The sequence below is a fragment of the Crassostrea angulata genome, chromosome 6 (assembly GCF_025612915.1).
Source record: "Crassostrea angulata isolate pt1a10 chromosome 6, ASM2561291v2, whole genome shotgun sequence".
NCBI classification, from domain to species: Eukaryota; Metazoa; Mollusca; class Bivalvia; order Ostreida; family Ostreidae; genus Magallana; species Magallana angulata.
In genome coordinates this window covers 19525738-19589267 of record NC_069116.1, presented here as the reverse complement: position 1 = coordinate 19589267, position 63530 = coordinate 19525738, and the positions used below count along the sequence as shown (strand labels likewise).

Genomic DNA, 63530 nt, shown 5'->3' with positions numbered 1-63530 from the left:
GTTTTACATAACAAAGAAATGTGAGCTCTGTATCTCGCTTATGACACGAAGACTGACACTCAAAATTAACCATTAGAAATGCCTTAGTGAAGCATTGTAAACATTAAATCGGAAAAATATTTTTTGACCAAAACTGTGACCCTTTAAAGGGACATGGTCACTATCTGAGCCGAAAATTTCAATTTCATTTTAAAAGTTTATAATCCTTCGTTAGGATATTTGTAGTGCTATTTAATTCCCTCCAATATTCTTGTAAAAGTTTTGTTTCAAACATATTTTTCTTTTTTATTTGCTTGTTAGTTTTGAAAGCAAATAAACAGTACTTAGAGCTATAGTAATTGTCAAGTTTGATTTTGTTTTTAATCTGATACTGTGATTTTGATTCAGAACTCAAAATGTAAACAAAAACATTGCCAAAGCTTTGTTTACTTAAAAAAAAATACGCGAGTTCTGTAACTAGGTTATAACTCAAAGACATTCAAATTTTTGTTTGACCATTAGAAATACATTAAAAAAGCATTGTTAACAACAACAATAGCAACAAAAAAAGGGGAAAAAAATAATTTGAAAATCAGCCCAGAGCGCGTAACTATGCCCCCTTAAAATCAATATGAATTTAAATTCAACCTCACAGTAGCATTTTATAGTCTTTATTGGATACAAAAAGACTGTGTGAAAAAAATGTCACAGTAGGTCTCAAGAAAACAATTCTGTGTAGACAATCGAATTTATATAAAAGCGTTTGGATCAGTATGCTTGCCATAAAGTCTTCAAAGGTCATCCAGATAACAGATATTGCAATCATTGATCTACTCTTGTCCTTGGGCTATTGCAACTCCTTCATCAGATCTAACTTGGGGAGAGTGTTTGTGAAAACATTCATATGTAAGATTTCAATATGAAAAACTACAGGGGACATCTCCAACCCCTAAAATAACAAATTAAAAGTTCGGAGATTGATCATTAATACAATCCAAGCGCGGATCTGGGGGGGGGGGGGGTCATGGGGACCTAGACTCCCCCCCCCCCCCCCCCTTGCAAAATTAAAATTACTTAAATTTACATTATAAAACTACCAAAACTATGCCTCAGACCCCCATGGCAAAGTCAAATACTAGTAATCGTCGGAACCGCGCATGCAATATACCATTTCTTACATGTTGAGTTTTACAGTTACTGTTCCTAAATATTAGTAAATCTTCCTTAAAACATAAAGTCACGTAGATATTGAAACACCTGTTAAATGAAACATTGGTTAGAGCAAGGGGTTAACGTTTTCTGTCTATAGTAAACGCATATCATATTTTCGATATGCATGCGATTATTTAGGTAAAAACTCACTTTCCTTCCTTGTAATCTTTTAAAATTACTAAATGACTTAATGATTAGTCATGTATGATGTACGTGGATTTTTTCTTCCTTGAATTTTTTTTTATTTGCTCACGATCATTTTATTTCATTTTATTTTATTTTTTTGTACAGCTGGAAAGATTTTTGATTTATAAGACAAATGATGACTATTTTCCGTAGGGGTTACCAAAACATGTATTTTCTCCAACGAGCACCTACATTTGTAGACAGCTATTCATGTAGATCTTTGAATTTTAAATGCTATTACATTGTTTTCAGGCAAGAAAATATGAGACAATACTAATTATGTTTTAACTGATGAGAAGGTTTCGATACTCAAACTTATATCAAAAGGGAATTAACTCCTCGGTAGTGTTATTTTAGTTTTAAAAAACTAAGGATCCATGTGATATTTAAAAAGGAAATAAGAAAAATTGACAGATTCGTAATCTTAAGTGAGATAAGCCAATTTAATCGCTATATGTGTACATACCGTGTATCGGCACAAAGCAAAAATCAAAGTACCGAAGAACTGACGGGAGTTGATTTTATCGATGGTTATTTATTTTAAAATCGATGATATTGTTATTTTCCATGACAAGTACAGGTAGTTTCTAATCTGTATTTGAATTACGCACATAATATGAATTTTCGGACTTTTTCGGCACAAGAATGTTGATAAAACCCCATATGAATCATGTTAAGTAATATTTAAAGATATAATAAATTCAATCAAACTACGTATCAGTGATAGAAATATTTCTGGAAAATTTATGGATCCAAGCAATATTGAACTCTTGTCTCGTTCAACCAAACGCTCGGCTATCGCCGTTAATCTCCGACAAGCAAGAGAGACTCTCTGCTTCTCGGAGATTTATGGAGACAGCCGAGCGTCGAGTTGAACGAGACTATATTGAACTCTGCATGGCGTAAGAATACATACAACTACAAAAAATATCTAAATTGTTCGTACCATTTAAAATCTGACTACTTTCAAGGTATTTTTAAATATGTTTCCTTGAAAAACAATGCTTAAGCATACATTATTTCGGATTTATTAATTATTCTCAAGAACTAATTCTTGTCAGCGGCGGTGATTTGTGCTTTGGTCCAAACACTGTTTCACTTTCGGTTTGTCAGAGTAACTGCATAGGAGAGTTGATTAAAATCAACTCCCAAATACGAATCATGATGCATTGGACGACGGTTTAACACTGAAAAGCCCATATGTCGTAATCAATATTGTTAAATCATCATTTGAAAATAATGTTCAAAGCATGCTAGCTATTAAACAGAGAGGAGTAACTCTCCTTTTGTGCATGTATACTAGCGGAAAAAAGAAACTGTGCATTATAAAATTTAGTATAATTTTTCTATATCTATTGTTTGTATTTATAAAATTTAAACAATCGATATTACTATACTTTCATGTTAAATACTGAAATCTGATTGATTTAGACGCAGTTGGTAATCCGTTCTATTACCCTCAGCGTTAGCAACGCACTTGGCAATGGGTAACACAACGAATTGTTACATGCACGTATATTATGCGCGTACGGTTCGCCGTTGAATTCACTTCATTTTTATATAAAAGCAGTAAAATTTTCTTTAAAATTAAGACATTCAGTATAATAAAATAAATAGTGCGTGTTTGGGATGGTAACTGTTGAAATTGACACGCCTCAAAACCATTGTCAACCTCCTCTTCGAGTCGGTTGACAATGGTTGTCTCGGGTTGTCAATTTCAACAGTTACCCTCCCAAACAGGCACTATTTATATAATGGTAATGTTTTTGACAATATCGGATGGTAACCGTCCGGCTGCACGGACTTTTTCATGGTTAGTGAGCACCTGTTGTTTATTGAAGAATTTGTACGCACGAGTTTTACGGGCCAATACTGTTTGGAATAAGAACTGTAAAGGATTTGTTTAAAAAAAAAATTTGTTAAGGAAATCACTTTAGTTTCAACAAAATTTACCCCTATGTCATGCCACAACTCAACGAAAACCAACGTAATCGTTCTGTTGTGATGCTGCAAGCTGGAATGGCACAAAATACTGTAGCAAGACACTTTGGAGTCCATCGGAACACCATCCAGTCATAATGGAGACGTTTTCAACAATCTGGCAACACTCAGGATCGACCGCGCTCTGGGCGACTTCGTGTGACGTCACGTCAACAGGACAACCACATTAGACTTGTGCATCTGAGAAATCGTTTCCAGACAGCAAGTTTGACTGCCCGTAGCATTCCAGGGCTTCGACCAATTAGTCCAAGAACTGTGCGTAATCGTCTGCGCGAGCAAAACATTAAACCAAGACGTCCAGCGGTGCGCCCAGTACTGCTTCAACGTCATCGTATCGCCAGACTAGCGTGGTGCACACGACATCCAGGACTGGGCCTATGTTTTGTTCACTGACGAATCCTGATTTCATTTGGATAGCAGTGACGGCCGCTGTCAAGCATGCCTGAACGTAAATGGTGGTCACACGCGTTATTAATTTTGTTAATTCAATTTCAAATGACGGTGACTTTCGAGTGTGCTGAAATTGACGTTATTCGACGTTGCCATTAATGTGTTATGAGATGTTGTTACGAATACATGTGTTAACAGTATTACAAGAAATAAAATTTGTTCATTGTAATTTCTAAATGTTTTTTTCATATATTAAATAATGCACAGTTTCTTTTTTCCGCTAGTATATATGTTAAATGTTCAAACTTAGGACCTTATGTTGCCTATACTTATATTAGAACCCGAAACCATTTGTTCTACAACTTAGCATCACCGTCTTTTTTGCTACTCACTGATTTACTAAAACAAGTATGCATCCTCCCTTTTTTTCAGTCAATATCTATTTTCTGTTAGATTCTTTTCAGAATCACACCTGTTGCCAATTCAAGTCATGCGTGGAGCACCTTATTTTAAATGTCGCCTTACAAACGAATCTTGCTCCAAAATTTGTCCGTCTCCCTGAATTATATGCGTTCTATCATTCGAATGCTTGACCAAACACTGAACATTATATAATAACAATGCATGCAACATGTGTCAATTTATTGATTTTTTGGGGGGGGGGGCAAAACTGAAAATGGAGCAAAAATCGCCTGCATTTATAACTCTCACAGATGTAAAACGTTTTTGATAAACAAATGATAACTAAATTGAATTCAGTAACACGTTTCGTGTTTTTATAATATTCAATGTATTTCCTACATCACCTATCTCAGCAAAGATTAACTAAGTTTTAAAATTCTCTCAAAGTTGTTTTAAGTTTCGACAATATCACATTATCTAAACTGTGCTTACAGGTAAATTTATCATTGTATCCATTATTAAGACATTACCTTATTTTGCAATTGATTTATGTGTTGGAGCTAGAAATCTAAAACATAAAACTGTGTAGAATATTCTTATCAATGTATAGAGTTTTCCTGTAAAAAAAAAAATAAAAAAAAAAATTGCCAATTATTCAAGGAATATGCATTTTCTTAAGGAAAATCAAGAATTGTTCACCAAACAACAAAAGCAATTGTCCAGTGTTTTAAGTAATACTTTTACAACTATTTGATGCAATTTGAATGTCTCAGTTTGATTGTAGGGATTAGAAGTTTCGAATGATGAGAATATTGTTGAGTCGTAAAAGGAATTTTGTTTAAAACATAATGAAAGTGATAAAATCCACTCATAATGAAATTCGGAATGACGAACAAGGTACATTTCTATACATTAATAACAGTATAATGTGTTAGAGTCTCCATCTACATTGTATATAACTGCATGACAAGATAGTTTTGGCAAAGAAACAAACAAGAGGCCCAAAGGCCTTGACGCTTACCTGAGTACCATAGACCGACAGCAAAAGGTTACACGAATTGCCCAAGTGACATTAAATACTAGTATACAACACCACCTATTCCCAAATAAAAATCCAGAAACTCTGAACCATGGGCAGTGAATTTCATACATGAAATAGTAGTAGACGTTTGGTTATTCAAGTCTCTCTCAGTTTTGAGATCTCGTTGAGACAATGTCTTTTTTTTTGCGGGACCAGAAACGGTCAACGGAATCGCACAATGAAAGCAAGACTAAAATCCTTGTACATTGTTCGAATGTCCGACTGTTTTATCAGTCCAACTAACACAGTAAAAAAAAATCAGCTAAACCTGTGAACATCTTATTTAGCCAACCTCTTTTTCAACGGAGAAATGGTCACGAATAATGAAAATATGTGGTTTTCTTCGAATATCTTTATAATAACTACTGCATCAGAAAGGCTAGTACTTACACCAAGTGAAATCTAAATTGTTTAAACGGTGAAACTCCAAACTCTTTTGTTCAGGTGAGCTAAAAGTCCTCACATTCAAAGAATATCAATGGGTATAGAACATTAAACACAAGAATTTTTTTTCCTAATCTGGTCATGATTTAACTAAAATGAGGCAAATTGATATAAATATTATATTGCACACTTTAATACATTCAACAAATTTTACTTTAATAAAAACAAATGACAACCAGTAGTACAATTTTATTGATCTCCATTCCAGAAACATACATCCACCTTTCTCTAAGTCACAATTCAATTTCATACATAATACACCACACTTGTTTTCTCCCTATCCAATACAGATTCGTACGGTCTACCCAATCTTCACAGGAATATCATTATTTTGTGTAATACATTGAGGTTCATCAGAAACTCCACAGGAAAGAGCACACCCAATGATTGCAATATCACTCAGACAAAGAACACACCCATTAACTTTTTCAGCTTTCAGTAACCGTTAACCAGATGCTGCTTTAAACTCATCATGCATTTGAGTTGCTGTATTTTTCAACCATTAACAAAAACTTGACATTCGACATTCACAATAAAAAAACAGCAATATGCTGTGCACCAGCCTGCAAAGAGAAAGTGATACAGAGAATATATACAAGCTTGGGAACTGAACACTAACTTTTGTGAAACTGTGAGGTCAATACAAATATTGCATATATTTACATTACAATCACTGTTACACAGTGAGGAAAAATTTACTCGTGTTACGTAAAACATATGTGTAACACCGAGTTTTGTATAAATTTGGCACTATCACAAAAATTAATGTTTCAGACAGACTGATGTAATATAACAGAAAACAAAATACACAAATTGGTACAAAATCAAAATAAGTTATACCAGGGCAAATCAAGCACCTTTTGTTGAATAATAAATTATGAAAATTGGATGGAAAGACATTCTGAACATTTGAATGCAAATACATGTAAAAAAAAATGTTGTAACTCATTTTGAAATTGACCAATAATTGTCAGGGACTTCAAAATTAGCAAGTTTTTGTAATCCCCAACACATCATTAAGGAATTGTTTATAGAGCTTCAAATAAGTTTTAACATAATCAAAAATTTCCAACTTAAAGGTTTACATCTTACAAATATAATTTATATAAATTAGCTCCAGATATATATAATTCTTATTTGAAACTCTTTCTTTTAATATACATGTACATAACATGAAAAACTACATTTAAAATATCTTTTTAGTGCATTATGACACATTATGACACATATAACTGTGCAAAACAAAGTCTTCTAGATAATTTTTTTTATATAACACATAACATCTTTCAAAAAACACTCCTGTTTTGTAAAAAAATTCTTTAAAAAAAAAATTCACCTTCTTTTTACAAATTTATACAGATTTACAAATTGAAAAAAGTACATGCAATTTTTTTTTTAAAATCAAAATCTTATTGAACTGTAATATACCTCAGCTGTGCTTTCCTGATCAAAATTAGTTTATTTGAACTTCTATGAGTTGTCAACCCGAAAAAACAACAGAATGGCTTAAGATATGCACAAGATGGATGATATGAGATTTTTTAAAATGATAGCCACTTGATAATTTACAAAGATCTTTATGAAAGACATGCAATGAATTAAGTTCTCTTTGTTCTTCGCACTGGTTTTCTGACAGGGCGGGCCTTTTGGTTATTTCCCGTTCCAACACTGAAGGAAGGAGTTGATCCTCCAAAGCTAGGTTGGGGAATGCCATTTCCACCTGGGGTTCCAAATGAGACATTATTCCCTCCACCTGCTAAATGCAAAACATAATCTGTTTAAACAGTCTTTTGTAAATACAGACATAAAAATAAGAAACAGGTTTATTGAACTGTTAAGCAAATATTTGAAATATTTCTGGTTCTCAAAGACAAATTCTGTGTTTAAAAAACAAAATCTTGAAAAATACACAGTATCATATTCCTCTATTTCACGTTATTAAATTTAAAGCTACTTACCTCCAAAGTTAAAAGATGGTGTTAAGGACTGGGAGAAATCATAAGGTTTGGCTGGTGTCGACTGGTTGGGTGTAGCACTGTTGTTCTGGGGAGTTCCAAAATTAAACCCACTAGATGGAGCTAAACTTTGAGAATTTTTCATAGGAGTAGCCATACCAAAATTAAATCCAGTATTACTGCTAGTTCCATTTGCTGATGCAAAAGATGGTGTGCTTGCTGACTTTGTAAACCCTGGTGGACTTGTTGCCTGTCCAAAAGCTGGTGGGGCTGGCTGCTGACCAAAACTGAATACAGAATTAGTTTGTTGTGTTGAAGATTGTTGTCCAAATGCAAATGATGGCTGAGAAGTTGCTTGTCCAAATGCTGGTGGGGCTTGAGTGGTTGGATTCTGTTGTCCAAAGTTGAAAGAAGGTTGTGAGGGGGGCTGCTGTCCAAAACCAGGGCCACTGGTGCCTTGTCCAAACCCAGCTGTAGATTGGGAGGCTTGTCCAAATCCAGTGGCTGTTTGAGATCCTGCTGGCTGGGCGAATCCACTGGTGCTTCCAAATGCAGGAGTAGAGGATTGTCCAAAAGAAGAAGAAACCTGAGTAGCGGTTGGTTGTCCAAACACACTGCCAGCAGTGGTGGTGGATTGACCAAATGTAAAGGTGGAACTAGGCTGGGACCCAGCTGGCTGTTGTCCAAAGGAAATTGATGAAGATGCTGCAGGATTCTGACCACCAGCTCCAAATGCAAAAACAGATGTTTGTGGCTCTGTTTTTGTTGTTGGTGTAGAACCAAACATCACCGAGGTTGCTGGAGTACCTGCTTTACTTGTACCAAAATTAAACATCCCTGCTGTTGAGCTAGTAGAAGCTCCAAAGTTAAATCCACCTGTTGATGAAGAGGTTGTTGAAGGCTTTTGACCTCCAAATGCAAAAACTGCTGGGACTGCAGTGGTTGATTGAGCTTGAGCTGGATTCTGTGTGGCAAAGTTTAAACCTCCTGTTCCACTAGCAGTGGTTGTTGGCTGTGCACCAAAGTTAAACCCTCCTGGTGCAGCTGAAGTACTTCCTCCAGTGCTTAAATTGGTTGATACGGCAACAGGAGCTGAAGGCTTACTTCCAAAGTTAAAGGTGCTGCTACCTGTACTTGGTGCACTTGAACTATTTCCTGTACCAAAGTTAAAACCACCAGTGGAACTTGCTTGAAAACTAGTTCCTGCTCCAAAATTGGTCCCACCAGGAGCTGCTGCCGCTGTTGTTGTGCTTGCTGGCTGATTGTTGAAGGAAAACCCTCCAGTTGATGGTGCTGTGGAGGATGCTGTTTTAGACTGACCTCCAAAATTGAATCCACCAGACGCAGCTGAAGTGGTAGCTGTGCTTGTTGTTCCACCAAAGTTGAAGCCTCCAGCAGATGTACTTGAAGCTGTACTGCTGACTGAGGTTAGATGACCACTTTTTGTAGTCCCACCTCCAAAGTTGAACCCTCCAATTGACGGCGCACTTAAAGTGCCATTGCTTACAGGTGCAGAGACATTTGAAGTCTGACTCCCAAAATTGAATCCTCCAACACTGGAAGATGATGCAGCTGTAGGGACTGTTGTTGAAACACTAGAACTTTGGCCCCCAAAGCTGAATCCTCCATTCGAGCTTTGGGCAGACAATACAGATGTAACAGAGTTTGAAGATTTAGCTGATTGGGTTCCAAAACTAAATCCATTCTGTCCACTTGGTGAAGAAATAGATGGCCCTGTCAGTCCACCCAAAATAGATGGTAGAGCAGATGATACTTTTAATGTGGAGTTAGAGCCATTAGACAGTATCCCACTTATGCTGGATGAGACTGAAGTTGTATTTGAAGAGGAGGATTCTGTTGAAGATGTCTCCGTTTTCGATGGCATTGTTTGTCCAAACTGAAACCCTACATAAACAATAAATTACAGTTTAAAAGCTGCATCCTTATTACTTTCGAGCTTTTGTGCTTTGTTTAAAGGAACAAATATACTATGAGGTAAAGAACAATATCAACATGTGAATTATTCAATGACAAATTTGAAAACGTTATTATATTATGAACGGAGTTGGTATGACATGTACTGCCTGCATGTGTAAGCTAATTTCTTCAACATTTTTATACATACTATGTTTGTCCTCCATTTAAGCACAACATTACCTGCTATAGGGCTAGTTTTTATAGAAGATGTAGAAGCTGTTCCTATACTAAAAGGTGCAGCGCTGGCTATTGCTCCTGAAGCACTAGTTACTGTGGTTGTTCCATTGGAGAGACTGGCCATTGAACCTGGTCCATTTGTACTACTTGGGGAACCACCAAAATTAAATCCAGCAGATGGCAAAGGCTTGCTAGCTGGTGATGCAGAACTAGTAGATGCTGCTGTACTTATAGCAAACAGACCTGGGGTGGGTGCAGACGCAGGTGTATTAGCACTTGGAGTTGCTGTGGTAACAGTGGTAGCATTACTAATGGGGCTAGTGGCGGCCAAGGATACTGGCTTGGTGGTCCCAATAGATACTGGCATAGTACTTATTGTTGAGGGTGTTATACTTGCTACTGATGGTGTTGAAACATTAGTAGATAAAACATCTGCAAAATGAGTAAATGAAAAAATAGTAATCACCACACTTCTGAAATTTTAAAACAACTCGTACAGATATATCTTTGATTTTTGCAAATCATTTGTATTAAGACATACGAAATGTAAGTTAGATAAGCCTCTTGAAATTAAAACATCCTAAAAAGGGATGAACACCTGATTTTACAAATGTTGAATATAAAAAATTAGCCAGAGTTTCTAAATGTAATTCCATCTTCTAACTTTACCTATAGAAAACAGCAGAGTCTCCACAGACTCTTTCTCAGAATCTCCACTAACTGTACTGATAGACAACACAAATGAAGCTGTGTGTACCTGCACTAACTTAACTGATAGAAAACACAAATGAAGCTGTGTGCACCTGCACTAACTTTACTGATAGAAAACACAAATGAAGCTGTGTTTACCTGCAGTAGAGGACTCTTTCTCAGAGTCTCCAATCTCTGACATCATATCCTGGGCCCTCTTTTCCTCCTCCTCCCTATCTTTATCATAATCTTCAATCTTTGCATTCACATTTGCTTGTGGTACCTGCCACACAAAAGAAACACAACAATGGTTTAATTATATCTCAGAAAAAAACACATTCCTTGCACGTATTTTTCAATTAACACCAAGATTTCTCAATTTTTGAATAAAAAAAATAAAAAAAATGGCCACTAACATCTTCGTATGTTTTGTTGAGTCCTGCATAAAGGGACATGTCTCGCTTTCTTGCCGATAACTTCTCTGTCACAGCAACACGCTTTGGAGTCCGCACAGACTTGTGTGTGGTCTACAATGAACAGGGGGGAATATACAACACCAAGGTCTTAATCTCACACTACATAAAATAAAAGGTGGAGTGATTGCTTTATGACATATATGAAACATTTATATCTCAGGGATTTTTATACTATTTCATTTTTGGCTTTTAATTACAGAACAGAACGTAAAAAAAGAAAGTATTCTGATATACCGGTACATTATAATGTACTTATTTGTCAAGATATTTGACTATTCAGACTCCACAAACATTTTTAAAATTTGCCCTTGCAATTTTTTCCTATTCTAAATCAAAAAATCAATCAAAACTGTGATATCAATGTATCTATCCCTGATTTTATCCTTTACAATAGAACAAAATATTTAAGATTACTCAAGCTTTTCATTAAAAAAATAAAATTAAAAAAAATGCACAAAATAATTGAGGAGCATTAAGGAAAGAGAGAAAAAATGACCATTTATGATATGGCCCTAGTATGGCCCCCATAATTTGCAATTTTTAAAAGTGCTTCTGGTATGTAAAATTTTTATGTTATTTTTTAGAATAGATTATATGTTTTTCACCTATTTGTTTGATTTATTTGAAAGGAAGCAAAGAATTAGAGTAAATTGGTGATGTTCATATTAGAGGTTAAAAGTAGGCTCCTGTCATGTATAGTCCTTTGATAACTGTCTGACTGTTGATATCAACTGTAGACTTAGCATGTCCACACAAATTTGTGATGACTATTAAAATTCCGGATTTTCCCTTGCTTGTTACTATTACAATAATTACAAAAATGGCTTGTTTCTATGGGTCAATGATGTGAAATGAACAGTTTTATTGTCCCCTAGCCCATGACAAAGTGTCTTGATTTATAGCAATTCAGATTATTAAGAAAAGATTTTGTTGCATATTTAAGTTTCCTGTAGCAGAGACTCTGTAATACATAAACCATAAAATACACTGCAAACAGTCCATCCCCAATTTCAAGTTTTAATATAGACTCCCTAGGTTTTTAATCTAAAAACAAAAATTTGACCCGGCCTGTTCAAAATTGTTTTGATGAAATTGTTATCTTTAGCAAGACTGGCCTTGCATTTTTTGCAATGTCAAAATGTTAAAAGTTCAAAACAAAACAAATGATGTAATTTAGGATGTTAGTCAGATGACTTAAAAATGTTAAACTTAACCTTGCTTAACATCACAGCTGAGACCATCAATTTATCCTGTGGAGAAGTTGAACTCAACTCATAAAAGAGATTTATCCTTGCTGCTATATTTATCTTCAGCCCCTACATAAATTCTGCCTTTTCACAGTTCGAAAAATTTTGTAGCACAGGTCAACGCATTACAACAATCGCAGAATTATAAAAAATAAAACAAATTTGAAAAACTATGACAGAAAGAGCTGAGATACCACACATCAGCCAGGTGTATTCAGGTGTACTGAATATGAAGGGTTTGTTTACCCCTGTTCTGATATCTGAGATAGGAAATCTTATATGGCTATTATGAGTCATGTAAAGATCTGATGTGACATAGACACAAAATTTATAAATAAATGCAGTAAAACTTTTTTTCCTAATTCAAACTTCCTTCTTCAAGTAACCATATATGCATATTTTGACAACAACCTTTTTAAAGAGTCTGTATAAGAACCATTTTTACAGCAGTCTATGCTTATTTCACTTGAAATCAGCGTCATTTTTAATCGGTTTGGATGCAATAAAATAGTTAGATCTTACCTAAAGTTCAAGGTCTTGTGAAAATAGTTATACATTGAATGTGTTGGTGGGATGTTTCTTACACAGTATTTTATTTTGAACCTATCTTAGCAATATAAATATTCAATATATTGAACACAATCAAATTCAAGACAATTCAGATATATGTACAGGTATGTATATGGACCATCAAGCTAGCTGAAAATGTGATGCCCTGGTTGTTGCTATTCTGTGTATGGTTATCATAAATTTCTCATGGTTATTAATGGCTCACTGGATAAGCACATTTAAAAAGGGGAGTACCGTAATTTGCCAAATAAAATACACATTTTTTTCTAGAAAAATTCTTCGTGAGAAAGGGGTGCATAATGTACACTACAATGGAATTTTGACACTTTTTCTTAGAGACAAAACACATTGACTATAATAATATGCAGTACATAAACTTTTAACGGAAAATGCTCCTTTCAGTTTACCTATATGTATATATATTTTATATATTTAAACATTACAAATTGTTGTTGTAGCTTATTAAGCAGATAAATGTTAGCTGGTTGATAAATTGTTTTAAAATGACCATTTATATTAAAATGAACTGTTTATTCAGCAATCGGACCTGCATGTGCAATCACCATCTCCATGTATGTCACCATTACAGATGTTATTAATAGATCTGTGCAATAGGTCATGATTTTGGGCCTGATTGAGTTAGCCTACCATGTATTCATTTGTAATTAATAAGCATTTTAAAATACGTGATTAACTACTATTCATTAAAAAAAAATAAAACAACTTATCTTGATGATTTGTTTCACTTTTAATTTTTAAAGACCACTGCAGCCCTATTGAAGCCATTGTTGTACACATGTGCGCTTTTCACTTATTCATGCTGGTTATCTCAGACATAGCCTTGGGGCAAAGAAATATACTGTTCTGAGTAAATGCCCCTATTCCCTGTGATTAGTCACCCCTTTGAGCTGTTTAAAGATTACAGCTATCAAGAAAGTATCTGCGTCACAAACATTACCGTATTTTCCCGACGATAAGTCGGTATTTTTTTCTCTGAAGCAGAGCACTCGACTTATCGTCTTGATCGACTTGTCTAAGGCTTGAGGTCAGAAAATTGTGAAAAAAAATATTAAAAATCTTGGTTTTAATCATCTTAAGCTGGCTGTGTTATTGAAAATTACGTTGTTGAATTCAATGTTCATCTTTAATTAATTCAATGTTCATCTTTAATTATTATCATTTTCACTCATCTGTTAACACTAGAATACATATTAATAGCAGTTTTTGAACAATGGTGCATTGTCTTTAATCAATTAAAAGTTTTACCGTTCCGTTTTTATAAACACCTTGTCACATGATTCCATATATCACTATAGTGGGAAGATAATATTGCGCAGTAAAATTAAAACCAAACTTGGATGGGAATAAATATTGCAGTAGGTCCGGGGAATGTTTTTAAATTTTATGATTTTATTAGTAGTAAAGAGTTGTTAGTGGAAAGTATAAATAAGAAATATTTTATGGTCAAAATCAATCTTAACATACGTAATCGGCAATTATCAACTCTATTGTTTATACGGTAGACTGATCACGGTTGTGTTAATAATCTTGCTAAGGCCGAGATCTATACGGCAATTTCACTCACTGTGTACATAAAGAGTACCGTTATAAGAGTGATTATAGTTCATTAATTTGTTATTGTCCAATTCTTTGATTATTGTCAAATAAAAAATTTAGGAAACGTATGTATGTCGTATATCGTCATTATCAAGTCGTACAAATGATCGATCTATTCTAACAGTGTCTCTTTAAAATAATAGCATGTAACTGTATTGCTGTATACAAAGTAAACAAGTTTCATCAAATCATAGTAATTGCTAAGCTTTCTGCACTTGAGATCCCCCTTTGAAGTCCGACAAGAGACAGGTGCATGCCTCTGACACCGGAAATTGTTAAACAAACATTGACCACGCGCAGAGTCAACAGGTGGCTGGTTACGTAATGGCGAATACACTGGCGATGGTCAGAGTGGGTGATTATTTTAATGCATGGGAATAAAATGTTTCTGTCATAGTAAGTTTAATTTTGCATAACACGCGATATCGGGAATTGTTTACAATGCAAGCGACTTTGTAGATTTTGTCGATATTTGAAAATATGATGCATAAGTATAAAGAGTAATTGAATTGAATTGAATTGATTTTTTTTATTATAATAATTGGTAGCAATATCGGGGAAATCGTGGCATCATACACTGATAATGTTACTGCAGTTTTATACACCATTTTGAAGCAATAAGTTCGACGTGTCGTCTGAATCGACGTATCGAAGGATTTTGTAAAAATTTTGGCTAAAAATGAGCAATTCGACGAGTCGTCTGCATCGACGAGTCGTCGGGAAAATACGGTACATCGCAAAGTTACATTAAATACAAAAAATCCTATATATAGTATAGTAGATTTCCCCTTAAATTACCATGACAGTTTGGTTAAAAGTATTAGTTCATATTTTACACCCAAAATTCTTTTTCATGAACTGTCAGGTCCTAATGGTGAGTGTTGCATATTATACACAACTCCTTATTATATTTGGCAAGTTAAGGTAACTGAAATTAGATGCAAAGAAAAAAACTGAGTCGTTACCCTTTGCTTTGTGGGGGAATAACAATTCCGAAATTTTTGGGCTAAAACCCAAAGTTAATTTTTTGGGGCCTTATTCAAATTTGAATATCATGGTTACATCACCATTGAGAATTTATTTTTTTTGGGGGGGGGGGGGGGGGGGGGGGTGGTGGTGTTCGTTGTTGAGCTAAAATCAATGTCAGTCAATTTAAGAAATGTGACAATAACTTCAATAAACTACATTATTCTAGTTCTGCATTATTTACCCCTGACTTATTCAGGAACTCAGCTACTGATGTCTCCAAATCTGAGAGCTGACTTTTAGAGGTGTCCTCAGATTTCTGAGCAACCTGGGATGGAACATCTTTGTTCTCAGTCAATAATACGGTGTCAGCACTGTGAAAAATAAAAACAAGTTACATCAAAGTTATATATTCATTAATCATCATAATCTATCTCCATGTTATGTCAATGAATTCAAAAAAGTCTGATCTGGTGAAAACCCATCCAATGACTTTCATATATCTAAATTAATAGGTACAATATATCTTGGAGTAAATAATAATGTAGTTCCATAAATTACTATCTGCATTTGTCAAACACTAATTATCATGGATTTTTGTCCAATCTTTCTGAATTCTTGAAACAATGATTTTTACTAAAAACACGCAAAAATCAAAGAAACCACAGAGTTTCATATTCAATAACTATTTATAGTAAATCACACATACAATTCATTGTTCCCTTGTAAATGCATATACATACCTTAACTATATTCTGACATTTACATTTTGAAATTGATACTAGTATAATATTTCAAAATCATGATGATTCTTACAGTTAACTACTAAAAAATATCATAAATGAATACAAAACATATTTTTGAAATGAATATTAGCACATTTCTATAGCTAATTTACTTTCATGAATCATCTTTCATGAATCATTTAGCCATAGTTCATATCCAAATAAGGACAGTTTCTAGTAGTATTGAATATCACAGCAAGCAGAATCATTGTCAATATGTTCTCCTACGTTTGATTATAGCAACAATTCTTTTGTATTTAATGTTATATCTATCTCCGACTCTTTGCATAGGGATAGAAAACATGAAATTTGTTGGATAAAAATCTGATACAATCACATATTGTAACTAAAGCTTTTTTTCCATGCAAACTATTTTGTAAATCTGAATAATAAAAGTATTTGGTCGCTACATTATTTTCATTCATTTCTCCGCAGCTACAGAGGCATATACCAGTCTCAAGAGTTAGAGTCAGTCGCTTTACACAAAGGAAAAAGAACATACTTTCTACAATTTATTACCATATGTAATTTGTACTTCTATTTATGCCCTTCTGTAGAGCTTATTTCACATTATATTTTTAAAATATGGAATGGTACAAGTAAAAATGGCAAGTGCTATTCCTCCCTTTTGTTCTATAGCAATTGATACACTTTAAAATAATGGTGTCCTTTCTTCTTTTAATCTTCATTGATTGATTACCACTTGTATATTGTTGTAAGTAGTTTTGAAAGTAGTAGAATTTATTCTTTCTTTTTTTTTTTTAAATATTTCTGTTGCAACTAGTTTAAATGTAAAACAATAATATAACAAGATCAAGACAACTCTCCCAACCATTGAACCTCCAGGCCTCCAAAAGTGTACAAAGCTTTGTCAAGTTTAGGTAATTAAACTGAAGACTGTCACATTTGAAACGGTGAGGTAAATATCATTGTTTTTCAAATAATCAACTCTCAAGCATTATGATTGAAATTTACATGTTTTTACATGTAAAATAAAAACTTGTTTATGTTCTTTTTTTTTGGGAAAATTGGAGAACCAAGCAATAAAGTTGTGTCGCCTTATGTTCCTCTGTAAGAATTTTTTACATCATTATTTAAGATATCCTAAAAAACATTTTTAAAAAGAAAAAAATATTCCAAACAGCACAATAGAAAATATATTTTTGAAATTGTTAGAATCATTTTTACATTCAAATAATATGATTATTTTCTCAAATTCATAGGAAAATGTGTATTGCATGTAAAATATCTCGTTGTACGGTAGTGTATAAACATATCAAAAAAACAAGAGCTTGGACTTTGGGTAGTTGAGTCAAATGGCAATGTGATATAGGCCTGTCTTTCACACTGTAGGCCACTCAGCCATGGCTCTTTGAAATCAACAGGTTTTTTCTGACTTTTGAGTGAAGACTACACAATCAGTGTATATTTGCTTGAAACCAGCGTCATTTTAAGTTGTTTTGATGCAAGAAATAGATCATTACATTTACTGAAAGTCCAAGGTCTTGTTAAATGGTTCTAACAAAAACTTTAATTCTAATGTAAGGTAAACTCACCCTTTCCATTATTGTACTGATAGCCCCATTTAGCATAATGATAATTATTGATATAAATTTACATATCAGAGTGTGTCCCAAACATTAATTTAGAGAGAGACTACTTGATTGGAAAAAAAAGAATTTTTTTAAATAAATGATCGATATAAATAGCAAAATTAATCTTCATCTGTAGTATACAACTATAGAACATAACAAACTTTTAAGTTTCAAAACTAAGGGGAACACTAAAAAGAGAGTGACTGACTAATAGACAGATGGTGGTAAAACTGATAAGACCCCTGTCCTCTGGTCAGGACTTATAAATATCAAACATAAAGCATTGTTGTCCCTGGTCATCCCTACCTGCGAAGCATTGCCTTTTTGGTGACCGGCGAGATGCGGCCTGAAGTATCCTCCAGCACACTATTTTCTTTGGATTCATTTTTCCTTTTGTTCACAGCCTAAACAAAAATATTCTATATTACTTTGTGTACATTTAATATCATCATATTTTCTAGGGAAAAAAAGAACATTAAAGAACTATTTTCATAAACTTAACATATTTCCTCTTCCAAAGGCAAAAGTCTGCTGTTTGTACATCATTTTGAGACAATTGTGAATTGAAAATAATACAAAAATCATCTAAACTTTCTCTCATGTGAAACTTCAGATATCCAAAACACAGGTGAATACATGTATAGTAAACATTATATGATATTGTATCATATGATACAATTATAACATTATATTTACCTGTTTGATCTTCATACGTCGCATAGAACTGAGAGAGCTGGAGATGGAGTTGTAATGTGCTTCATGGCGGGGTCTTTTCTTCATGTTCCCTCTCTCCTCACTCTCTTCCCATTCCAAGTCTGTCAGGTTTACCATGTTTATAGAACGCTTGAGGGTCGGAGTCTTTAGACGTGGAATGGTGTAACCCTGGGTAGAAAGATCAGGCAAATTGTCTGGCAGCGAGGGCAAGGAGGATGTGGAGGCATTGGACTGCTGGCTTTCTTGTCGCCTTTAAAAAAACCCACATATATTCATGTATTTAATTTGTTATGATAAGTTACTACAGCATATTGATAAAAATTAATATGACTTTTACACAAAGTTCAAGTGGTAGAATAGTAAACTCTCATGATTTTATTAGAGGTTTGCATGAATTTCATATCAAATTAACAACAAAAAAGCTGAAATAGGTTGGAACGACGAATAGGACAAGGTCTACATGCCAGGAAAGGAAGTATCGACCTAATTTCCGAAAAATATGGTACTATAAATATTTAAAAGAGGACATTTAAACTAATAATGCACTAAATATGGTTAACAAAAATCACAAACTTTAGGTGTACACTTATGAGACAAAGACACAATAGTCTATTTTTTGCAGCAACCATAAGGTCACATCTGTCATGGATTGAAATGACCTACAATACATGTATCACGATTTAAATGATGAATTTCAACTCAATGTCTGCGCTAACTTGGTGCAAATAATATCAGATACCATGTCAACCATAGCATAAGATTTTAGCTAATTTCAGGCACCACACAGTTATTCATATCTGTGGCACAATTTTCATTAAACAAAATATTTTTAATATAATAACAATCTGTTTATATGTAAAAACATTATTTACTTTTGAAGTTTTCAATAGAAAAATTTGTGGATGTCTGAATTCTTAGTTCCACCAGAAGAATGAAGTTTATAAATTAAAAGCTCAATCCATTTATATTTGATGGAAGTTTACAAAATTTTATTTAATATGATGCTTATAATTTGATTATAACGTCACTAAGAAGGGAAAGAAATTTTAAAGAAAGAACAATTCAATGCATATTTTTTCTTCTTCACTCCCCCCCCCAACCTAAATGGCCTTGCCTCATTCTTATCCTGGTCTAGTCAACCCCTATACCCAAGCCCATTAAATTTGAACTTGTTAGGCCATTGGCACTAAAACCCCATTTTCCCCGATACCTTCTCTTTGCCATTTGGCCTTGTACATCTGTGATGGTGACATCCAATCCTTCAATGGCTCTCTTTCTACTGAAATTAATTAGCAGAAACAAAAGATTATAAATCTTCTTGCAATCATGATCTTGCTAATAGAATATGATAATATATTGACATTAAGACCACCCCCCCTCCCCTCACCTTCTCCCAAAAAATAAGTTATCGTTCATCAATCAATGACTTGTGCTAGTAGTTAGCTTAAAAATACAACTGAAGTATCTCTTCTACTCCTATAACTATGGAAATCTACTTTCCATAACATATCTGATTTGAGAATTTGTAATGTATGTCATATTATAGTCATTATACATATTAATGATCTAAAACATTTTAAATTTGTCAATTGTATAAGTACATGTTCTGTAAACAGGTTTACCATGTAATGTGTGACAACTTCTTACCTTTTCTCTTTTAATGCAGACAACACTGACTGTGTGTTGGGTGTACTTGTTTTATTTTCTTCTCTCTGATTGCTTTTCACTTGAAATAATCTGAATTGTAAAATATAACGAGGTAAATTTAAAAATCTTTTAAAAACAAATGCAGATTAATTAACATTTAATAACATACTTTATCATATATATGTACCAGTACCATCTTATTTCCAGTAAGTACCAATGCCCCTTACAATGTTCCACAGTTGTTATTATCCCATTATTTATTCTAATTGCACTGTTATAGTAAGGCAAACTACCAGTATGTATCTCATTAAAAAAGTAAGATCTGTTTTCAGTGTAACAAAATACAAGAAAATCTAAATATGCTCATATTTTCTCATAATTATTTTCCAATGAAAAGATCAAGGACAAAATAAAACTTTAAACACTGGCATTTGTTGAAATCTTGTTTGGATGGTATGGTACAAAATGGAGGTCAACCATAAACTAGAACTGTCCTAATGGGACTAATACCCCCGCTAGGCTAATTTCAAATGGGACAAATAATTGAATTGAATAATAAAGGTTTGGAACACATACAAAAAAAATTTCTAGAATTAGTTGTTTCAAATTTTCCTCACTTTCTCCTATGGCACAATGGAACGATCCATATCAAAAATTGATCCCATAGGACTATGATTTTCTTTGATGAACTTGTTAAATTTAATAAACTCCCAAAACATTACCATAATTACCATACTATGTAAAAATATGTAAAAAAAAAAGAAAATTTAATATTATAAACAATTTTAAAACTGCCAAAACACTACAATCATATCAGTAATTTTGAATTTTGAATTTCATTTAAATTAATGCCCAATAGGGTCACTTCATCAATTTACTTGACAAATAAATTTAAACAACCTCTAAAAATAGTTTAACTTCTTTATTAATAATTATATTATTTATTTCCTTATAATGATAGAACTTTTGGTTTGCATGAAACAGTTTTAAAATAGCCCCAAAACCATCACCCACTTTACAGATTATCAATTTCCCCTAAACACATGCTCCATCTGAACCATGGCTCAGATAATGGCTCCCTTGGGACAAATGAATTCAGCCACACTTGTCTTTGATGTTCTTATTAGCTCCTAAGAATTTATCATTGACAAACAAAAACTTTGCATTGTCAGTTGATAGAATACTTATAAAAAATAATTTTTTTTATTAATTAAGACATAAAGACAAAAAACTCCATCTGGATGTATTTATATAAATATATTTTAGAGTGTTTTCTATTAATTAATTAATAAAATCTGTAAGGATTACCTCCCTTACTTCTCAACATGTACAATATATAGAATAAGGAAAATGAAAACTGTCATAAAATCATTAAATCTTGTCTGATCTTAAAAAAAATTGCAGGTGCACATCTTCAGATGGTGTTCAAAATATGTACAAATTTTCAAACTGTTCCATGCAGTAATAAAAAATTCTATAGGGGGGACAAAGTTGCGTCTACAGACAGACGGACAGACGGACGGACAGACAGACGGACAGGGTGAAACCAATATACCCCCCTAAACTTCGTTTGCGGGGGTATAATAACTTTAAAGTTATTTTTAACCTTGTGTTGTGCATCCTTCTAGGATCTGGTGGGGCAATCTTCACAGTATTTGGACTTCTTCCTATGGTTCTTGAGGCTGGAGAATACAGGGGAACTTCTCTCCTCCCAAGTCGCACTGCAGGTAAAAACCCAGCCACGGGTCTCTCTGGATAGGTGGCTGTAACCTCTGGGGTCTTTGGTAAAGGGCTGAAATTTAAAAAAAAGAATTTATTACATCTTTAAACATTCAACTGCCTAAGAATCAGAGCACTGAAGCTCTGTTCAGCAACTGCTTATACATTTAGGTTAAATTTAGTATTAGTTAGTGATTGGAACCAGTGAGGATTTCATAATCAATATTGAATAATCAGTTTACCGCAACTAACTATCGATTATTAGTTTTATATTTTATGTTTAGTGCTAAATAAATGGGAATAAACAAGATACAATTAACTGACTTGTTACTAGGCCTTTTGTATCAATGTAATTAGTATTTCTTGCCATAAAAATGCTGTATTCAAAAGATTTTCTGTAGTAGGCAGTCCAACATTAATTTCTTGTAAAATGAATATGTTCAAACCCAAGGACGTGCTTTATTTCCTGTGTAAGTATATGGAGCTTGTCTAACATGTCAGTCATTTTCAGACCTTTTTAGTGTTTAGATACTTCGCGTCTAGAATATTCTGTTTATGATATGCGCTCATTAAAAGGGAAAAAAAACTCAACTGATTAATTGTAATGAAACCTTTTATGATCGAGCACTTAGAATGTGGTAACAATCGACTGATTTTCAATTATAAATGATATTTGGAACATCACTTGTATTAGTACATAATCAAAATACTTCCTACTTTAGGCCTAACAAAAAAATAGGTTTGTTTCTGCTTTCCTGACCGACCCTAACTTGAACCCGCCGACCCAAAAAAAAATTTCTGAGTTTTTTCGTAAATTTCTGTTTTTATTCGTTTTTTGTTAAAATTTTCTTTTTTATCCGATTTAAAAATTTATTGTGTCCTCTAAATTTAAGTCGTAAAAACGCTTATAGAACTTATTTAGATGTCATCAGTATTGTGTAGATGTTTGTTATTTACAAATGGCAGCACGTCCGTGATGTCCTGCCAGTTGAGCTCGAGAAATGTTCCCACCAGCCGGGAAAAAGTTCATCAGTTCATTATCCTCTGGGCTTTCATTAAATACTTGTTTTTTTTTTATCTTACCCAGTTTAATAGATAAATGGTTTAATATGCACAATTGAACAAATGGAGAGGTAAAAAAAAAAAAGCCTACCTACCGACCCTAATTTTTTTCAGCCTGAAAGCGGAAACAAACCTATTTTTTTGTTAGGCCTTATCTTGTATGCAGCAATTCTACAATATAAATCGAGATTACAATACTGTCCCATTTTCTATTTCAATCTCTTTACACCAGGAATGCGTATACTAACTAGCTAAGTATTCTCATATATATAAGCCCCCGTTTACACTTAATATTTCATAGCTCTCGGTCTGAAAATTTTTTCGGATGGACGACATGGGAGCTACAGTTCTGTACATGTTAAAAAGTTGCTGTTTAAAGCGCACATAAAAATTGCGCTAGTTTTGGACTGATTATTCCTTATTTCTGAATATATTCTATAAAAATAATTCCTTGGACATTTTACTACAGATATCGTCAATTCACTTGCATCTGATATTTTATTAAACACCATCACTTGCCCCGTTAGGCGAAGTGGTGCAGTTTGTTTACAAGAAAAAATGGCAGGTCATGATCTGCATGTGAATTACATACCGGTACTTCATTTTCAACTAGTGTTGTAAAATCGGAACAATTTTACTATCGATTATCAGATTGAATCGGCAGCTCACAATCGATTGTAAAATCGATTATGTAAACTTTCAAATTCCAGCAAAGATTTTTTTTTCATCCTGTCAATGAGTGAAAGATACCAGCATAAAAGAAAAAACCTTTTTTAAATTTATAATTCGTATATAAATTATCATTTTCATGAACTTATTTTCAAATGAATTAAATATTATACTTAGAGGCCAACCTAGGGCAAAATTTTAATTGATATTGGATTAGAAGCAAGATAATCAAAATAAAACTTCTAAAATTTGTAAAACCTTATCCAATTTGTTAAATTTAATTGATCTGATACATTCACACATTTTATACATTAAATGCATACATGCCAACTATCCCGATTTTTGCGGGATTCTCCCGATTTCACGTCATCAAAAATACAAATCCCGATATCCCGATCGGGATTGTCAAAATACCCCGAAATCCCGATTCTCAAAAAATCCAACCCGTTTTACGACAATAAGTCCCGATTTCCATCTAAAATTTCAAATCCCGCGCTGCTTGTCTACGCTAACCAATCAAAAAGCGGGATTATGACCGCCATTGCTGTTTACCTGTATCGCGTGTGTGTATATGGGGATGTGTGAATTGGTGTAATTACCTGTACGCTACCTGTGTCTGGGTGTTTGCAAACCTAATGAGGAGCATGTTTTGATAGTAATTAATCGGGAAGTATCGGGACAAACAGCAAAATGCCACACTTTAAGTTTTTACAAAAACTTCGACAAGAATGGGGTTACACCATCAAAGAAAACGAAACTTTTATCCCAATATCGGGAGGCAGATTCCCGATTTTCGGGATGACTATTGGGATCGTAATTGGATGACAACCATGTATATTGCCATGCAATAGGTATGTTTAACTTATATATAGTACAATTGAATATATTTATTTGCAGGGTACATTTTATTGTGTACACATGACACTATTAAAGGAGAGATTGACAGCTAATACATTATCTACAAGAAGAATAGATATGTTAAACTTTATGAGTAACAATTCTTTATTTTTATTTTGAGGGATTTTAGGGTAGACCATGGTGGAATGAATGGTGTTACAAAGAACATGAAAACAGCTATCCATCAAGCCACCTGCTGCTACCAACTTCTTTGTGAAATCAAAATTGGAGCAAGATGAAGGTATTACTAAATTTTTTAATAAGCTAATATATAATATCTATAAACAATTTTAAGTCAGGAAAAAAATTATAAATACTTTCTTTCACTTTTTATAGCAACTTGACCCATAAATGCTTTTTAATATTTAATTAAATTAATTATTCATTTTATTTTGTAGATGTCACAAGAGCAGAGCTAGGTCCTGTTTGCCAACTGCGTGCAGAACTTAGTGCTTTTTGAACTGCTATACCATACTATTTCTTGTTTGTTGAGATTTTAAAGATTGATTTTAATTAATAAAGATTGATTTAATATATGAAAAAAGTTATGTACTTTATTTATGATTTCATTTGAAAGAGGAGAGTGTTTGATAAACACATTAGGAATAATGTTAAATAGATAAAGAAACAGATGACTTTCTAAGAGTTCAATTGTTTAAACAAAGCAATTACACGACAAAATGCCGCGAAATTTCCTTCTAGGAAAATGTCGTCGCGCGTAAAATCCCCCATGGAGATTTTCAAAAGTTGGCATGTATGTAAATGTTTTGTACTTCCTTAAGTTAAATGACAAATAAAATCAGACCATGTTCTTTTCTGTATTTTGGAGGTATTAGTGCAACCCTTAACCCAATTACAACCGTTATGTAGCAGATCTGTTAAATTTTGAAGACAACTGTAAACAAACGTTTTATAATTATTTTTGCAATAATTTGGCAGTATTATTAACTATAATTACAAGTTTCAAACTATAATTGTAATAATGGCATGAAACGTAATAGACATCGGTTGTAATTTTCAATGCACAGTATCACCCGTTTTTATAACACATGAAGATAAGACAGTCGCAAGTTACTAATCACAACAGGGTCTAACTGAGCTTGTGAAAACGTCTTATGAATTTGATAATTATTATTTTATTGCATTTGGGTTAAATTCACAAGATCGTAAACTCAGAATAAAGTGCGACTTCAACTTCTCTTTCGGAGGAAATTCCGGCGAAATTCCGATCACAAAGCAGGTCGCCCCCTAGGTTGGTCACTGTATATAATACCAGAGACATTAATAACATGTTATCTATGTCTCTGGTAATACTTAAGTCTTTTTATGGATATTGCTACGCAGTAAAAGGTCATCTGTCACGTGACTGAATTTTTGCGACTATCGATGATAAAAACTTACTATCGATTGTCGCCGACTTGCTGCCTTCAGTGACGATTTTTCGATAGTCCGCTACAATCGTAACAACACTATTTTCAACGGTCTGTTAACATCATTTTTAAAAGAAAGACTGAGGCAAGTAAAGTGAAATCGTTAGTAAATTTACTAAAATGCCTTAAGAATTTAATAGTTCTTGTTTTTTCCACAGAATTTGTGTAGAAAAAAGGTAAATCAGTCAAAAACTATACTGGTGTGCAGCATGCAACTAATTCTTGCCAAGTACTATTTCTCGCAAGTGCATTATTACATCAGTTTTAACACATACAGAACTGTGGCTCCCATGACATCAATCCCCAAATTTTATTTAGACTGAGAGCTATAGACCTGAAGTTAATATTTCAATGTAACAGGTGGTGAAAAGTCAAGTCTCAACCAGGACTCGAACCCAGGGCCTCTGGCGTACCGTGCCGGCGCTCTAACCACTGAGCAATTGAGACCTGATATATTGACTGACAGTCACACACCTGTGAACCCCGTGACATAATTGTCACAGTTCATATTAATTTATTTATTTAATGTTCATCAGCGCGCATTGCTGATAGAACGCATTGCTGTATGTATGAATGAGTGCATGTGTGAATGTTGTGATAAGTCACGTGGTTTTTCCATTTTTAGGATTTAGTGACCAGGTACATGTATACATGTCTCATTGACCAATGACAGACGACTTTTAACTCATTAATATGCATGTTTTATTAACTTCGCTCACTTATAAGCGCAAGTCCCGCCAAATCCAGTACCCATAGATTCTACCCTTTACGGCGCTAGTATCATTTACTGTTATATTCCATTCCTGATCTTCAAAGATTCAGTTATTTATTTATTATTTAAATTCCTGGATACCTGGTAAGATCACTGTTAAACATAATTTTATAATATCCACTGGATGAAAAATCAAGTTTCAGCAAAACTGAAACTATATGGAAACCTTGCTGAAACTTGAAGTTGAAGTTTCATGTATAGTTTCCGCAATGCGGAAACCATTATATCGATTCAGCAAGTATCCGTTGGGTTTCAGTCAGCAGAAACTTTAGTCTAAGATTCCTGATGGTTTCCGCAATGCGGAAACTAAATTTGAATCGTGTGAATAGTTGTGTAAATTATTATGGAAATATCAATCAGTTTCAGAACATTTCCGCTAGGTTTCAGTATGCTGAAACTTTAAGTTAAGATTCCTGATGGTTTCCGCAATGCCGAAACTAAATTTGAATCATGTGAAAAGTTGTGTAAATTATTATGGAAATATCAATCAGTTTCAGAACATTTCCGCTAGGTTTCAGTATGCTGAAACTTTAAGTTAAGATTCCTGATGGTTTCCGCAATGCGGAAACTAAATTTGAATCATGTGAAAAGTTGTGTAAATTATTATGGAAATATCAATCAGTTTCAGAACATTTCCGCTAGGTTTCAGTATGCTGAAACTTTAAGTTAAGATTCCTGATGGTTTCCGCAATGCGGAAACTAAATTTGAATCATGTGAAAAGTTGTGTAAATTATTATGGAAATATCAATCAGTTTCAGAACATTTCCGCTAGGTTTCAGTATGCTGAAACTTTAAGTTAAGATTCCAAATGGTTTACGCATTGCTGAAACTATTACTAATATTGATTTGAGTTTAATAGTGATAGCATTTATTTTCAACAGGTTTAAGTTTAATTCTAGCCTAATGATAATAAATCCGTAGATACTAAAATGTATAGTAAGGTTTCAGCGTGACTGAAACTATATGTATACATGTAACTATCTTCAAATGTGGCAAATAAGGCGATTAAGAACCTTACTAAGTAATTAATTGAATTTGAAAAGAAAAACTGATGTCTGATCTTGTTTAATGCATATGATGAAATCATTAATCTTAGGTACTCGGGCACGTGTATACATGTGTATACATTCTTTGTCCAGGTGACCTTCTCTGTGATTTTCCTGTATATTCTGTGTGGATTGCAGGGTTTTTTCTGTCAGGAGTGAACAAAAGACTGTTACATAACATATACACAGTACGAAGCGTGAGTTTATAATTGGATCCCGGCGGGAATTTTTTTTTCAATTTGTGTGTACCTGAGTTAGTAAAACTGATAAGTAAATTATAATTATTTAGTAAAATAAATTAATATACCTATTTTGTAAGACTCCTTCTTAAATCATTTAGTTATCATTTGAATGAACCTTGAGGTACAGTAACTAATTAAGCAAACAAATTAAGGTAAAGTCGTTGTAAATTTTTACAAATCGTACCAAATATTCATACAACCTGAAGTTTAGAGCTAATTCATTTCTTTTTTAATACCACGCCAACACATGTACACAGGAATTTTTTTTTAAAAATTCTACAGTTGATAATAACAAGTAAAACCCACTTGGAGTTTGAGTCTTATATAATAATTGTTTAATTATTTCACTGGCGTCGGAAGCAAATTGAAAGTGGGGGGGGGGGGGGGGGGGGGGCTAGACTAATCCTCAGAAATATTGAGGAAAAACCCTTAAAAAACCCTAATTCCCAAAATCATGAAATTCCTAATCCGTGTCGGGGGGGGGGGGGGGGGGGGCTAGTATGCCTATTACTCCAACTTTTCAATCTTTCAAGGTAAATTTAGGAACAATTACATTTCCGGCGAGAAAAAGTAGGGGGGGGGGGGGGCTATATGCCTATTGGTTAAGTCAAACTTTGCACTAAGCCCCCCCCCCCCCCCTAGCCCCTCCCCCCGGTTTGACGCCTATGTGATTCGTGCATTTCTATACTTTGTATTTACTTTCTGTACTGTAAACACAGATATTGATACATGTTTATGAAACATGCACATGTTTCTATTATAAGATATAATAAGCATTATTTATAATTTTACTGAAGTTATACGTTATATTACAAAATCAGTTTAAAATCCAGCACTAGCCATGTGGTGCACGTGATTTTAATCCCATTTTATAAAATTTGATTATACATTCGTATACATTTGATGTAGAAAGTATACCAAATAATTAAAATTATATTTTGTTTATATATCAGTCTGACGTGTACGTCTTACTTCCCGGCTTGTTTAACGCGTTTGTATTTTAATTTCATAAGTATTCTTAACGTACTGTTCATCGCATGACCAATATCAGTGCACATGTGTAACTGTAAAATAATTGGCATCAATTCATCGTAGTTGTAAATTGACCGTACGGGTGAACGCTGTTAACCGGACCCCGTTAATTGATCGGCATCTAATTATATTTGTGATTTCTGTGTGTTCATGCAGAACCTGCTCTGTGATGAACATAATATTTTCACACCTCTATATTTTGATTAAGAATATGACCGTGCTTAGAATCGCGGTGAAAATTGGACAAGTCAAGACTAACTTGTCAGTAAACTATATATGGCTCTATCATATTTAGTTTGGCAAAATCATCAGTACATGTAAATAAAATATAGCTGAAGACAAAATCTGATACATATGTCTCATTAAAAATTGTTTAATTTCATTAGACATTTGTAAACAAACGGTCGGCCATTTTTTTTGGTTAATCACGTGTTACAAATACAATTGTAACAAACACACGCCAATACTTTGTCGCATTTAACCAGGAAATACTGACTCCGACAGTTCTTATTTAAAATAAATATACATGTAAAAAGTATACTATTCGGTAAAAAATGATAATTTTGATTAAACATTATTCATTTTAAACTATCCCAAGATGCACTTTTCCAAGATTTAGCGGGTCCTGATTGGTCAGTATTGGCGCACATGATTCCGAGCAAAGGTTAAAATGGACAAGAAGGTGCTGTTGTAAAATGGAGAATTGAGAAGCATTAATAGCCTCTACAACAAGGAGATAATGCAGGAACGAAGAACTCATGTCAAGGTAACTTAATTCACAATATAGATACTCCCAATAACATTTTCAAGGCTCTAATTTATCTCTCATTTGTAAACGAGATCTCGCGCCATCAAATCAAGATGGCGTCATTTTTTCAAACTTGGTTCGGCGTTTTAATTTTTATTACCGTATCTCTTTTAATTAAATATACGTTTTGACCAAGTTAACCATTAACCAACTTTATATGCATGATAATCAAGATTATCCAGGCTATACACATATATAATTATATAAACTTCCCTAATATATGAATGCTTGGTTGGTAAACAAGACGAACAATGAATCTTTCGCACATTATACAATTTACAAACTCTAAATGTAACGAAAAAAAATTATTAATTAAATCCGGAAAATGAAATCTTTCACGTTTTTCTTTTTCAGCATTGACAGCATACAAAGTCAATGTTTCCGGTGATTAGTTGCATCCTCTGTTCAGTGTTCGGTGATTCGGGTGAATGTTTTTGACCAGCTGGACGATGTGAACGCAAGGTATTGCTTTGAAATTGATTATTTTCACCATTAACTTATACATGTGTTGGATGTTTATAATTTACTGTAGTAATTTTTGGGAAATCCAGGTCTAAGTTCTTGAAAAGGAGGTTGATGGGGGGGGGGGGGGGGGGGGGGGGGCACACTTATTGTTGATAAGTTTTTCCATTGTTCAACAAACAATAATTGAATCAAAATGAAAATAACATAGCTTCAAACATAAAATGAAACATTTTAGACCAGATACTACTGTAGTCATTATATGACATAGTTTAAACAGCAACTGGCAACTGCATAGTAGCTTCTGTATTCAGAAATATTTTATTCAGAATGCTTTTATTACACGTTAGGCTGAATGACTTATGTTTATTGTTTAAAAATCTAAATGAAACTTTATTATTCATGTTTAAGATAAATAGAACAGACATAAAGTACAGCCCAGTGAAAAGAACAAGTTCATCGCAAGAAGAAGAATTTTAATGCTACCACTGTCCAGAACTACTAAGTCTGCTGTAGCCATGATGTGATCATATGAGTGCTTCACCGGTCTGGACAATGCTCGAAAGTCACCCAAAAAGGCCTATTTCCATAAACTACGACTCGGGTTACATCAACAACAGCCAAGGACACTCCTTATTGATTCGAATGAACACATCTCTACGACCCGACTAAACCTCTGCAGAACAAGACTTTTTAACTGTAAAGTATTCTCATTTCAAAAAACCTATAAACTATAAAAGTACTTTTTTTATATGATCAAATACCAGTATATTACAATGTCTGTCTGTAAGCTAGAATCTTAGAATATCACATGGTTTTGACTTATTAAATGATTGATTAGACCTTGCAGATATTAACTTTCATTTTCTTAAATAATTTGTTATATTTGCAAATATTGCATAAAATATTAGACTCCATGTAACATATATCCTCACACCTCGAAGTTGATAAGTGTTAACTACTTTTTTTTCCATTTTCTTTGTTTAAACATTTATTGATAACTTAGTTTTTATTTGCAGCAATATATGAAAAATTAAGAAACCAATCTAAAATGTAAAAACACTGCATTAGGAGATGAATGCATGGGTCATAGAAATGATAAAATACACCAAACAATATTCAATTATGTCGTAATACTATATGAAAATATATAAAGACAACATATACCCCATGTATTACAATTTTTATATAACAAAATTACTTGGATGGAAAGTTGTTTCCATGTGGGTTTTATTTTAATCTGTGTTATGTAACTAATATATAATTGGAATTAACTTTTATATCATAAGTAAAATGCTGGTAAGCCTGGTATTGATGAGAATTGTAAGTTGAATGATCAGTGTGATACTTTGTATTTTATACATTCATGCTACAAAAAGCAAGTACATGTACATGTAGTAATACTTGTCATATTAACAATGTATATTTTACTTCATGTCTTGGATTTAAAAATATTAATGTAGGTAAAGTTGTGAAATGTAGGAAGGTAAACCGTGTGTAAAGAAGAATATTCATCAGGAATGAAGACAAGTGTGTTGCAATCAGCATAATTAATTAAATTTGTACATCATATTTTTGCACATGATTTGACAGACTGCTCCATTGTTAGCTTTTTATTGGCCAACAAGCTTTTCATATCTCCCTCTGGGTCATCTATTAAATACTGACAGGCTTATGATATTAAAATCTGATCAGTTGGTACATCATGGGTGGAAATGAAAAGTTCACTTTGGACTTAATGGATTATCAAAAAAATGATATCAAATCCTGTTCTATTGTAAAACATTAAATTATATTACTTACAAAGAAAAGGTTTATCCCAACTTGTAAGTGGGTCACTTTGACCTCATTTTGGAATTTATTGACATATTCAAATCAAATCTGGGTCATACCTCTATAGTCAACTACTATCTTGTAGTGTATTTTTTTTTTAAAGATGAATACTTTAGACTTTTCAAAAATATTTTATGGTGTACATATTCATTGTAGTTCAAAACAAATTGAGACAAGTGTATCATGTTCATGTAACAGTGAAGTTTTCTTTGTTTATTCATGTACGTGCAGTTATTTTGTAAATTGCATTCATATTTTTAAAAAAGTAAGATCTTTGTTGCATTTTTAAAGGGAGATTTGATAGGCATTTAATCGAGATGAAAAAAAGTACAAGTGTAAAGATTTCTATAGGAGTTTTTTTTCTTGTACAATTTTATCATTTTTTAAATAAAAGTCCCTAATAAGGGAATTGCCATATGGATGTTTCTCCATTATTGTATCTTGGCTGTATTTTATTTATTATTGGAAACAATTTCAGATTTTTGAACAAAATAAATTTGGAACTGTTTGAAATTGTTTTGTTTTTACATAAAGTAGAAACCTTGCTCAGCTTTTGTGAAAGCAAAAATATAAAAAGTTTCAGTAAGTTTCAGTTGCGAAAACCCTTTGTAAACAATATGTATCCCAAACGTATATGGAGATTTGAAACTATGCAGAAACTTCAAGTTTCAGTAAGTTTCCGTCGCGGAAACCATTTGTAAACAATATGTATCCCAAACGTATATGGAGATTGAAACTATGCAGAAACTTCAAGTTTCAGTCAGTTTCCGTTGCGGAAACCATTTGGATTCATGGACAGCCTAAGTTTCAGCACTGCGGAAACTTAATGAAACTTGAAGTTTCCGTGCTGAAACCTGTCGGAAACTTAAAGTTACCTTAAGTTTCCGCAGAGTTTCCAAAGGGTTTCCGCAGTGCTGAAACCAGATATTTCATCCAGTGATCATATTCAGTGATACTGTCGGTAAATCACAGGTATTATAATTGGGAAAACCATTGTGTTTGTAATTTAGTTAAATATGTAGTACATGTAATTGTCTCTCGTCAACGTGTGTGTATTGTGTTGTGAATGTGTTTTCTAGGTTTCTTTTCATATAAAATATAAAAGCAAAGTACGAATCCAGAGATTTCGTTATTCATTTAGCGACCCTGTGACAACGGCGCCCACGTTGGGACCAATTGTAACAGGTGGCGAAAAGTCAGATCTCAATCAGGACTCGAACCCAGGGCCTCTGGCATACCGTGCCAGCGCTCTAACCACTGAGCTATTGAGACCCGATATATTGACTGACAGTCACACACCCGTGAACCCCGTGACATCAATATTTATAATTTAACTAATATTCTTGTGTTAAAACTATATTGATTCATTGGAATGAAAAGAGATCTCAAAAATCAGTTTTCAAACGTTTGAATAGGCCTACTTACATTTACAAAATATCAGACATGATAAACTTACCTCCTAGATACATTATCAAGACCTAGTGCTCTTCTTACGGTAGGTAAGAAAGGTATATATTTCAAATGACTGTCTGTAATCCTTGAGGAATTAAAATCGGTTCTTCTTCCCGAAAATGAATGGTTTCTTGAAACTGCATTACGATTTCGAATTCTGTTGTCCGTTGGAAACTGAGGCGATGTGGCACCGGTCCTCCACGAAGGGGAAGCATTGTTATTGTTCACTTTTGATTTTTCTTGGAATGATCTGTTAAAAAACATGTTTGACAGAATACCATTGGTGGTTGTTAATTGTTCCTTTACGTCGTTCTTTCGTTTTTTACGTTGTCTCTCACCCGCGCGAAGCCCATTCGTTGACCATTTTTCAAATAAAACAATTGAGCATAAAATTGAAAACGATATAAAAATAAAAGTCTTAAAAGCTATGATATTGACTAAAACTGCAATAAAAAGGACTGATGCTGATAAAAACACCCTAAAATCGATCATAATTTTCAGACGTATTTCATTTTCACGCGGTATCGTCGAGATTAAAATATGGCTTCCGGTAAAGATTTAAACGATGACGCCGATCCCGACAACAATTCAACGTTCTGCTGAATATTGGAAACTGAACAACATATTTCAAACCAGGCATTCACAAATACTTGTACCTTAATACAATGAAGTTCTACGACTGGTAGACGATCAGTGATTCCGGTTTTGTTTTGTTGATAAATGAGTGTGTTGTTTGGTTGTTTTTCTTTCTAAAAATAAAAAGCCAACTTTAATTATATATAAAATATATTAAGTGGCTTAGCTAAATGTGCACCTTTTAAATGTTTAATATCATTTTTTGATGTTCACTTGTGTTTTTACCTATTTAGTGTATTTCTTTTCTTTTTTTATTAAGGTCTTTTGTTTCAGTGATATTTTTTTTAATTTATGGATAAAATCTTTTAAAGAGACTTTCATATAGAGATCAAATATAAGGCAATTATTTATAAAAATTAGTTGAATCAATATTTTGGCGAATTATAAAACGTCTTATTGACATTACTGGACATTAGATCTATTAATTAGATATTATTATCATGCATTTATACACCAAATTTTAAAATGTACAGTGTGTTTCTTGTAACCAAAACAGGCTTTCCACTTTTTTATACCACCCCCACCCCCCCCCCCCAACCCCCCCCCCCCCAAAAAAAAAATTCGCAAAAATAATTAAAGGCATATATCTTTCTTTGAACAACGAAATTATGCTTCAGAGCTGATACTTAAGCGATACATAAAATAAAATTTGGGTGAAATGTTCCACCTTAAACCTGACAGTAACTTTTTTTCTGAAATCTGCAATATAATTAATACATTTATTTTCATTCAAATTAAATATTTAATGATTGATACATTTTGTCAGTATTTGGTTATGTAAGAGAATGTTAGCAAAAAATTGACAAGGGGGTAAAATCTCAACTACAACTTCAATGTATAATATGTTTTAAAAGCATAAACATCTCCGATTTTTAAATTCACGTATTCTATGAATTCAATATCTATTTGTATAAAGAATTTCAAAAACGATGTATCAATTTGTGTGACTTTTTTCTAGTCCCGTATTTTTGGGGGAGTTTTGTTTGTGTTATTTTTTTTTGGGGGGGGGGGGTCAGATACATCTTTTATTTATATCATTGCTTAAATATTGACTAACATTTTTTTAAAATCGTTTTAAAAATAATCTGAACACGGAATGCACAGACGATGTCAGCCTTCCAAATAGATATACATCTATAGAAAATTTTTCGACAGTAATAATGAAAGCGCGTTAATATACTGAGACATATATGACTAACTCTTGAGGGATTCATAAAGAGGTGTAAATATATGCTTTCTTTGGAGGTTTGGTTTTTGTTCTACAGAGCTACATGTATCTACCTTAATCCACAAACAGAAGCAAAGGTAAAAAATCTCGGTTTTAGGATTTTAAGTATATGGGGCGGTATGTTATTTGCTTTATGAGTATCATGCGCGGATCAAGAAGGGGAGGGTCGGGGGGTATCTCTTTGAAATAGCAAAGTTGCTTCAAATCACAGTTTTGCTGTATTATCCATACATTGTACATGTAAATAGAGTACCGATGATCAAGGTTGTAACTATACTACACTTTGTCCGCAGTGCACTTAGTTCCTCGAGGGATACTGACTTCCTTAATTCCACAGACAATAAAGAATAAATTCGAAACTTGATAAAGATAAATACCTTGCAATTTTGCAAGCAAGTTTATAATTAAAGAAAATCAATGACATTAATAGTACTGAAGTTTCTTTGCTGCACACGCGATGCCAAGGATTGCGTAATTTCATGACCGATTTCACGGCTGATGTGATGATGACTTGCCTTTGTTAGTTTAAAGAGCGTTTATATATATATATATATATATATATATATATATATATATATATATATATATATATATATATATATTCTGTTCGACTCTCGTGTGTTTATTTCAAAAATTTTATTACACTCCTAAATAGACTAAATTCGGTGTATTTAAGAATGGTTATGCTACATGTATGTAAAATGAAAAATCTTCGAGTGCATGTGCTTTAATTGTATTGTTGATATAAGAAGTAACATTCCTCTACTTGCTTCCGCAAAATTATTACTAATGTATCATTATTTTTCAGAAATATCCCGATGAGAGTTACCTCTCTTATTGTAAGAAGAGGCTAATAGACTAGATTGCTCACCTGAGCAACCATGGCTAACTGTGTCAAGTATCCGACATCCCTTTACCCAGCTGCAAACAAGGCACCTCTCTCATGCATCCCAGGGACGATTCGAATTCGCTTAGATTTTAAAATGTAAATTTTCATATTACAATCCTGTCATTTCATATGCACACACTGATCCGATTAGATTGCAGAAAATTGAGTAATAAAGCACATCATTGGGGGGGGGGGGGTCTTTTATGCTAGATACATCACAAAAACAATAATGCCTGTTTCAGCCTTTGTAAGTGAAATGAGTTACAAATATTCAGAGAACTAGTAAATGACAGATGTCTCTGGAAACTGTTGTAGTATGCTAACAGATGCTCCTCAACCTGTCATCTGTATAGCAGTGTAATCAGGCATACAGACTTGTATGCTTAGATAATTTATCTTTACAACATGTTATTGATAGATTTTAATTTCACAAAAGTTTTAATAGACATGTACAAAATTCATTTTTATCCACACCATCCCTTCCCACTGCTGGTCAAAGGTTTATATTTACAACCACTTGGCATTTTTTTCTCTATTTTTTTTTAACAAAATCGATTCAAGTACTGTAGCTATAATGGATAATTTTTACATTGTTCATTGGTGTCTATTTTGTACTTTTTGTGATGACTTTGCATGGATTATTTCTTCACTACACTTCACTGGAGGCCAAGGACTCCATGGACTTGGATTGAACCCCTCTTCCACTTCAAAGTATACGTAGTTGTTGTTACCATGGTAACCTGCACATATATGGAGAATGACCTATTCTTCTGTGTGATGCTAGCTCTAACCGACAATAACAGTAATTTATGTCTATTCAACAACTAATTATCTATAATTGATTTAATGATTCAGAGACAGATGTAAATATATAAACATAAACAATTAAAAGGCTTCTTTGATGTTTCATGAAGGCAGGGCCGTAGTGCACCCCTTTTGCACCTGGGACAAAATGTGCATCGTTTCGAACAAGTTATTAGGAGAATAGTTCTAGAGCAAAGCAATAGTATAACCTCGAGGACAAACACATTTTTAAAAAAATCAAAAATAAAACAAAATTTAAAACATAAAATGCTTACTTTTGGTGTTTCATGCGGGTTTAAAGGTAGCTAACAAATTGCAGAAACATATCCCGTATGAAACACCAACAAAAGCATTTTACCTGTTTATGTTTACTAAATCATGAAATTGATTATCCATAATGAGTTATCAAAAAATCTAAATAATTATCATTAATGTCGATCAGAACGTTAAACAAAAAGAACAGCTGATTATCCTTACATGCGAAGGATACACGGTAATTACAACTACTTAAACTGTTAAAGCTACTTGAAAGTCTGAGATCAGCCCGCGAGGAAGTCTCTGCATCCAAAACTTCTCTCTCTCTGAGTCTTCGAATAAGTATTAATGTCAATAACTACTACATGTTCTGTCATACCAGTATATTCCCATCTGTGACCACTGAGGCTGAAATGTACGATGCCGTCCGACTCTGATTTTTTGAGGATCTCAATGATGCAATAGTTGTTGTTTTTGTGGAGGTCACATGTTACCACTATATAAATAGTGCCTGTTTGGGAGGGTAACAGTTGAAATTGACACCCCGAGGAAACCATTGTCAACAGACGCGAAGCGGAGGTTGACAATGGTTTTCGAGGGGTGTCAGTTTCAACTGTTATCCTCCCAAACAGGCACTATTTATTTTATCATACTGTCTTAATTTTAGAAAAAAAATTACTGCTTTTATATCATGGCGTGAATTCTACGGCGAACCGTATGCGCATAATTTACGCGCATGTGACAATTCCTTGTGTTACCCGTTGCTAACTGTGTTGCTAATTCTGAGGGTAATAGAACGGATTATCAACTTTTATTTAACATGAAAGTATAATAAAATGTATTGTTTTGAGTAAACCCTAGCTGATGAGATAAATGCATTTGTCTGTGCGACAAGGCGTGTACTTAATGTTAAGTAGGTGGGACACATAATGGAACAAGTAAATCGGTATGTGTCAGTAACTTTCGTTAGTATAAAGAATTGAAAGATTCATTCTTAATTCTAGGACGGTGTACTAATAATATCGTACTATTGTCTTTTTTTATTTGTGTTGCACAAGGGTTTCCGTTTTTTTGTGGTTATTTATCTCATAAAATGCCTTTCGTACTGCGTGGCTTTGTAGCCTCGAACACACATATGGGATTTCATTATCATGCATTGTTCTTCAGAGAACGATTCGTCAAATTTGGGTAGTTTATCTCTTAAGGAGCCCCGGGGCCATAAAAGTTAGACGAGCTCATTTTTTTTATCACAGTCTCACTTATAAATGGGAAAATGAGACTGAGTTCAAAAGTCAGCTCGTCTTATCAAATGTTACGACCCCGTGGCCTGGTCCCCTTAACTTTGGCATAAAATACTTTTTTTTAAAAATTGATCGTAAGTTTCAAATGTGGGACATTAAATTGCCTCCATTGCGCTATGGCTGTGCATGAAGGTAGCAAAGCATTGCAGAAAAAATAGAAAATTAACATAAACCCACATAAGCAAAGTTGGGCAGCTACTTTATGAAGCGCCAAAGTAAGATTTTTTTGTCTACGTGAAGATATACCCCAAAAAATTTACCCTTGAACAAAAGGATGACCTAAGTAACAAGTGGCTAGAACACCCTTATTTACATAATTTTATGATGTCAGCATCTGCTTTGAATTCAACACTGCTGGAATATAATTCAGTGCAATGTTTCACCAGCTTGGCTGTAATAATGATCCATCAGCTCTACAGGATTTAAGAATTCTGTTTTTCAGAGACAACAACAGCCAGCCTGATGTCATTTGTCATTTCTGAAAACCAAACACCTGGTTTCTGGGCAACAGTTTGTCTGCTGGATTGGTATGAGATACACACCTTCATCTCCCACTTCTCCCAACAAATAAAAAGAGACAGAATGCACAATATAACAGACATTTTAATTGCTCAGTCATGGTAATGAACTGTCAACAAAAATAAACACCTGGTGAACAAGAATAGTGCTCCTCTAAAAGCATAGGCAGGCCTGAACAACTAATATAACATTGTAGTATACTCATATATACCAAAATCAACATGCTTAAGATATGACATTCAAATCTGCCCTATCAACAGAAAAAAATAATTGGAAGAATCAATTAACAAAATAATTTTTACCTATTGTAACAATATATTAACCAAACATTCCAAGACTTGTTACGTTTGTTTTTTATGGTATTTAACTATTCTTTTCATATTACAAAGTTTAACAAGAGGCCCAGGGGCCACATCGCTCACCTGAGCAACAATTGCCTTAATTCTGATCAAATTAGCATTACAGTATCAAACTATCTTGACAACCAAGTACAGTAGATCTTGCTAAAAAAAAATTTGAAAATCTACCAATTTTTATCCAGCTCTTTCTTTTGGTAAATACCAAGCCCCTTTTGTTGTTGTACCTGTAAAAAGAGTTTTCTCTATTCCTATATACCCCCCCCCCCCCATTTTGTGGCCCCACTTTTCTCTAGGGTATCATGGTTTCATCAAACTTATATCTGCATAACCTGTGCTTTCACACTAAGTACTGAGTTTTGGACCGAAAAACTTTCCCAGAATATTTTTAAAGATTTTCTCTATATATTCCTATGTAAAAATTCAAACCGCCATCACGGCCCCACCCTACCACTAGGGACTGTGATTTTGAATTTACACTCCCCGAGGATGCCTCTACACAAGTTAAAGCTTTTCTGGCCAAATGGTCTTTAAAAAGAAGATTTTTAAAGATTTTCTCTATATATTCCTATGTAAAAATTCATCCCCCACTGTGGCCTCACCATACCACTGGACTATTATTTTAACAAACTTGAATCTACAAGATTTGGAAATGCTCTCACTCAGATTCGGGCTTTCCTGGCCTAATAGTTTTGAGAAGAAGATTTTTTTTAGAGATTTTCTCTATGTATAAAAATGTATCCCCCATTGTGGCCCCACCCTACCCCAAAGGACCATGATTTGAACAAACTTGAATCTACATTATCTGAGGATGGTTACCCGCCAATTTGAGCTTTCTTGGTCATATAGTTTTTGAGAAGAAGATTTTTAAAGATTTTCTCTATATATTCCTATGTAAAACTTGATCCCCCATTGTGGCCCCACCATACCCCCAGGGACCATAATTTGAACAAACTTGAATCTACACTACCTGAGGATGCTTTCATTTAAATTTGAGCTTTTCTGGCCTAATAGTTTTTGAGAAGAAGAATTTTAATATATATTCCTATGTTAAACTTGATCCCCCCATTGTGGCCCCACCCTACCCCCAGGGACTATGATTTGAACAAATTTGAATCTACACTATCTGAGGATGCTTCCATTTTAATTTGATCTTTTCTGGCCTAATTGTTTTTGAGAAGATTTTTATAGATTTTCTCTATATATTCCTATGTAAAACTTGATCCCCCGATTTTGGCCCCACCCTACCCCCGGGGACCATGATTTGAACAAACTTGAATCTACACTATCTGACGATGCTTCCACTCAAATTTGAGCTTTCCTGGCCTAATAGTTTTTGAGAAGAAGATTTTTAAAGATTTTCTCTATATATTCCTATGTAAAACTTGATCCCCCAAATGTGGCCCCACCCTACCCCCGGTGACCATGATTTGAACAAACTTGAATCTACACTACCTGAGGATGCCTCCACACAAGTTTTAGCTTTTCAGGCCAAATAGTTTTTGAGAAGAAGATTTTTGAAAAATACCAACAAATTTTCAATAATTCTCAATTATCTCCCCTTTAAAGAGGGCGTGGCCCTTCATTTGAACAAACTTGAATCCCCTTCACCTAGTGGTGCTTTGTGCCAAATTTGGTTGAAATCTGCCCCGTGGTTCTTGAGAAGAAGATGAAAATGTGAAAAGTTAACAACGACAACAACGACAACGACAACGACGACAACGACAGACAACGGACAAATTGTGATCAGAAAAGCTCACTTGAGCCTTTGGCTCAGGTGAGCTAAAAAGTGTTATAGAACTCAAATACAAACAAATTGTTTTTAATATTTCCTTGGACAAATAAAAATAATCCCAAATACAAGTTTTTCTTGTACAAGTATGCCATTTCATTATTTAACACCGGGTAAACAAAAGCCATTAAAAGTGAAATCCTTTTTTCCCCTTAAAAGTGTTGAAAGAATTTGGACACAACAAATTATACCAGCAAAATCAAGTGCAAATCTTAAATATGACTCTGCAAAACATGTTACAAACCACAATTGCAGATTCATACCGATAAATATTACTGCAAAATACAGTGAAACAAACACAGCAAATGTAATGCTTCTGTCCAAATATACATGTAACTGCTTTGTGTTGAAACAATGTACTACAGCTAATCAAATCACAACCTTGCACTCGGTCAGTGAGCTACGGACTTAGATGGGAGCATACTACATGAATTACCAAATTTCATGCAGAAATTCAAATCAAAAACAGAGAGTGAAATGAACTGAAAAAATCATATATACAGCATAAATGAGGTATGTATGCCATAACATTTAAAAAATGCCCAAAGTTTCTGATATGGTAATTCTTGAAAAGTTCATAAATAAGCATATAAAGGGGAAAAAATAACAAAGCACTTGTATTGCTCTCTTATTAGTTTACATAGCCAAAGATCCATGGGAAAATTTTTTTGTTTAACAAATGATAATATGATGAAGGGTATCTTTGTTCACACAGTACACTGGCCATTCAAAGAGTGGAAAACAATAGGTATAACAGAATGAAATGAGTAAGTATAAAGTGACTAAATTCTCCCACAACGATAGGAGCATCTATCTTCTGTACAGTACAGTGAGAGCTATAGTCTAAATAAATGCTCATACACCTTAAACACACATATGGGAGAACAATCTATGCATACATGAAACAAGAAACTGGTACACAGTAACAATTTTCAGACACATGCAGAAGTCTGCAATAACACAAGTTCTAGGCTCAGAGGGGGGAAAGGCTCAACAGAATGTCTTTGAATTATAAGAACAATGGGGGGGGGTGTATCAGAATATTCACATGACAACAGATAAGAATACAAATCCTTACACATGTGGACAACACTGAAAATTTAAGTTAAGGTTTTTTAGAACAACAAGTTGAATGCTTCGAAAGGTAAAGAAAACCAAACAACACTGTACTAAATTACTGTTATTTTAAATCAATATAATTTTATACTTATTGTTCTTTGAAGTATTTCTGTTGAAATTCAGAAGCATACTGGCCAGTCAATAAATTACAACATCTAAGTATTTATAGACATATGTTGATCATATAAAGATGTGAAATAAGACAATGTCACCAACTGTTTTTCCAACAAATCTGTATTCTAGAAATACATGTACAACTTTCGGTCACTAAAAAATATAGACTAATGAAAATATGAGCAAACTGACCACAGATGACATATATATCACAAGAGTTCTTGCCCTTAGTGTAGTACAGGCCTCTGTCTAACTTGAGGGGGGAGTGAACTCCCTCCAAGAAGTTAGGTTGCACTTTGATGAGCACCTTATAGTGACAAATGTCCCTGTCTGTGACGAATAAGATCAATAGATCATTTCAATTGGAAACATCCATCACATATGAAACATTTATCAAAGATGTAGTTTTACTCCAAAACATTTACGAAAAAATCTTAAATAGTAGCTCTTCTTTATGTATAAAATTCTTGCTCTCCTAATACACAGCAGATAATATATGCTGCCTCTGATGGAAAGAGCCTTCAATTTGCTTCAATACGCTGCTGCCAAATAAAGGGAGTGATCACCTGTACTTCCAATTATAGTTCAAAAATGACATCCATAAGTCTATGAATGCAGACATGTGACAAACATATTTTGATATATGATGATATATACACTTATACCTATGAGAAATGACATAGTCTCAATCAAAGTTGAATATATAGATGAAATTTTGATTTACAGGGGTGGAAGACAACACAGCCAGACCTATAAGGATTGCACAGGGTCGCAAAGTGTATTAAAAATCTGTCCAATGAGAACATTGCCTACATCTCCGCCACATATCACCGGTACCCGACAACCTTTGACCGCTGATCTACCAATAGATCTCAAATGCGTTGCACAAATAATAATAATAATAATAAAAATGTATGTAAAATCAATTCAATACTTGCCTTAAATGAATACTTAATTTAAAACAATCACCCTGATCTACTGTAGCCCTATCAATGATTAGTTCATATCATTCTTTACTGGAAACCTTTTTACTAATAATCCAATGAAATGTGTAGTTAAATGATAGCACCACAAAAAAAGCTTGACAACTACAAAGATATAAGGGGACCCGTAATGTACAAACACAATAGATTTACAATAGTAGGCTCAATAAAATAGAGGTCTTCAATTGCCATTTGTCTGTTTCGTTTCTATAATACATGAATGATTAAAATTAGTTTCACATTTTCCCTTCACTCTGAAAATATAATCCTACATATGAATCATTTACAACAAATGTAAATTAGTCCATTTCAATAAATGTTATATGATTCTTTTAAGTATGAAACAAAAATGAAGGAAGGGAAAACTTGAAACCTTGAATGAGTGCATTCTAAAAAAATGTCAATCATCTAATAATAAATATACATCTATATATATAATTCTTTGTCATACATATTTATATGACAGTGTGATGCAGATGCAATTTCTTTTTGAACAAAGAAACTACATGATATAAAATTTACATCTTCACAATAATAAAAAAAGCATTCATGACACACATACAGATTACATGTATGGATGTGCAACTATAGCAGTTCAGAATCATGAACAGTGACATATTCCAAAGCACCAGCTAATCAGCTGTAGACAAATATAAATTTCACATAAATTTTGGCAATTTTAAGGGGAATGTACATTTCCCAGTCATGTATGCTACATGCCAAACATTTAAGGAAAAAAAATCATCCTTTGTCACTGAGCATCAACAGGTGCCCTTGGTATATCTAAATGTAACACCTATGCTAACAATACTGATAAAATCATGACAATATTTCATCGCACTACACATCACAGTTGTCTTTCCCTGTCCAGAGTTAAAACAACTTCCCTCAAATGGCTGAAGAAAATCATGATTCACCATGTAGTGTAAATATAGCACTTCATTAAAAAGATACAAAGGAAATAAAATATCATACAATTCTAAAAGCACTAAAGTCAATTTCAGCACAATTTGGAAAAAAAAAAGAAAAACAAAAAAGAATTTGATGCCTGTTCAATCTCCATAAAAAAAAACAACTATACATGACCAACCTTAGCAATAAATTATGTCTGAAGGAAAAAAAACCACTCCAATATAATATGTACTGCATTCAAAAATTGCAAATATCAACCCCCTGTAGAACTGAGATTTCTTTCTACTTTTTATAGAAATAAAAGTATTTAGCCATAAATAAAGAGAATTACTGGATGATTCATTTAATGCAATTGTGGGAAGAAAGATGCCTTAAGGAAGAACCTTTCTAGGAAAATCAATTAAAAATACAGATTATATAATGCAAAATTCTCTGAACACCCACAAAGACACTGGAATCTTGCAGTCTCTACTCCAACCATCAGCGACACTAAATCGAATTTGATTTCATTTCAGGTTTGGCAAGGAGCATGGTAACTGCAAGACATCTAATCTATAATCAAATTAAAACTGGAGACTTCCAACTAGAAACAATTACAGCTTTAAAAGTGCCAGTTTCTTTGGGTCTGATTCTTCTTTAATGAAATTTGGGCCAATGTCTCCCAATCAATATTTGTACAAAACAACTGCTCACTGCAAGAGTAAGAAATCTATCTTCAGATAACAGCAGTCATTATTTTTTGCTCTTTTTGAGAACAGAAGTTGCTTTAAATCGGGCAGTGTATTCAATAGTGTAGTCTGCTATGTGTCCCTTTCCTTCTTAATCCCGATCGGCTTCCCCTCGGGGGACAGGGAGTTTTTCCGGGAGGGTGAGTGGTGGGGGACCACCTTAGAGAGGGGTGCTAACTGTTCTGTAAACTTTTTGGCCATCACATCGGGAATGATGATACTGTTTCGTTTCAGCTCCTCTTGTAGGTACAAGCAGTCAAAGTACAGCTGTTCGTAGGCCACTTCATATTGCCGGAGGCGAGTTTGAAGTTCTCGATTCACCGTCAGGTATTTGGAGGCCTAAAACAGACAAGTTCTATCATTAATGCTTGAATGATTGCAAGCCTGCATCACATAAAGAATTCTTAAGATTAAATCATGTGCATACAGTTGGAGAAAACTTTTTCCCCCTACCAAGAAACATGTTTACTAGTCTTTATCATTCACATGCTTTGATGCATTCAACAAGCAGCACACAAATTCGTACAGTCAGACCACCCAATAGTAGGTTTTCACAGAACGTAAACAACATTATTATGCATAGATATTTTATATACATATGAAATCAAAGATGTTTGATATACAACCTATTTTTTTTAACTAGATGGTAATTTTTTTTTTTTTAAAGTCATAAAATGAATGAAACATTCAGTGATTTAAAACAGAAAATGTAAAAAGGTAATAAAATTGAGTCAAAATTTTTGCCAATTTAAAGTTGTTCACATTATGAAAAACAGGTTTACTTTACCTTGGGAAAAAGAAATGATGTACTTTTAGTAAGTATATAATGGGCTCTATCATATGAGAGAGAGAGAGAGAGAGAGAGAGAGAGAGAGAGAGAGAGAGAGTCTATGACCCCTAGCTGCCAGCCCTAGGTACTTGCATCATTCTTCACTAATCCCTTGGTATGCAGACAATGACCCCTACATAACAGGCAGGAAATCTGTTGCTGTGTTGTAATAGTTCATAGCCTGGCCAGATTACCCTTGACACCCAAGGCTTCATTTCCCGTTCTGTTCATGAACTTTTTTGTATACATACAGGATTATACATAGCAACATCACCAAATTACTGTTTACATAGCTTCACCAAACAGATGTATATTTTTTTACAGACACATTAAAATGATATCTTGTATACTCATTATCCCAAACCATCTTCATTCAGCAGTCATCTGACAAAAAGGTTGAATCAAGTTTCACACGAGAATAAACAAATTGGTTGTGTGTGAGAACAGGAACTTGGGCTGTTATGGGTGGCAAATTAAATTTGCTGAAAAATTAACTTAAAAGAATTTGAGAACTTCAGAAGCTTCTGTTATCCTTTACTTACAAGATATAGAAGCCAAAGTATATCAAGACCTTTACATCCGTGATCTGACCAGATACTAAATATAAAATGAAATGTATGATTAAGAGATAATTTTATCCCAAAAGATTTAAAATACTATGCTCAAATTTGTCTTTAACACTCATACTAGGCACTCTCATGACTTCATCCAGTGTGGTGGGATCTTTTTTAGCTGCCATAACATTTTCAGTTATCTTGGAGTTCTTCTACTCTATACTGATTTCCTAGGAATGTTCAGCTGCTTATTATGTGATATGACATTTAAAAAGAAACACAAAAAAAATTAATTTTCATATTCAAACCACCATGCAGGTTTTTCTTAATTAAAAATCAGACATGTACTACATAAATAAAGACGCATCATAAAGAGAACGAGAATAAACTCTAAATTAAAGAAAAAAATTCATCACGGATACTTCCTGGTAAAATTCAATATCTTCTGTTGGATGGAGGGTAAAAAACAAACTGGGAGCTTTGGTTTCTGGTAATATAGCATGTAATTATAGAGAGAAAGACTGATGTGCTTAGCTTTGAACCCAACGCCTATGAGTATTAGACAAAGAGTCGCCTTGGAACATCACTTCTAGTCGCCATTGCACAACAGATAGTCATCTTCCCCCCAGTGTGTGGGGATTGTGATTTAATGCAATGGATCTCTGTACAAGAGTATCTTTAAAGGATTAAAATTAGCAGGCTTTGACTTCATCAACAGATTGAACACCCTAATTCCCCTTTCATCATTTACATTGTTATAAGAGAGAAGAAAGTAGGAAAACTCCAGAGCGAACCCAACTTTGATCTAAATGTTCTGTTTCTTTTTTTTTATTCAAAGCAGGGTGTAATTCGGTGTAAAATCTTAAAACACTACACATTATCTGCATGTTGACTCCTGTCTGTCTATTGATAGAAAAAAATCCCCAACTCTTTCAGGATATTTTCTGTCTCAATTAGCTTGAAACGGTCTAGACTATTTTTTATTTCCTTTGAGACAACCTTTTCCAAATGGATATGGATTGGTTGAAGTGTGCCAGACACCAATAAGCATGAAAATGTTTACTAAAGCGCAGACCATGACGTCATTTATGTCTGGACACCCTCCGCAAGGGAAAACTTCAACCAATGCTGCACGCATAATTTAAAATTCAAAACAATATCATAACCATTAATTCATTCAAAGGAGGATGTATGGAAAATCATCAAATTGAAAAGCAAAGTTCACTTTATCACCTGCTATACAAAGACCAATTCAAATAATTGGTCCAATTCTTTTGATTCTGACGAATCCCTGCGTGGGTGAACCAGACATCAGATGTTATTTTCTAAGCCTACACATACCTCGGTAAAAACAATTTGATCCAAGGATAGACCCACTCAATAACATGAGGACAGTCAAGGGATGAAGGGATCTAGGCAGTACAAAATCTGTCTGTACTTTAGTCCTTATATAGATTCATCAGTTACCGACTGATGTGGGATCAAATGGTTTGACATTTTTTTTTAACAATTTAAAGATGTTAAAAAGCAATTTTTTTGTCAAGATAATACATATAAAGAGCTAGCATTATTTTCTGCCAAGGAAAAAATTTGCATCTTCAGGTCTATTACGTAATCCCAGAAAATGCATGTTTGTAATAGGAGGGAAATGTAAAGAGTTTTTATATAATAAATTTGAAAAAAAAAAAACATGTTTATGGCGAGCATGCTCCAGCAGAATTTATTGTAGAGTGGATGTCTTAAATTGTTTTCTGGAGCAGCATTTGGTGAAATGAGTATTGATTTTGCTGGTGAAGAACATGCCGGCGATTTTTCCAACTGGGAGTCAATAAACCTTAGCTACAAGCTTACAGCCAGTAATTCATGCTGGGTCAGGCTAAAATGACATTTCTTCAGTGTAATGAATGAATGGCTCTTGTGAGAACACAAGGGGGTCTTTTCATGGAGCTGATCTGTCTGCTCAATATTTACTTAAGAAAAAAAACCCTGACCATCTCATTTGATTTCAGACCTTGGCTCACATTTAACATTAAGACATTAGTATTTAAAACTAATTTAATAGAATAATAAAATGCATGCAGCTAGCATTTCCCCTTTGGAGCCCTGCCTTGGCTAGTGACCATATAATGTTAATTCTGACAGACTACACAGTATGGCTGGACATTACTGAGTAAATAAAACCAACAAATACAGACTTGGCAGGCCTCCAAACTTCCCTGACTAGACTGCCGGCTATCTCTGTTTGATATACAGACACTGGTCAGTCTAACATTCTTGTGAAAGATCATTCTGTACTGGCAAAATTCTGAACAAATCACTAAGAAGACATTAAAATTTGATGTTATAATCTGAGGTTTTATCTGAACAGGTAAATAAAAAATATCTTACAACATTAATATCAAAATGCAAAATTCTGCACCTTTTTGTTTCTATGTATACGTATAAATTACCCAAGCTTATACACAATTTTAAAGGTAGATATGTATTTCTTAAAATTGAGCCCAGGTATAAATTAAACAAAAGTGTAGTTAAATGTAATTTTCTATGAAATCCTTTGAGTCCTAATCCTAAGCTGATTGAAAAATACACCCCTACATTCGAATATCCATATAGAGCATGATGTCAATGAAATTTTGCATTCTAAAAATTACTGTTAAACCTGTATCCAAAATCCAGGGGAAAAGGGTCATAGTTATAATCTTCCATATTTAGAAAATGTTATCAAATGTATTCATTTAATTGGTTGGACTTGAGCTTTTACTAAGTCTAGACCTCGGATGTGTATTAAGAATTGGTGTCATTTTAAAATGCCAGAACAGAAACACATTCTAAGTAAATCCACTCATGGAACCATTAATTATGCCTAAGGTCAAGATGTCTTTGGGCATTTAATCACCTAATATTTTCACAAAAAACAAGAAGAGAAAACTCTTGAGGATTGGTCATACAGGATTGTTCATGTCACAATAAAGACTTTGTTGAATGCACTTTCTGTTCTATGGTCAATCATTTATTCCACAAATTATGCAATAATCTAAAGGCTGTCACCAATTTTGGGATTTTCTCTTCCAGGACATTTAGTACATTTTTGTTGCTGTATTGACCTTGATTTGCAGCAGAACTGACACTAATGCAAGCTCTTCTAGAAAGTGACATTTTTGGCAGTGAATCAAACAGCTAACATTCCAATGGGAAATTATACTTTTTTCTCTCTCAAGAATTCTTTCAAATTGGCCAGCAGCTTCATCATTCCCTTCCAAAAAATTTGGCAGCTATTTTTGAAGAAAATAAGCAAACAATTTGTAGTAACTGTTCCCTATTCTATAATCCCCCTTGAAGGAATTGTTTTCAGAAATAATTTAAATAAGCAAAATGAATATAAAACTCCCCACAAAAACATGTATGTGAATCAAGTTTTATGTCATCTAATGCTGGAAGAGAAATAATTATCTAAATTCAGGACTTCAAAAACTCTATCTTCATTGATTATCCCCAGTGAGATATTAGCAAAGCACTTCATCCACTACATTTTTGCAGATGTTACACATGTACCATACAATTTAATGTTCGCAGTTAGCTAACAAATTGTGATGTTGCTATGAAGCTTACATATACGTTATGTATTGTGTTGTTGCCATAAAGCATAAAACATTTTTTGTTGCCATTCACTTGAATATGTTCACTGCATGAATCAATAATAAGAAAAATTACTGTATTAGTACATGTACTAATCAGTCCTCATCAGTTGGGACTCCCTTGGGAGAGAGCAGTGCATTCACTTTTGAACAAACTATAAATTATATAATGAAATTGATGAGACTTCCGACTGAGGACAGACACAAACAAAGCTGCTACAGTTCATGCGCCTTTGACATCTGACATCAAAACACAGCACTAGCGTTTCTCTATATTTACCTCTGCCTCTTCCTGGTCTTGTAGGCGTTTGATTTCTTTGTGAAGCGCTTCTTTGTCCTCCTGAGCCTCCTCTAAGCGGCATTCCGACTCAATACGAACACGCTCAATGTCTTTTTCCAAACTTGCATTACGCTCAGATAACTTTAACATCCTCTCCTTTGTGGAGGCCTTGCATGATGCAAGTTCCTATCAAAACAATGAACAATAAATGTTTCAGAGCTTATCATCAAAATACATGAATATATCCCATGTCACAATCTCTTTTCTTTCTTCAATTCTCACGAGCAAACCCATACCTGTTTAAGTCTCCTTTTGTCCTGTTGGGCTGTATTGAGCTGCTCTTGACTGGTAACCCTCAGTTTGGAGAACTCTCGTAAAAATCCATCTTTCTCTTCCTTTGAGGAACCTATTTTTCCATCCAATGCTTTGTGAATCAGCTCAAGTTCTTTCTCCAAAGTGCTACACACTTCATTAGATTTGCTCTCTTCACCTGCAAAAAAGAAGTTTCAAACTTTAAGATATCACCCCAACACAACTTTGATTTACACAAATTCATATTCTCATTTCAAACAGAACATTTTTCTGCTTAAGAAATGCTTAAATGCTGAAAACTATCATATTAAGTAGATTGACAAAAACAAAGAAAACACCCTTCACTGCAATATGATTTAACCTACCATCTGAGGTTTGAGATGAATCATCCGACTCACTGGGGAGGTCCCATTCCTTGTAGTCGGGCTTACTACAGGTAGCAACAGGTGAGATAGGTACTGTGTTTCCCTCATCATCACTGATATCGTCCACATTAATTTTGGGTTGATGTGGTGCTAGAGACACATTAGGAGCAAAGCCTCTTTCATATCTATGAAAAAAACATTGAGAAAAATCTTTATTTTATGTTTTTAGCTTTCAACTGTGTTAAAAAGACAAATCGTGCTTATATCAAATATATTTGGTTTTCTCACAGTTCAGTTAGTGTATAATAGGGCAGCTGTGAATTCTTTTTAGTATGAAGATGAAAAATGATTCCATATGTTTATAACATGAATTAATGTTCCTTATCAAAACCCTCCCCTAGATCTATTAGTGCAGATCGGAGGATATTGGCCTCCATGCACTAACTGACTACAGGGTGCACCTACAAGACAATGCACCTGTTACGTATGGCATTTATTTATACGGTTACACCCTGTAATAGCCAAAGTCTTATCCGTTGGCCTCTTATATTTCCCTACTCTTATATTTCCCTACGCTCAATTCTTTAAAAATATCAACTAAAATAAAAAAAATAATGCTGTTCTGAACAAAAAACATTTGCTGTTTTGCTTATGTATGTGTATTTGAATTGCTCTGTGGCGCCGCATTAATGATTTTGTATTCATAAGCAGCCAATGATGTGTGCATCAGACTATGACAAATGTCAACAGATGACGACAACCTCCATGTACCGAAGGCATTAAATGGCACACTGGAATGCATATTGTGTCTCAACCACATACTGTGCATTAGAGGAAATTATAAATAGAAACTTTTTTATAATTTGGGAATAGTTCGGTATCAAAGGAAAGATCTTGATTAAGTAAGTCTGGCAGACAAATCATATTTATGTAATGACAGACAGAGGTCTGCTCCTATTTATTTATCTAATCAGGGGCCTATTAAGAGCAAGGAATCTCCAAGATCTGGTGCGCCTCTGTATTTACTAGCTACACAAACTCCACTAAAGCCTGGGCCCCGACCTTGAACGTCTGTCATGACGTGCAGCTATCTTGCTGTAATCTAGTACTCCCTCAAACAATTGACTGGGGTCAGAGGTGGGCCTTTATCAGGTTTCCTACACAAAACTCCTCTGTGACATTTTACCATGCATTTACTGACCCTGCTTTGAAAACACCAACTGTCTTGTATTATTCAAAGAAAAATGGGGATTATCTGCCTGTGTGTCCCTGCTTAAGAAATAATGTCCATTTATGTTCTTGCTATAGTGGGTATGATTAGGCTTGCGAAATTTGATCTACTGAGTAAGGGGTACAGGACTCTACTGGCTGGGACATGTGAAATGGTATACTTTCACCCCCTAGACATACTTAGAAATTCCAATTCACGGGATCAAGATCAGAAAGAGCAATGCTTTTGTAAGACCAAATTATGCTAGCAACTGACAGTTATTAAAAATTTTTGGTAAATTAAGTGGAAATTTTCTGAAAGGAAACAACTCATAATATTCTTAATGAAGGTCTTACATATAATGATCTATTCCAAGGTTTGTATGTTAGAATAGTATTGTATGTGCATGAATTTCAAAACCAGTGTCAGCTGTGCTTAATTACGAGCATAAAAAATGCCAAATCATCAATCAATAGACACCTAAGTGAAGAAGTCTAATGACTGAGACCAAATGAAGGCACTGTCACCGAGCTTTGTACTCTCCGGAGGTCAAACAGAGAGAACAATACCTTACACTTGTATAGAATCTACCATCAAATCGTGAACCACTATGTCACTTCCAATCACAAAACCCAGTCTGTAAAAGATATCAACCAACCCTATGGAATTTGAACATTTGCTACATACCAGAGGGTGACTGAAATCACTTAGCTTCAATTTAGTAAAAAAAGCTCTTTTTCACTAGAGTTTCGATAATAAATTCTTAATCAAACAAAGCCTAAACCAATAAAAACCACATGTATAATTTTTCAACTGTATCCTCCAGTAACAGAGGGAATACAACAATTCACAATAATAAACCAAATTGTGATGTCGAAAGATGGACAGATATCAGACCCATTACATCATGAGAAAGAAGGAAATATAGTAAATATTTCATGTAGATAGTCTTGGTATTCAACACGAGCATTTCAACAGGGAACTATTACTGTGTGAATAATCACATTCCAGCTCATCGTTCAACTTTCTCCATCTCCACTGTGAGGATGAACAAATAAAATCTTACGATTTTGTATCTGCATCTGTTACAACTCTCTCAGGGTTCAGCAATACTGGCGGGCCTCTGTGTAAATACGAGGGTGTTGTCTCACTGGACCTATAAAGAAAATTATCATAAACGCTAATATGGAAGCTAATATGGAAATCGTTACAGAACACTGCATGTCTGCTTGGTCACATGTTGTACTGTAAAAACTCTGCGAACAGCAGTTTCAAATTTGTGCTATGCAAAAACTTTTTTAAATTCTCATTTACACAGCACTAAATTCTTGAGGTTTGATATCTATTAGATACTGTATATGTTTGGGGTTTTTTTTTTTCAAGAGAATAGATTTTGAAGTCAATTGAATTTCACAGATGTGCATGCATGACCACAAAAAGGTGATCAGACAATTTATGGCTAACCACTTTACAGCGAAGACTGGTCAGGTACTAAAAGTCATTTGCCGAGCCAGAAGTACTGTTTGGTAGAGTTAATGACACTGGTTTATCACTTCTTGGCTCCCCTAAGTAAATCATTCCCCAATACCTGACTGGGAAAGCCTTGCACAGAATATGGACTTTGACCTCTTGTTCAAGGCAGTGTACTTTTATGTAATTCACAGGTGTTGTAATATGCTTTATCTTCAGTGTTTACGCACATGGAAAAAGGCAGTGAAGAGCTATTTCAAGGTTTCAGCTTGTGATAAACAAAATACCTGCTGAACATACTTTTTTGAACAATTTTTAATTTATCTCTTCTGGGCTTTTCTTTTCTTGGAACTTACATTTCTCTCATGATAGCAGGTGGCTCAGGCAAGCCTTTGTTGTCCTTCATGGCATTGATCATTCCTGGGGACCAGGGTCTGAACGCAGACCCCCCTACTTGTCCTGTTCCCTCACCCCATGAGGTATACTCCCCATCGTCACCCTTTGACCGTTTCAGATCGCTCAAGGAGTCACTGACCTACAAGAAAAATAAAGACTGCAATCAAGTCAAACCAACCACAATGCATCGGATTAACTGGAACAAAGTCTGTGACGAAACTAATTCCCACTGTGTCATCTTATGCCGATTGTTTCAGATTTTTTAACCAGATAGTTTTGAGAAAGAATTCAAAGACCTCTTAACTTCAAAAGATGGAAACTATTATTGTGCGCCCATAGATAGGATCAGTACTGTTTGATCATTGCAACAGTACTAATTTGCCTTATGTTTGCCATCATTGTTTCCATATTTTGTGCTAAGAATTTGTCCTACAAACTAATGAGCATTTCAGCAACAAAAAATCAAATGCCAAGCTCTATATAAAAAATAACTTTGCTATAATGTACAATAAATGGAATTGATAATCTTTTGAAATCATGCTTCTGAACCCTTTTTGATAAATTGTATAATAAACTTTATGCAAACAAGATCAGAAGTAATGAATTTTTCAGATCAAAGTATGGACAAGAACTATAAATATCTCACAACCTCCCAATGGTCTGCTGTACCAAAGATGCTGGATGCAATTACAGCTGCCATTTAAACTACAAAAGTATGTGCTATAAATGACTTACAAACTTAACTCGGCTACACGTAGCTTTAATCGACTTGACTTCTGATTCTTCACGCTTTTTTGTTGTTGATTTTTTCCCCATGCAAGCAACATTTAAACATACTTCATACATACCGGTACTGCTGAACTGAGCTTTTATTTCAAAGATTTATCTTGCAATTCAACCTAAACAAGTGCTATTAGATTTAATTTTTTTCAATTCACAAAAATGATAAAATTCTTAAAAGCAAAAGAAATAACTAGCATCTTAAGTTAAAAACTAGGACCACTCATTGCCAAGAGAAAGAAAGATTTGAGAACAGTTTTACAACCATTTTGTAACAGAATGTATGTCTCTCAAGAAATCAATAGAACTTTTAAATGTCATGGCACGCATTCTAGTTGTACAAAAGATAAGATCCAATTTCAAGTATGTTTGGAAGTGCCGGCTTTGTAAACATGTTCAAGGTTGCTGGGTGCAAGGAGTAGCAGTGTCATTCAATCCCAGCATGCCCCCATTTTCAAACTGCGACAGAAATTCTAAATCTAGCCACGAACAACAATGCCAAGACAGGACCACAGGATGTTGGCTTTATGTTAACCCCTTTCCTCTTGTGCGAGATCCAAAAATAATTTTAATTCAAAAAAAAAAAGAAAAAGAAAAATAAAAAAACTGGGGTAATAAAAAGAGAAGAAATTCTTTATTGAGAAAATCTATAAAGATACCCATAGTAAAAAGGCAGGACTTCTATTTCAACATGAGTTCTTTCTGTATTTTTTTTCTTACACACACGCAGTAATATCTAATGATATATACACACATATATATTATGCAATTGTCATGTTCTTTATCATGATTATGAGCACCAGTTGTATCACCTGTAACCTCCCTGACCCACATTCACTGTGTGATTGTGCAACAGTACCAGGTTGTGCCTCGGGATACATGTAAACTCAATGTAATATGCATGACCTTTGGTAACCTTTATAGGTTCAAGAGTTCAACAACCTTGCAATGTGACAGGGGTGTCCCAGCATATTATGTAGCAAAGACCTTCTTTTACCAATTCATTTGGTAAGCAATTTTGAGGGTATTAACACATGCAGCCTTTCTAAAATATTCACTCCCATACACAAACTCACATGCTAATAGTAAACACAGTATAACATTTGCAAGGACCTTCTCTTATAATATTCCTATAAACCAAGTGAAGAGCAAAATGTTCCTTTCTGATCTTTACAATGGGTCAAGAGACTGAGTTCATATGAATATCTCTGAAGCATTATTAAGCACAATGAAAATACATGTATTCTTATGTTCATTTTTAATTGAGTTTGATTTTGTCAAAAATAAATAAAAGAACTAAATTTCTAAAATATAAATATGAAAATGAATTAATTTTTTTTCATTCATTAGGTTATGAAATTTGAGGCTTCACAATGGCATATTTTATAAACTACCCTTTTCTTTAACAGCAAACTGGGTAACGTACCCTTCCTCTCTTTTTTAAAAGCTAGACAATTTTTCCGCTATTTTAAAGTGAATTTTAAAAATTTTAAGTTTCTCAATACATGTACTTATTAAAACCACTTAAAAAATCCACTGAAAATAGGCATGGAATGACAATTAAGTTTTTACGTAGAATTGGAGATAAAAATAACTCACGTATGACTTTTTTAATCAAACATTTTGAACAAATACTTATAGCCTTGAAAAAAATACTTTGCCACTTCAATGTCAAGGGACTGATTTTAGATAGTACTTGTCACCAAATGTGAATTGCATGCCACATGCATGTGTATCTTTTCCAACACAGATAAACCATGTTGGTAAACAATTGAGGATATCTCCCGATACCTTCACTAGTATTTGTATGAACATGTCATTGTCAAAATAATATACGTGCTTCACCCAATTTATAATATTTTATGAAAGCTTTACATATATGTACATGTACCAGAACACTAAAAATAAACTTTTGTTAAAAATCATTTAATATACTGTAGCCCTATTTATATATGATTTCTAAAACAATTGAATTTTTGTTCAAGAATTAGTTCATGCATTCAAAATTTGTCCATCTGAAAGACCTTGTGTCTATTCCATACATGTACAGAATAAACATTGCTACTGGGCTATTGCAAAATTCCTGATCAATTCTGTCTCCAAGTCTACTTAATCAGTTTTCCAAGCTAATAAAGATTTTATACAGCTTAAAGATCAAATATATATCAGCTATATATTGAGCCTCGGGCATTGTGCCTCTTGTCAATGCAACCTTTTAAAGTCCAAAAGACTATAATAACAGTTTTTTTCTTATAGTCCATGGCACTCCAGTACACATTACTAGATCTACTATTGATTTGGCTGGGTGCCAGTATAATCTGGCTGACCGACTTTAGCACATTCTACCTGGGGCTTCTACCACACACATAATAATACCTGGCAGACAGTCTCTACAATCTATAACTCTCTCCAACGCCTTGCTAGCATTACGTAACAAAGCGGGAGTTACTCTGACCAGAGACTAGCACTTGATCAATGAACGATTCTTTCAATGTGTTGGTCAGTCGATCTGACCTGTACCTTAATACATAACCAATAATTGTGGGCAATGACTGCAGAGGATTAATGTTGTACTAGCTGTTCTAGACTTTTAGTCATCATTCATATATGTTGTACTTGACACGATATATACATTATCAAATGAGAAAAAAAAAATTCTGCATTAAAATCAGCAAGAAGATAAACATATATCAAAATTGTTCAAGGAAGATAGCAGTCTTATCTGCTAGGACTTGCATGATAAGTTCCATGCTTGAAATCCCAGCACAGGTGTGCAATTTAATTGCATACAGCTGTGTGGTTTTGAATTCCAAATTTATGCACAACTTTCTCGAGCAAGTTTCAAAACAGTGTACAGCCATTGCATAGAAATTTTAAAGCTTCTACAGGTTCACGTCTGTCATGGAAGGCAGAATAAGATCAGATTACGCTTACTTTCAGATAGAAATAGCAATAAGCTTTTACCTACAAAGACACATGTTTGTAAATAAGATAGTAAGGATGTTAACAATAAATGTACAGTAGCTCAAAAATTAATGTATTTGAATGTTGGTGGGAGGATGTAAATGAATATGCATGGTTGGAGACTCAATTTTTTGACAGGGCAAAACAATCGTTTCTATCCATTGACAGAATGTCTCATTACATTTTAATGTAAGAAAACTTAACAGATTCTAAATGCCAAGAACTAGCACACACAGAAGTGACAGACTCATTGTCTGACACAAGAGTCTACAAAACAGGGATGGGGAAGTGCTGTTACTTTAGTCTTTAGTTATGAAAAAGCTGTTCTGATTTATCTAATGAAAGCATCTAACTGAGATTGTTGTAAAAAAAAAACCAAAAACAAACAAACAAACAAAATCTGAAACATGTAAATTATTTCATAACTTAAGAAATTCATTAGGTAGCTTTATCATAACTATGGATAAAAAAAAAAAGCTTCCAATAACCTTACTCTCACAAAATATTTAAGTAGGTTACAAGTATTAGGGTTTGAAGTAAAAATGGTAATTAAACAACTACGAGCTATTAATATGAGAATTAATATGTGATACATTAAAGACAATTTTCTGTTTACTTATCTTTAAAACAAAATAAAATATTTCTAGGCCTAAATCTCATTATCTGGTAGAGCTTAAAAAAATTATGATATGATTTTTTTTTCATTCCTTTGAAGCCCTTCTATACTGTATCTCTGGTTTTAAATGCACATGAATTACCAAACATCCTTAATTCATACTAAATTGATGAAAACTGACACATTCATTTACCAACTTAATAATTTGTGCACTCACATCAATAATTACTGAGTGGTATCTTAATGCAGGGTGCTATGATAAATATATCCAAGAATTGCAAGAAACTGTTTGAAGCTGACAATACTTCATAAATATTACACAAGAATGAAAATCTGCTGTGCTGCCCACACAATTTTTTTTTTCAAAGTTGAACACTGCAACTGCCAATCTTGATCGCAATCATGCTCATGCCCAATAGGAATTTCTGGGCTGAACATCTGACCAGGGTTCAACATGTCCCGACTTATCTTTTATGAGAGGTTGTTGACAGACACACATAGGATACTGACCAGTACATTTCTCTGTCACTGTGCCCTTTAAAGGAAGACATTGACCGCAACCATACCAATCCATCAGAGGACAGAAATCACTATACATGTACTGATGACCGACTACTTGTGTATAATTACATCCATTTGAGAGAGAGAGAGAGAGAGAGAGAAAGAGATGGGGTTTATTAAAAGTCTTTCATATCTTTTTTTAATGTCATTAATCAATGTTTTTCTTAAAACAAAATTTCAGGAAAAACAACAAATTTGAAAAATGTTACCTGTCTTCTTTTGCGACTATTGTCAAATTTCGACTTCATTTTCTCTAGCTCTCTCTGTAACTTGTCTTTTCCCTCCTGATCCTTTGCAAGGAGAAGATAGGACCTCCACTGGGAGGAATCAAACCCCCAGTGACAGGTATTATTTTCCTGTGACTTGTGTGAGTGGCCCACAAACTTTTGTGGACTGAAAATCCCCATGCAGTCACAGCACTGAATACATTTATCACTGGCATTATTGTAATTGTCAGGGTGAAAAATCCCTTTACATTTTCCAAAACACTCATGATACACTTTGAAGCTGTCCCGTGAAGGTGGTTTTGAGTATCTTTCTGCTGACCTGTGAAGTAATGCATTGCACAGACGTTCAGCATCTGTCTTTGTGATCAAACCACAACTCGGTGCACTGAGTGGTAAAATACCAGTCACTTTTAATAGTTCCAATTGCTCGGGATTGCATCTAGAGCAATAGATATGCAATTCGTCACAAACTGCATTTATCTGTTGCAAGCTAAATTCCCGCAACACGGTATTCAATATCTGGGGCAGACACAACCTTTTCTCTCCTCCGACACTGAAACAGGCGATCTTTTCGTCTTCTAAAAGAGTGTCTAATTTTTCACTTTTACCAGTGTCCATAGGAGAAAATACCGGTCCAAAATGTTGAATAGGAAACGGTGGCGGGGCGCGTAAAGATCCAAAATCTAGTTTGTCTACAGTTGGCAGTTTTTTAACCAAAGCCTTTCTGTATCGCTCAGCCATATCGGAGAGTAACGTAGGAAAAACAGTTGGCCCTGGACCTTGCAAACTCCTCATAGCAGCAGTTTGATAGCTTTTCAAAACCCTTTGCAAATGAGGGTTACCCCCCTGAACACTAAGATGTTCCATGAAAACAGAATCGAAGTCGAGTTCCGTGGTCCCAACATTCACGTGTTTTCGTTCCGTTGTGTATCGCTCCTATCAGCATACTGTTAGGGGAAAATATAACTGGCTATTCCACCAATTGGCCTGTAATAAAAATACCGCGTATAAAATGTTTCTTTTCAAGGGAATACAAAATCGATATTTTATCATTCAAATGTCATTATCTTTTTTCTTTAAAATGTCATACGTTTTTGAATATATAATTGTGTTTGGAGAAGAAAATACGAAAATAAAACGAATCCACTGTCTAGACCAATCCATGTATATTTGGGTTTCATGTCGCCGATACTATAACCTCCCCCGTAAACTGTCTGAATTAACTATAAATAGTCTTGCGATAACTCCTGGATCATGTGGAGTACATTCAAGAGAGTAGAAAATGCCTCTCTATCATTTCAATTCTCAAAGATGTACAACTACGAAGAGAAAAAGTTTTTTTTTTATTTGTCTGTTCACGTTCAGTGACCACGCAAGGGTCGGAAACACTGTCGAGACGACTGAGTGATGTCACAGAGGTCTACGTCACAGTCTATAGTCTTTATCTAAATTGTGTGGAATTTCAAGTATGCTTCAAGAAGGAACACACAAGCGCGAGATCCATCCACTGTACATAGTTTTCATTAGCACAAGAAAAGATACACCCATAACACTTGAACAATGGGCATGATTGATATAAAACAAATTTAAAATTGACAATGTATTTCCATATTTATGTCACTGGAATACAATGACCATTAAGGATTATCGTTACAAATTGTTAATTTTAGATGATTTCCATTTTTTATTAGAAATTACATGTAAATCATAATAAATGGACTCTAAAATAGAACAACGCCTGACGAGACCAACTTATTGCTTACATTAATGTTGAACTTTACATTTAACAGTTAAAACAATTCCAGATATATGCCCTTTTTGTAAAATGTTAAAAGCATTGTTCAGAAAAAACTAAACCTTCGAATTAATAGCACAAATATGTTTTACAAAATCTGTTCTTTTAAGATTTTCTTTTAATTAGAAGTCACTGCGATCTGATAAACAGTGATGTAGATTAGAATTTACTTGAATCAGTTTCTCGTTTTTCTTAATGCTGAATTAATCATAAAAGCAAAAGATTGTATCACGTCTACATGTATAGTATGACGCCGTTGGAAGTTAATTGAAGTATTTTCATTTTTATTAATTTTTTCACGTACAAATCTGCATACATTCTTTAAAACCCAGCCCTGTTTGCACGTTTGTGCACGCAATAACCAAACTAAGATCCATAACTCTTTCGGAGACTCCCTTAGGACGTTTCAATTTTTTCCTGAAACTCGTATAATCTGACATTGAAGGAAAGTGATTTATGTAGAGATTTCTCAAACAACTAACCGTGCAAATTCGCTTTCGGTTATTGGAAAAGAATATTTCTTATCAAGATCAAAGATCAATTTAAAACAGGCATATTTGCAACTCAATTTATTCGATGAGAATCTATCAAAATCACGAGACCCTTCTGATATCGAAACATCGAAGTCAACAACACAAGTAAATTGAAATAGTCAGTGGTACATTTTATATTTTGATTCAAAGTAATTTTTGTGATGATAATTGAACACTTATATTCATGAACTATTTGTGTAATGCGATCTAGAGCACAAGTGTGTAAGCGCGGACACAAATCGGTTGCAGCTAGGTGTGCATGTAATGAAGTATCTTGATTGACCCGGGGGTCATTTTTGGGAGTTGATTTTTAATCAACTCTCCTATGCCGTCACGCGGACAAACCGAAAGTGAAACAGTGTTTGGACCTCAGCACAAATCATTGCTCCTGACAAGACTTAGTTCTTGAAAATAATTGATGAATTCGATGTAATGTATGCTAAAGCATTTTTTTTAAACGAAAATTATTTACAAATACCTTAAAAATAGTCAGATTTTAAATGGTACGAACAATTTAAATATTTTTTGTAGTCGTATGTATTCCTACGCCAGAGTTCAATATAGTCTCGTTCAACTCGACGCTTGGCTGTCTCCGTAAACCCTTGTCGGAGATTTACGGTGTCAGCCGAGCGTTTGGTTGAACGAGACTAGAGTTCAATATAAAATAATTGCTTGGATCCATACAATTTTCGAGAAATATTTCTACCACTGATGCATACATCTAGTTTGATTGATTTAATTTTATCTTTAAATATTATTTAACATGATTCATATGGAAGTTTCCCGACATTCTAGTCGAAAAAGTTCAAAAATTCATATTATAAAAATATGCGTAATTCAAATTAGAAACTACGTATATATACATGTACTTGTCATGCCAAATAACATATCATTGATTTTAACATAAATAAACATCGACAAAATGAACTCCCGTCAGTTCTTCAGTACTTTGATTTATCCATGAATTTTGAGACCAAATATGTTAAATTAAAACCTTAAAGTAGTCCGTTTAAAAGTGAGACGCATCGTGGAACTCTGATCATGAAACTGCTTCCGAATCCAACAACTAATAAATATTATAGTCATGAATTGATTTTTACATGCATAAATGTGTTTTTTCTTCTTCACATAAGCATTTACATCTTACTTATGTTTATACTTTTAGATAAACATGTTTACATGAGCATCCTGATTTTATATCTTTACATTGGCAAATATGTTTCCCTATATGAGCTTATAGAATAGCAAAAATGTTCAATTCTGTATGAATTTTTTTCATGACGTCACACTATTCATAAATTCTCTGTAATTTTAACAATTCTGAACAATTTGCCTTTTTCAAATATAAATGATAAAATCTTATGAGAAACCCTTCTAATTTCACAGAACTGTTCAAGTGACCAACCAAGTTCATATCCCGGTGAACTTTTTAGGTTGCTGTTTATTCCTTAGGTGAAGACAACATAAAACATGTAAATGATTTCTCTCCAATTTTTCGTATAACCACTTTAAAATATGCATTTCTCCATAAGAATACATATGTGTGTGTTTTATTCATTGTGAACTTCCCGCGTTTAATCACAAGATTCTTTGCGTAATTTATGTTTCAAACAAATGTCTATAACAAGAATAAAGTAAACATGTTAACACGATATAGTATTTAGTTTAGAAACAAAATTTGCTTTGCATCAGACGTATTTTTTTTAGTTATACATATGCAGTATATTCAAGAGTTACAGTATGGCATTTATACCCACTCAGTAAATTAAATTGTAAATTTTATATTTATACCCACCCAGTAAGTAAATTAGAATTGTCAATTTTAAATTTT

The 63530-nt window shown here is 33.9% G+C and overlaps 2 protein-coding genes and 1 long non-coding RNA gene across 5 annotated transcripts; 1 reads left to right on the top strand and 2 right to left on the bottom strand.

The window, feature by feature from the left end:
- Positions 1-5869: 5869 nt before the first annotated feature.
- LOC128187240 (nuclear pore complex protein DDB_G0274915-like) lies at positions 5870-34100 on the bottom strand. 3 transcript variants are annotated; one of them, XM_052857531.1, is made up of 12 exons: positions 33541-34100; positions 21718-21903; positions 20112-20201; positions 19675-19743; positions 18447-18714; positions 18057-18154; positions 15615-15744; positions 10911-11021; positions 10654-10777; positions 9808-10236; positions 7654-9555; positions 5870-7451 (listed from the first exon to the last, which is right to left on the bottom strand). In XM_052857531.1, exons 1-12 carry the CDS (start codon positions 34026-34028, stop codon positions 7294-7296), a joined length of 4053 nt encoding a protein of 1350 aa, XP_052713491.1. In that variant the 5' UTR covers positions 34029-34100; the 3' UTR covers positions 5870-7293. The 3 variants fall into 3 exon arrangements, with proteins under 3 accessions (XP_052713491.1, XP_052713493.1, XP_052713492.1); XM_052857533.1 differs by having other exon boundaries at positions 5870-7448; XM_052857532.1 differs by having other exon boundaries at positions 19675-19740.
- Positions 21918-26608, top strand: LOC128187242 (uncharacterized). Its single transcript, XR_008244054.1, has 2 exons — positions 21918-24699; positions 24857-26608. It is a non-coding gene; the product is annotated as an uncharacterized LOC128187242 (long non-coding RNA).
- A 5134-nt stretch (positions 34101-39234) lies between the features above and the next one.
- On the bottom strand, positions 39235-60565 carry LOC128187362 (ski oncogene-like). The gene is made up of 7 exons (XM_052857778.1): positions 59354-60565; positions 54184-54362; positions 53424-53513; positions 51148-51332; positions 50767-50960; positions 50471-50656; positions 39235-45511 (listed from the first exon to the last, which is right to left on the bottom strand). Exons 1-7 carry the CDS (start codon positions 60236-60238, stop codon positions 45245-45247), a joined length of 1986 nt encoding a protein of 661 aa, XP_052713738.1. The 5' UTR covers positions 60239-60565; the 3' UTR covers positions 39235-45244.
- Positions 60566-63530: the final 2965 nt, after the last annotated feature.

Excerpts from the sequence above, each read along its gene's own strand:
- LOC128187240 (XM_052857531.1), bottom strand. The coding sequence starts at position 34,028 with ATGATCGATTTTAGGGTGTTTTTATCAGCATCAGTCCTTTTTATTGCA. Across the intron at positions 18,715-19,674 it reads GGCCAAATGGCAAAGAGAAG|GCGACAAGAAAGCCAGCAGT; the intron begins GTATCGGGGAAA and ends GTTTTTTTAAAG. Across the intron at positions 9,556-9,807 it reads AAAAACTAGCCCTATAGCAG|GGTTTCAGTTTGGACAAACA; the intron begins GTAATGTTGTGC and ends TTGTTTATGTAG.
- LOC128187362 (XM_052857778.1), bottom strand. The coding sequence starts at position 60,238 with ATGGAACATCTTAGTGTTCAGGGGGGTAACCCTCATTTGCAAAGGGTT. Across the intron at positions 51,333-53,423 it reads ACAGATGCAGATACAAAATC|ATATGAAAGAGGCTTTGCTC; the intron begins GTAAGATTTTAT and ends TTTTTTTCATAG. Across the intron at positions 50,961-51,147 it reads TTCATCTCAAACCTCAGATG|GTGAAGAGAGCAAATCTAAT; the intron begins GTAGGTTAAATC and ends TCTTTTTTGCAG.